This window comes from Oreochromis aureus, linkage group 7 (assembly GCF_013358895.1).
Source record: "Oreochromis aureus strain Israel breed Guangdong linkage group 7, ZZ_aureus, whole genome shotgun sequence".
NCBI lineage: Eukaryota > Metazoa > Chordata > Actinopteri > Cichliformes > Cichlidae > Oreochromis > Oreochromis aureus.
The window spans coordinates 20,048,745-20,105,271 of record NC_052948.1 but is presented as its reverse complement, the minus strand read 5'-3'; the positions used below and the strand labels follow the sequence as shown (position 1 = coordinate 20,105,271).

The window sequence follows — 56,527 nt, the reverse complement described above, 5'->3', positions numbered from 1 at the left end:
TCTCTTTCTATGCTGCTTTCTTTTTCAGTTATAAACTACGATTTTGCCCGAGGAGTTGATGAAAAATATTTCGTGTCCAACAAGGAAAGAGGCTCTTTCTTCCAAGCTGTTGAGTTCTGCTCCCAGCGAGGATTAGAGCTGGCTTTGCCCCAGAGTGACAAAGAGAATCGCTTACTCACTGAAGTGTTTGAAAGCAGTCCTAAAACAGTCTGGATTAATGTCAGCAATAGAAAAGCAGAGGGAAACTTTGGAGCTGATATGAAAAACCGACCTCTGACCTTTACCAGCTGGGCAGAAGGGCAGCCAGACAAATCCATCCAGGATCCAGGCTGCACCACGCTGTCAGAAGACGGTGTTTGGAGAGTGACAAGTGAATGCTCTATGAATGCTTACATTGTTTGTCAGTTATAGAAATGCCTTTGATGACATGAAGTAAAGTATATCTCTTTGGATTCTGGTGTGGGAAAATCAAATGGAGTACAGATATGTAATCTAATGTATTACATATCTATCTGGTGCAATTTTCGTATTCCTATAAAACAGGTCAAGGTCAAAATCTTTATTTCAAATCTTTTATTACATTTTTAGGTAAAATGAAAAATTCTTTTGAGACCTGCAGTATTTAGGAGCCATTCACCATACAGTAGCCATATTTATATTATATATATAAATATATAATATTAATATATTATATATATATATAGTTATCCAGCAGTATTAGATACTTTCAGACAGCCAAGTGGTGGAAGGTGTTATGGTTTGGTCAGTTGATCAGTTTTTTCAGCTGCCAAATGATAAGCAGCATGTAACCTGCCATTTTTAAAATTTCCTTTGTTTGTTACTATACTACAGAGTTCATAATTTGGTATGTTTATGTGTGATTTTATGTAAGGATTGTTAAGGATTTTGGTGTGACTGTGTATAATATCAATTCAATTTAATTCAATAAAACTTTATTGATCCCGAAGGTTGGCCCCGAAGGAAATTGGGTTAAGGCTGCCGGCCTTATGCCAGCGCCATCTTACCCTTCCGACCATACATACATTACACAAACATCACATGGGGAAGACAGGTCAGAGAGGTATAACAATGGAAAATGCAGAACATGAGGAAAGACGAGGAGAAAAAAGAACTCCCCCCAGACTGAGCTCCAACAGGGAGATCAGTTTGAGAACAGAAAAAAAAAACACCTCAGCACATAGCACATGAATCAGCACATCTCACAACATAGAAGACATAAGCTTCCAAGGCGTTTGGAGGGGGTGGGTGTGTGAGTGTGGGTCTGTGTCAGTGTACATGCGTATGTGTGTGTGTTCTGTGTTCAGCCAAGAGAAAGTGTCCCTTCACCCGGTTAGGCAAAAGTCAACAATCTTCGGTCAACGTGGGTGGCCTTGAATGAGGGGGAAGAAAGTCACAACAACAGTCTTGTTATCTAAGGGAGAATTTTGTTATTCCCGTCAGCTTTTGCCTTGAGCATCCAGCTGGTGCCAGGAGGGCTGCATGAGATGAAGATGGTAGTTGTTTTGGTTAGTGCGAACAGACTGCATCCAATTTTACAGTTGGTCTAATGTCTGTCACCGGTGACCAGTTCCCGTTCTTCTTCTCTAAGATTTTATCCATATTGCAGAGCCATGAGCTTCTCCAAGATCATATCCATATTGCGTTCAGTAAACACAGTCTGAGTACTGACAGCCCTGCCCACCGTCTATCATGTCGGCCAGCCTTGTGGGATTTTGAACAGCTGTAGCCGCTTTTGTTCTTCGATAAGCCAGGTCCAAGCCAAATCCAGTCAGCCAGAACTCTGCTATCGTGGTTCCAAATTGGTAGATGTCATTCAGTGTCCTCCATCGAGAGTGTCGCCAGACACACGACGCAACCGACCATTGAATATCCGACAGCAAACGTCTCCGCAGGACAATTGGGCTCTCCCAAGCCCAGGAGGGTGTCAATTTCGTTGTCAATTTTGTTAAGGGACCACTTGATCAAATCTATAATTCTTCTTTAGGTTTTTAGAGAACAAGTCTTGGAGACTCTTTCAGGGTTAGAAATAGGGCTGGGCAATATGGCCTAAAATCAATATCACGATAAATTGAGCAGTTAACCTCGATAACGATAAATGGACGATAACCACCCCAAGTGCCAAAAAAACAAACGTTGAAACAAACGAATCACATGGTTGTGCTGCAGGTGGTGGAAGAGGTTGGTTGTGTTACCTTGACTTGACGCAACAGTCTTTTTGCAGAGTTAACATTTAACAATTTTTTGATCAATATCATCCTTGTTGAATCCAAAATGTTGCCAAACGATTGATGATGCATTTTTTTTGTTAACAAGCGTCTCCTCTTCCTCCTCCACCAGCTCTACCTCCGTTGCTGCTGCTTCAACATTTAAATCGTCCTCCATTTGTTCACCCGTGTCTCGTCTTGTTACAGGTAGCAGTGTTGCCAACTCCTCAGTAAGGAAAATCGCTATTGGTTGTCCTAAAAGTCGCCAGAAGTCGCTAAATGACATCATCGCCTAATTTGCATAATTGGTCATGCTAATATAATTGTAACCTACGTTGTTGGAGAGAGAAATAACATTGTGGAAGAGACATAAAGTGAGTAAAAACGTCCTAAATGCATTTAGAATTTATTTAGAACTACAAATTAAATTTATTTTAGCAATTATTGTTTTTTTTAAAGTCAGAATTCCAACCCTGCTCCTTTATCCGGGCTTGGACTGGCAAAAAAGACCCGAAATAGGCACTCTGGTGGAGTTACTTTGTGTGTGTGTGTGTTTATAAGTAGTTTTAAACCTCGTGATCCACAAAACAGCATAACAGTAAAAGAAGAACTGACTGCGTTACAGTCAGTGCGGGAGCAGCGGCTTCGCTCATGCGCGATTCATTTGCAGTTCGGACGCATAGGTGTGAACATCGTCTGCCCTGATAGCAGCTGGGGAGGACTATCCTCCGCCTGTGAGCGCTTTTAGTGCGGGCGAGGTGCCCACGGCAGCACCCACTGCTTGTTGAGAGTAAAAGCGATACCCACTTTCACGTCAAAAAGTCGTCATAAATAAATCTCCAATAACACCAGAAAAAGTCGCCAGATTTGTCGCTAGTCGCTTTTTAGAAAAAAAAGTCGCTAAGGGGTCTGAAAACTCGCTAAATATAGCGACAAAGTCGCTAAGTTGGCAACACTGACAGGTAGTAGAGTCATGTGACTCCACCCCGTCAAGTCTGTAACGTAGCACAGCGTCTTAAAGGGACATGAACATCGCCAACCTGCACATGCCTTTTCTTTTTTTTTTAAATACCGAATTTACCGACATGGGCAAAATGACGTCGATGAGAGTCATAAATTTCGGTAACGATAAATTTTTGATATATCGCCCAGCCCTAGTTAGAAATAGGTGAGACTATACAAAAGACATGAGAATCCAAGCAGGAAAGATAAGGGAGGGAGAAGGAGTAGGAGAAAATGCGACCGCCTCCGTCAAGAGCCAAGAAAGCATACAAAATACAGCAATTTTAAAAAAATAACGTCGTCATCTCTTTTCCAGACAGTGTAATTGTAATACATCACAAAACAATAAAATTAGTCAAATTCATTCATACACATTTATACAATAAATCCACGTGTCTTTTTTATGATATTAAACAATAAACTGAAAAGCTGAAATTGTGATTTGACCACTCATTTATTTCACTTCATACTGAAACCTGTGAAATATCCTGGCAATCCACCCAGAATATGAGCTTTTTCTCAAGTTATTTCTCACAAAATTATTTCCCAACTGACAGTGCAGGTAAACATTAAGTAATGTGATAATGTAAACCACTGCTCTCCTTGAGCACTGACAGCACAAATGAACTAACTGCTAAGAGATGAGATGCATCCAGAATGGATAACCAAAAGTCGGAATGTCCCCAGAAAGGACCAGTCCAATCCAACAACCAGCAAATGACCTATCTCAGCATCACATGGAAGCTCCTGTCAGGCTGGCTAAAACAGCGGCTAAAATGAACAGGCACATAAGCGGGGTTCAGAAAGGAATTGGCAGAAACACCAGATGAGTAAAACACCATAAGTGGTCTTTGGTGCTTCTGTCAGTAGTGGGATTAGTTCCTTTCTGGGAATCAGGATCGTCGGGCCTTTGGTTAGCCATTCCCGGTGTGTCTCTTCCATTAGCAGCTGTTTCATTTGTGCTGCCAATGCGCTCTAGCAGGGCAATATTTTACAAGTAGGTTTGAATCATGCAAGGGCCTGGCATATACAGAAGTAAAATACCTCTATAGTGTTTCACCTCTTCTGGTAGATAGAAATGTCACTCAAGACTATAAGTCTAGACTGAGCTATGGATACCAACTACAGAAGGGAGCAAATATTATTCGTCTCCTTTACAGGGATGACATAATCACTGATCCATAACACTTGGATTTACAGTAATGATATCAGAATGTTATTCAGACTGGAAAAGTGTAGTTGAATGGTAACAAATAGAAGAAAAATAGTCAGAAATGAGGCGATTGCAGTACCCGAAGACAACACTGCAGACACTGAGGATAGCAACAAGTACCTTGGAATCCCACAGGCAAACAGGAACTGTGGAGAAGCCATTAGGAAAGCTGCAAACACAGCCAGAGCTGATCATGTGCTTAGTGAACACCTCAGGCAGCAGAAACCCTTCAAAGTAGAGGAGCAAGAAGAGAAACTACAATAGAAGGACAGGATCCTGTGCGTTGTGTACCACCAGCAGATAGAAGGAGTGATTGATATCGAGAAATCCTACCAATGGCTGGACAAAGCTGGACTGAAAGACAGCGCAGAGGACCTAGTCATGGCAGCAAAGGAACAAGCTCTAAGCACAAGATCAAGATCAATAGAAGCTGGGGTCTATCACATCTGGCAAGATCCCAGGTGCAAGCTGTGTAAAGATGCCCCTGAGGCAATCCATCACAACAATCCAACAATAGCAGGGTGCAAGGTGCTAGCAAGTAGAGCATACAGGTAACGCCATAACCAAGTAGCTGGCATAGTATGCAGGCCTCTGTTCAGACCATACCCCGCTGCAATGGCTCCATTGCATGAAGGATGCCAATGCCTGGATCAACCAGTGGTATCTCACTCTCCAGCCTTTTCATTTCAAGGTGGTCATGGCTGATTTCCTCTCCCGCTCGTGGCGGTAGGCTCGGCCGAATGGCTCTCTGGCCTTAGTTGGGTGCTGGCAGGGGTGTGGTGGGGCAGTTGATCTGGAGGGCAGTGCCAGAAGGCTGGCAGAGCCGCTGGGACTGACTGGTGTGATCAGTCCTGTTATTTCAGTTACCAGCTGGGACAGGAGAGAAAAAGGCTGCACCATGAACATGTCAGCTGAAAGCTGCACAGAACAATTTAAAAAGTGGCAAATAAAATCTAACCAGCCTGTTAACAGTGTGTACTTCTGTCTATCACCTATAATCAGTTTTGAGATCCCTTCTCAGGTGCCTTAATGCTCACTCACATCTTGTGTCAGTTGATCTCAGTAAGTCACATGATAGGGTGAGGCAAGGTCTCACAGTGGTTTCACCTGAAAACTCTGTTGATAATAATGACCCACACTCTTTTTCAAATCTTGGAAAATGTGACGAGGAACATGATCAATAATAGGTCAACAACCCCCTTGAAGGAAAACTCCCACTAGTGCTTAAAAACCTGGGAGTCTCCACCATTTGGTCTTAGAATTGAAGAAGCTTCCTGGTTGAGAGATGAAATGTCTTCAAGAAATTTAAAATAGTCCTATGGTTTTTCTTTCCAAGCTCCTCAGATTACCATGACCTGGACCTGCACAGTTATGTTCTTTGTGGTTTAATATAACAAAATAATCAAGTTTAAACTACAGTTTGTTTTATGATACACATATTTGTCTTTCTCAGAGTGTTTTAGCTATAAAGAGGCAGGCTTTGGGCCTCATACTTTTTTTTTCTCTTTTCTGTGTCCAATGAAATGCTCACCTGGTTTTTATTTCCTCTACAAAGAGTGTCAGACATTTTTGACTTTGGGTTCTGAAATTGTTTTAAAGCTGTACATGAAGCAGCACAACTAGTGAATAACTACTTACGTATAATGGTGAGTTTCTATTTTATTTTCATTTTAGTACTATTTGACATTTGACACTAACTTAACTGAGTAACTTTGCAATTTACATGTATAAAAAATCAGTTTAAAACAATACATCATCTGCATCTGGCTATCTTTTCTATTAACTGTGAAATTACTACTTGATCATATTTACTAAATGCCAATTTGAATTATGATTAGAACACCTACAAAAACTGTAAATAAAAAAATCTTTTGTAGATCTGCTACATTTCAGGTCTAGGAATGCAGGCCTTTTGATTATTCAGGTTTCATTGATCACAATGGTTTGTCTTTTGTGAGTGGAAGGAAAAGCTTTTAAAAGGCACTGGTTGTAAGTGAGCTCTCGATTATGACACCAGAGGCAGACTCTGGTTTTCTTCACCTGTCTCTCATTATAGCTGGGCTGGATGTCTTATATATCTGACTTTGAATTTTTTCTTTGCCACTTCTGTTTGGAAGCTGCAAAGAAGGATCACATCCATATCATTCGTCATTTAAACTGTGAGTATTTGTCTCTAAAAAGTACAAAATTATGCTTGTATTTTGAATACCCAAAGCTATATACTTTAAAATTGTTTGACTCACCTTTAAAGGTTAAATATATCGGACCAAGGTTGATATTTTTTCCATTCAGCTGACAACCTGCAACCAAAAGAACTGTTATTTTTCTTTTTCTTTTCATTTATTTAAACGATCATAAAAATTGGAGAAGATTTTCATTAGAAAACCATTTCCAACATGTCACATTTCAGAGTTGCGTAAAGAAGATGAAGCCATTTGTTTTTGTCATAACCTTCTGCCTCATGGCTCCTGTGGGCTACAGTCAGCTTTTTGGTCCTCCTGGTCCTAAAGGCCCACCTGGGTCACCTGGAGAACCCGGGGCACCTGGAGAACCTGGAGAACAAGGACCGAAAGGCTTGAAAGGGGAACGGGGTGAGTGTGATAAACATCCCCCCAAATACACTCTCAGACAGGGTGACTTTTTATAGGTTTTTAAAAATTTTACATTATCAGTGTGATTCTTTTCCACCAAAAAACCTAAATGAACTGCACAATACATTTTCAAGCAATAATCTGTTTTGTTTTTTTTAAAAAGCCAAATGCTGTAAGTCGCATTAAGCAGTAGTTCAACAAATACTTCAATTAAAAAACAAACATATTTTCTGGAAATTACTTCATGGTCTAACATATTTGTGCCTCACATGGTTCTGGGTATTTAACCCAGTGTTCTACATTGTTTAGTCTTTTGTGTCTAGTATTTCACAATGCTTTCTAATTTAATTATTTATGCGTTTAGTTCTTAGTTCTTTGTAAGTTTTCGAGCCCAGGTTTTCTTAGTCTAGCCTGTGTGTCCTAGTGTCCCCTGTAAGTTTTCAGTCTTGCTTCCATGTTTATTCACCTTCTCTCTCCACAGTTGTGTCCCTGTGTCTCTTTGGTCCCTCTGTGCCCTGCCTCTGTAGTTTGGCGTGTTTCCCCTGTCAGTCATGTCTCCATGTAATTTTCCCTTGTCTACGTCAAGTTTGTGCGTCTCAGTCTCCATGTCAGTGTTAGTTTCCTGGTTTATTGCTATAGTCACTTGTGTTGTGTATGTTATGTTCAGTTTCTTCCTGGGTCTCTTCAGTTAGATTCTGTTGAGATGTGTTCCCCAGGTGTGTCCGAACTGCCCTGATTTCCTCCTGTGTGTATATTATCTGAATGTGTCTCAGTTCTTTGTCACATCATCATCAATCCTCCCGTCATATTGAGTGCTTTCTTGTTCCGTGTTTCCTTGTAGTCAGATTTTCTTAGTTTCTTTAGTTTGGGATTTTGTACAACTTAGGTTTGTGAAAGTACAGTAGTTAAACTGCCTTTTTGAGTTTGGTCTCTGGAGTCTTGCATTTGGATCCAATCCCAGCCTACCAAACAGCAGCATTGTGACAGTGCCTTAAGTGTCACGGTTTGGAAGGCAATCCGCATGGAGATAAGATAATGTGGACCCAAACGCAGACAGATGCATGAGAACTTTTAAAATGAAAGCCAGCCTTTATTAGAGGCTGTACAAAAGACTGCAAAACAACTAATGAAAGGAAGAACTAAAAACACTACAAAAACCTAAACTGGGTGAAACTACATATAATAACATGGAAGCATCTAAAACATTACAAAAAACCTGAAACCTAGAAGTGCGGGGGGGGGTAGACACAAGGGATGATGAGCGGATGATCTGGTAGGAAGCAAAGGAGAACACACACTATATACAGAGGGTAATGGGGAAATGGTTAACAGGAGGGGAACACAGCTGTAACTAATCAGACCAAACAAGACCAAACAGGGAGGAAGCAAAACAGAATACACTGACATAGGACACGGACTGTCAAAGGCTACGTTCACGCTGCAGGCGAAAGCGCATCAAATCCGATTTTTTTGACCCTATGCGACCCATATCTGATCATGGTATGACAGTGTGAATGGCACAAATCCGATATTTTCAAATCCGATCTGGGTCACTTTCATATGTGGTACTGAATCCGATACACATCCGATGTTTTAGAAAGCGACTGCTGTTTGAACGGTCATGTCGCATTAAATCCGTCTTTTACGTCACTGACAAGGCAGACGCCAATTATCAGCGCCCGAGAAGCGCCCGAGAAGACATCGCGAACGCTTCCTGGCCATCCAGTGTAGATGTTAGTGAAACTGTTGGGAAGACAACGTGAACATTTTATTTGTACTGTATAATCTGCAGATTCTGACAGAAATCTGCAACTATCCTTTGAAGCACCGCTCCTCTCTAAAACAGCAATAACGATAATTATTAGGTTATCTACATTATTATGTAAATAACAAAATAACTTAAAGCAAAAATTGGGAAACGTAAAGTCCGAAGTCTTTATATTAAGTCTTTATATCTTTTATATTATTATTAAAACAATATTGTTTGCTCTGGGTCTAAACAGAGCGCATTGTGTGTGACATCTTCCTTTGCGCATGCGGGCCGCTTTGAGCGTTCACACTAGAGCGCGTTTGCTGTCGCATTTTATTTGTAGTGTGAACAAGCAGACAAAAAAATCGGATTTGATCAAAAAATCGGAATTGAGCATTAAGAGCTGCAGTGTGAACGTAGCCAAAGTAAAGCAGGAACACATGTAACACAGAGATGCGAACTTGACAAGGGGATACGGCTGACAGGGCAGACAGAGCAAACATTGAACACACAGACAGAAACCAAAAGACTAAGAACTCTAAATGACATTGAAACCAAAGACTAGAGACTCTAAATAAGACAAAATCAAAGTCTTCTAACAATAAACAACACAAAACACTGGATCACAGAGCCAGGACCGTGACAGTAAATAATAATAATACAGGGTGGCCCATTTATATGGATACACCGTAATAAAATGGGAATGGTTGGTGATATTAAAGTCCTGTTTGTGGCACATTAGTATATGTGAGGGGGCAAACTCCTCAAGATGGGTGGTGACCATGGTGGCCATTTAGAAGTCGGCCATCTTGGATACAACTTTTGTTTTTTCAATAGGAAGAGGGCCATGTGACACATCAAACTAATTGGTAATGTCACAAGAAAAATAATGGTGTGCTTGGTTTCAACGTAACTTTATTCTTTCATGAGTTATTTACAAGTTTCTGACCACTTATAAAATGTGTTCAATGTGCTGCCCATTGTGTTGGATTGTCAATGCAACCCTCTTCTCCCACTCTTCACACACTGATAGCAACACCGCAGGAGAAATGCCAGCACAGGCATCCAGTATCCATAGTTTCAGGTGCTGCACATCTCGTATCTTCACACCATAGACAATTGCCTTCAGATGACCCCAAAGATAAAAGTCTAAGGGGTCAGATCGGAGACCTTGGGGGCCATTCAACTGGCCCACGACGACCAATCCACTTTCCAGGAAACTGTTCATCTAGGAATGCTCGGACCTGGCACCCATAATGTGGTGGTGCACCATCTTGCTGGAAAAACTCAGGGAACGTGCCAGCTTCAGTGCATAAAGAGGGAAACATGTAGCAATCATGTAGCAATTTCAAATATCCAGTGGCCTTGAGGTTTCCATTGATAAAGAATGGACCCACTATCGTTGTACCCCATATACCACACCAAACCATCACTTTTGTTGTTCCAACAGTCTTGGAGGGATCCATCCAATGTGGGTTAGTGTCAGACCAATAGCGGTGGTTTTGTTTGTTAACTTCACCTTTCACATAAAAGTTTGCCTCATCACTGAACAAAATCTTCAGCGTGAACTGAGGGTCCTGTTCCAATTTTTGTTTTGCCCATTCTGCAAATTCTGTGCGCCGATCTGGGTCATCCTCGCTGAGATGCTGCAGTAGCTGGAGTTTGTAAGGGTGCCATTTGTGAGTAGCTAATATCCGCCGAAGGGATGTTCGACTAATGCCACTCTCCAGTGACATGCGGCAAGTGCTATGCTGTGGGCTCTTGCTGAATGAAGCTAGGACAGCCACTGATGTTTCTTCATTAGTGACAGTTTTCTTGCGTCCACATTTTGGCAAATCCAACACTGAATCAGTTTCACGAAACTTAGCAAGCAGTTTGCTAACTGTAGCATGGGAGATGGGTGGTCTCGTAGGGTGTCTTGCATTGAAATCTGCTGCAATGACCCGGTTACTGCGTTCACCAGATATCAACACAATTTCGATCCGCTCCTCACGTGTTAACCTCTTCGACATGTCAATGGCTGTGAACAAAGAGAAACTTGTAAATAACTCATGAAAGAATAAAGTTACGTTGAAACCAAGCACACCATTGTTTTTCTTGTGACATTACCAATAAGTTTGATGTGTCACATGGCCCTCTTCCTATTGAAAAAAACAAAAGTTGTATCCAAGATGGCCGACTTCTAAATGGCCACCATGGTCACCACCTATCTTGAGGAGTTTGCCCCCTCACATATACTAATGTGCTACAAACAAGACTTTAATATCACCAACGATTCCCATTTTATTAAGGTGTATCCATATAAATGGCCCACCCTGTAGATTGCATTTATATAGCGCTTTTCGAGACCCTCAAAGCACTTTACAATTCCACTATTCATTCACTCTCACATTCACACACTGGTGGAGGCAAGCTACAGTTGTAGCCACAGCTGCCCTGAGGCAGACTGACAGAGTCGAGGCTGCCATATCGCACCATCGGCCCCTCTGGCCAACACCAGTAGGCTGTAGGGTGAAGTGTCTTGCCCAAGGACACAACGACCAGGACAGACAGAGCAGGGGATCGAACCGGTAACCTTCCGGTTACAAGATGAGATTCCCAACCCCCTGAACCACAGTCGGGGGGTTGTGAATGTGGGGTGTGTTCAGATTTGAATTGCCCCCCCTTCTGGATCAATATATCTACAATATATTTTGGGCAAAAAGTAAGCCCTCACAACTTCTTTAGCATAAAAGCTACACTGGTTTGAAAAAGTGTTTGCCGCGTTCCTGATTTCATATTTTTTTGTATGTTTGTCATACTTAAATGTTCCCGATCATCAAACAAATCTGAATATTAGACAAAGATAATGCAAGTAAATACAAAATGCAGTTTCTTAATAAAGGGGTTTATTATTAAGGGGGAAAAAAAATCCAAACCTATATGACCCTGAGTGAAAAGGTGATTGCCCCCTAAATCTTGTAACTGCTGTGGCCAACCTTAGCAGCAACAACTGCAATCAAGCATTTTTGATAACTGGCAATGAGTCTTTTTACAGCGCTGAGGAGGAATTTTGGTCTACTCATCTTGGCAGAATTGTTGTAATTCAGCCACATTGGAGGGTTTTTGAGCATTAACTGCTTTTTTAAGGTCATGTCACAGCAAGGGCGTAGATTTGGCATGGACGGAAGGGACATGTCCCCACCAATATCCAGCAATTATTGAATTTTCCCCACCAATAATTTGATCTCTTCGAGTAAAGAAAAACAAAACCGATAGAAAGAAAAAAAAAAAAAGATCTGTCAACGTCTCATTCACCTAGCGGTGCAGAAAGAGTTAAATTACGTTCTCTACTGGAGTCCTACCTCATGTGACAAATATGATAAAATGTGATTGGCTGTGCCTTTCAGGGAGCTCTGTTTAGTTTTAGCAGCGGCGAACCTGCGCTGCGAGGACCCGCAAGGAGGAGAGGAGGATGGCAGCAAAAAGAACAACCTGGATATAAGAAAGTATTTTTCAAAGAAACCTGTAAGTCACTTAAAGCCAAGTGAACTCATAAAATGTGTCCGTCATAATAACGTCACAGGTTATGCTCATGTAACCATGAATAATGTGTTTTGGAAACTAACTGCACAACAGGCAGCACTATTAGTTATCTCAGTCTCCCAGAGTAGCATTCCTAATTTTGATTGAAACTGTCAGAGAAAACGGCAGCCTGGAGCAAACCAGGATATTAGTTTACAGAGGCTGTTAAAATTATATGTCTAACGTTAAAATGTTGGTGACACAATAATTTCATCCTAATGGTACTGACATATTCATAGGGTTAATTTTTGAGACAAATTATCATGAGGTAGTCATGATTTTGCAAATATTTCACCTTGCTGTGCAGTTTGCACAAATTGTTTTAAAAATGCACTCACCCTACAAACATTACTGATGAGTCAAGATCTGCACAAATTGACAGAAACACTGAAGCAGCTACCCATGTTATTCTTATTGTCATGTATGTGCTATTTGTCAGGTGACAGAAGAACCAACACAAAGCTCAGAGAGTAATACAAGTGATGATACAAGATCACAGGTGAAATTGGATGATGACTTGGTGGTTCATGACTGTATTTGAAGCACATGTGTGACTGCATGTATTTGGAATGTCTCACTGTTATTTATCAGGTGACAGAGGCAGCTCTGCCATGTTGTAGCTGGGACAGAGGTGAAGAGGCAAGGTCACAGGTGACTGACTGATGTTTTGGTGCTATAGATTAACGAGAGGAGAAGGCATGTGTTTGGCTCCTTCACATAGTGGACATTGAGTTGTTGTGTGGGGCACCAGTAGTCCATGTCTGTTGCTGTAACAGTAGTTCATGTTGAGAATAAAAAATCCCAGCTCACTGATTTGATCGGGGCAATAGTGCCTAAAATGTTGCATAATTTTGCTCAGAGATCTTTTACTTTGTGGTAATCTTAGATGAGTAGTTTTATGGACAAAAACCACCAGGTCATTCAGTGTTCCCTTAGTGCTAATGTATAAGAGATGTTGGTGTACTATAACTCTAGTAATGTTGTTAAGTCCTTAAAGTCATATTCTTTTATTGTCATGACTGTATTTGAAACCATTTTTATTTTTGTATGATACCTGATTTATATGGAATATGGCTGAAGTAAACTAAAGCCTAAAATACTTAGTCAGTCATTTGTTTAATAGTAATTTAACATTATATAATTCACATATAAAACTATGAATTGTAATTTTAAATGGTTTAAAAGCATGTAGAATAGCATATGTAGGCAAGTATATTTCTCCTTTTTTTATCAAGAAGCAAAGACAAAAAGGAAAAAAAAAAAGAAACAGGGCAGGGTTTGGTGGTTGAATCATCCGTCCCCACCAATGCCAAAAACCAAATCTACGCCCTTGTGTCACAGCATCTCAATCGGATTCAGTTCCAGACGTTGACTAGGCCACTCCAAAGTCTTCATTTTGTTTTTCTTAAGTTATTCAGAGGTGGATTTGCTGGTGTGTTTTGGACCATTGTCCTGCTGCAGAACCCAAGTGTGCTTCAGCTTAAGGTCATGAACAGATTGCCGGATATTCTCCTTCAGGATTTTTTAATAGACAGCAGAATTAATTTACCACAGCAAGTCTTCTACATCCTGAGGCAGCAAAACAGTTCCAGGCCATAACACTACTACCATCATATTTTACTGTTGTTGCAATAATTTTTTTCACACAGAGTTATATAGGTTTGGATTTTTTTCACTCCCTTGTATACACCAGAAGGGCTAAAAAACACATTTAAGCAATATTTTTTCCTATGGTATATTAGAAACAGCCACTGGTTTAAAAAAAAAAATCCAATCTAATGACTGTTTATAATTTTTTTCCTGAAATTATCAGAGTAAAAGTATCATAGTTTCAGTAGCAAAACTCAACAATTCAATGTCTGAGACATAGAGTAACTTTTGAAAAAAACCCAGTATAATTGATGTTTTATCACTTTTTGAAACAGTGCATGTTGGATAAACTTTCAAGGGTCACATTGTGGAATAAGTGGCTGGTCAAGGTTGTCAGTTATATCATATGAAAGATCTTCCTTATATCTAAACTTTGACGCAAAGCTCATCCTGATTCTTGTGAATCTATCAAAACTATTTTCAATACTTTTTATATTTTAAACTTGAAGTTCTTTTGATTTGAGTTGAAATGTGATTTGCTGAGTGAGTGATCATTATATATGTATAAAACACGTATAAATATTTGGCAAGTGTTGGTTTAACTTAACTGAACCTTTTGCTGATGTTGATGACGATAGGAACAAAGCACAGAATTCAGCAGTCATATCTTGACCTTATGACAACTCTTTTAAAAGTTTAAAGCTCTGTACCTCACCATAAAAAAGGTTGCAAACAAGGCAAGGTTGAGAAACATCTCTGCTGCTTGGTCTATGCTTGGTTTGTGGTGAGGTGCAGAAAAAAAAACATCTGTACCTCATTGTTGGACCATGGTATTGAGTTTAGCAATTAGTTAGTGTCATTATAACCACTATATATCCTTCACATATTAAACAAATGAAGGAGTCATTCTTATGACTCATACAGTGACCTCATTCTCTGGCCAATCAGTGGTATGTGGTCTGACATCACATTTTCAGCTTGACTCAGCTTACTGGAATCCCATCAAGAATGTTAAAGTTAATTTTATTGTTAAGTATATGTTGTTGTGTACACGATCATTTTCCCCACCTTATATAGATAACATTAATGAACAACAACAGGGTAAATACTTTTCTCTGGAAAACCAGAAACTGGAAACATTGGTATGAACTTCACATCTTATTTGATGTGTTTATATCTTCACTTTAGGTGCACGAGGGCCTCCAGGACCACATGGATATCCAGGACCTTCTGGGCGAATCGGCAAACCTGGACTACCCGGCCCACCTGGAACTATTATAATGTGTGGACGAGGTTAGAACATAAGAATAACTTTATTGATCCCAGAGGGAACTTCACATGTATATTACAGACACACACTTTAAATGGTGTAGTGGTTTATACATTTACCTAACAAGTCATATCTGAATTCAATCCTGTGAAACTTAAAACCCTTGGGGGTTGTGTCAGGGAGGGCATCTAAGGTAAAAACATGCAGGGTAGTAGGTAGGTAGGTAGGTAAAAACCTACTGTCTTGACAACTTGTGAATAAGGGAACAACTAATAGCAGTTTAACCCTAAATATACAACACATGAAAACTACATTACCATAAAATCATGCTCTTGTAAGTTTCTAGTGAAAACCAAAAATCTTAAAAACAAAGAAGGTTGGTGGTGTTTGTCTTGACTCCATTGTGAGACCATTTTTTCTCCTTTTATTTTTATTTTATCTTACTTTTTTTTTTTTTTTTTACAATTAATTTTGCCTTCTTGGTTTTTCTCTAGGTTTAGTCTCTAAAATTAATTGATTAGGTTTCTGAAAGGATAATGGTTTTGGGAGTTGAATCACAATTCACTATGGTTTAGCTTATTAGGGAAGTCAAGCTCCCATCTAATACAAAGTATGTCTGGTATGTCTGCAGCTCCCACATATCACACGGCTGCTGCAGCCATGTGATGTGGACTTGAATGAGGACTCGAATGCAGGCACTTACTGAGTTGTGAGGGAGGTTTATTGCAAAACACAAAGAGGGGATGGCAAAAACAGAGCTAAGGGTAATCTAAACTGGGAGAAACTAAACAATTGAACGGCAATCCTGAACACGAAGGGGGACATCAGGGAGAGCACACAGTGGATTCACGAGAAGTTCACAGACAGTTTTCCAGGAGACGAACACAGACGCCCCAGTCATGAGCACATGAGTTCACACAACATAAAAACACACAGAGGGACACTGGGAAATCACACACACACAGGTGGGAGACACAGCTGGACCTGATTAACCTGAGGAAACACTAACACCGGGGACCAACAGAGGGTGCACTAACCCAGAATCCCAGAACCAGAACGCAAATCATCCCAAAGCTAGAACATGAGTCCACAAATGATGACAATAATAACAATAATAATAATAATAATAATACTACACCAAACCCCAAATCACTGAGTCCTGGGACTCAGGACAATGACAAAACCTTAATGCAGACAAAACTTTTAGTATATATTGAACCAGGTTTAGCACTAGGTGCATTGTATTGTGAGATGTCCCTTATATTCTCATAATTTTTTTTACAGTTTTGAGAGACATGGAAAAAAACAGATGAAGAACCAAAAATGCAAATGAATAAATACACACTTTGTTGACTGTAATGTGTTTTGTCCAGATCCTATTGGCTCTTTTTACAGCGATACTGAAAAGCTAATGAAGAGAATTGCCAAGTTTAAACTTGGTAAGTATCTTATTCATATTCATTTGTTTCAAATACATAACTACTATTTGATAGTGTCACAGACAGCTGTTATTTCTTTCTGCTGTATTTTAAATTTGATGGTATAGCTCTGTTCTGGGGACTTTGGCCTTACTATTACATACACAGGACTCTTCAGTGGAGAAAACAGTATTAAGACCACCCCCACCTACAATTTAAAGCAAACCGGACATAAGTAACAATAGTCAAGATATTGTTGTCAGCCACAGAAGGGACTGGTGTGGTAGTGGGTTGCAAAGCAGCTTGCAGATGACCAGCAGCTGTAGTCAGGACTCAAATTAATGCCTATTTGTATTATTTTGTTCAGATTAACACAAAGATTTGCTGTCACTGAATGAAGCTAAGAGGTCACATCACTATTGTAATCAATAACAGTATAATAAACAGAATTCTTTAAATTAATAAAGAAAAGACTGCATAGTCAGTTTTTAATTCAATTTTATTAAAATACCACCAGTTCACAACAACAGTAACCTGAAGTCAACAGTGTAAAAACTATATTGATAAACAGTAACAAAATATTTTTCCAATGACAATGCAGTAGCTGTAAAGAACATATTATTGATTAACATTTATAAAATTCTCATATTTAGAGGTGTTACTTCAAAATCCAAGTTTCTTTTTTGAGACAATTCATGGTATATTAATAAAAAATTTAACTGAATAAGAATCTTTAGATAAGCTTTAGAAAAGGCAACAATTATTTTGCCAGAAAATATATCCTTAAGATTGCCTACAAGTAAATGTCTTTTTTCTCATTTCACTTTTTTGTGCTTTTTTTCAGCTATAAACTATGATTTTGTCCAAATGGTTGATCAAAAATACTTTGTCTCCAACAAGCACAGAGGCAGTTTCTCAGAGGCTGTAGTGTTTTGCAGCCAACGTGGTTTAGAGCTGGCGTTGCCACAGAACGAGGAGGAGAACAACGCACTGACTCAAGTTCATGGCAAATTCAGAGCCAAAGCCTGGATCAATGTGAACAATAAAAAAGCTGAGGGGGAGTTTAAAACTGACATGAAAAATCGACCTCTGACCTTTAACAATTGGGGAAAAGGGCAGCCAGACAAATCCATTGAGGATACAGGCTGCACAATGCTGTCAGAAAACGGTTCCTGGCAAGTGACACATGAATGTTCTCTCAATGTCCACATTGTTTGTCAGTTATAGAAATGTCTCATGAAAAGAACTACAACACCCCCCCCCCCCAAAACAAACAAACAAAAATCCCACATTTATGTGTTTATGTGTAATTTCAGCTTTGCATGCTTAATCTAACTCTGTTTCAGCCTTCTTGTGTGTGATGGCAACCAAAGATTATGTAATGCCAAAAGTGACACAGCAATGAAATAAGATCAAAATGATCCTCATGTTCCTTATTTAGACATGATACCTTTATGTTTAATTTACATCAGTTCATCTAAATCATCTGTTAATGCAGGGTCTCTCAACATTAGAAAAACTACTTCATGGGCTAAATTTTTCAACTTTCGTTTTACAAAATATTTATTTTTGCCTAAGCATATTCATAAATACACTATATTGCTAAAAGTATTCCCTCACCCATCCAAATCAGTGGATTAAGGTGTTTCAATCACTTCCATGGCAACGAGTGTATAAAGTCAGGCAGCTATGCTGTAGACTGCTTATACAAACAATTATGAAAGAATGGGTTGCTCTCAGGAGCTCAGCGAATTCCAGTGATAGAATATCACCTAACTAAATATTCCACAATCAACTGTTAATGGTATTATAACAAAGAAGAAGTGATTTGGAATGACAGCAACTCCGAGTCAATTGCTACAAACCTCCAAACTTCATGTGGCCTTCAGATTAGCTCAAGATCAGTATGTAGAGAGCTTCATGGAATGGGTTTCCATGGCTGAGCAGCACATCCTTACATCACCAAGCACAATGCAAAGTGTTGGATGCTGTTGTGTAAAGCCTGCTGCTACTGGACTGTAGAGCAGTGGAGACATTTTCTCTGGAGTGACAAATCATGCTTCTCCATCTGATGGGTGGGAGAGTCTGGGTTTGGCAGATGCCAAGACAATGGTACTTGTCTGACTGCATTGTGCAAAGTGTAGATTTGGTGGAGGAGGGATTACAGTCTGAGGTCGTTTTTAGGAGATGTACTCGGCCCCTTAGTTTCAGTGAAAGGAACTCTAAATGCTTTGCTATACCAAGACATTTTGGTGCAAGCAAGACCCATAAAGACATAGATGAGCAGGTACGGTGTGGAAGAACTAGACCTCAGCTCGACAGAACACCTCAGTGATGAATTAGAGCAGAGACTGCAAGCCAGGCCTTCATGTCCTATATCAGTGTCTGACCTCACAAATGTGCTTGTGGGAGAATGGTCAGAAATTTCCGTAAATACACTCCAAGACTTAGTTGAAAGCCTTCTCAGAACAGTTGAAGCTATTATAGCTACAAAGGGTGCCCCAACATTATATTACACCCCATGGATTAAGAATGGGATGTCACTCAAGTTTAGTGCTGTGAAGGCAAAGCAGTGAATACTTCTGGGCAATATAGTGCATATGGTTTCTTCATCATTATAGCACTGTAACAGTTTTAAAGACATAATTTATTCTTATATGACAAACAATTGAGACATAAACAAGGCTGAAGGCTAAAGAATGCATAGAAAAAATAGTGATGAAAAAATGAATTTTTAAAGTAAATGGCATAATAAAGTGCACAGCAGTGAAATGGTCTCATACTTTACACCGAGTGCTGATAATTGACAATATGACTAGAGTGCTGTTAATCTTACAGTGTAGAGTGTGACTGGGTGAGAAAGCGGGTATGCCCAATGACAGAATGCAACTTTTATATATTTTTGTGTCATGCTGTTTTTTTCTTCGACTTTACTATGTTTATGCCACCACTTTGAAATGGTCCATATTATTTCCACTTTTGACTCAAGAAACTTTACACAGAACTCAGAGGAACATATATAGTTTGTTTTTTGGTTTATGGGAGCAAGTCACCAAGCCCACTATTTAAGCTGTGAAGTAGCCACATTCACATCAGTAAATGTGCCTGCTCCCTTGGTCACATAAAAGGGTAATTTCAGGCTCATGTGACTTTTCTTCCACACAATATGTTTTGTCCACTGTTAGGGCTGAAAAAGATTAAATAAAGCAGTTTTTATTACTTTTATATACCCAATGCATTGTGCTCATAAATGAGTTGGTGCTCCATGTTTTGAGGGTCAAAAGCCTCGTCCAGTGGTATGACTGGGCTGAAATATTGGCAGTTGACGTAGTAGTGCAGAGGGTTTTGTAGCATGCTAACACATCAACTTGATAATGGCTAGAAGGATATCCTCTGGGCCAAAGGGAGTCCGAACAGAATGTCCAAACTACATATTAGAATCAGTAGTAGGATAATATTAAGATGATCAAGGCTAGGCAGGGAAGTGTTTTTGTGTCTGTCTTTGTTATTCCAGGAAGTAGCAGATACGAGGCGAGCTCGGATGTGAATGGAGAGAAGACTTGTAGGGAGACAGCAGGACTGCCAGGTTGCTTCTGGAAGAAGACGGCCATAATAATACTTGTTACTGTTGCAGTATAAAACTGTACGGCCCGATTCAGGGTTATCCTCGGTGTGAGGCAGGCTGCTGTGTTCACATCAAGGTCCAGTGCTCTAATTTGTAATTTCAATTGCCGAAGCAAATTAAATGTTTGTAAAACGACAGATATTTTCCTGTATTTCCTTCTAAAAAGATTTGAACAAGACATCACTCCAATTAGTGACCTTATGAGATGATGTTGACAAGATAATTTTGATTAAAAAAAATTGAAAAAGAACATAAAAAATATAACAGTAAAATCAAACACTGTTGCACATAAGATTAATGCTGAAGAAATTGTACATCTTGGGATTTAGCATGCAGTGGTAAATGTAACATTTTTGCTCTGAGTGCTACTGTTTATTTGATGATGACATGATAGCTGCAAATTAGAGCTTGAAATTCTAGACTGGAACCATTTGAATAATTTGAATTTAAATGCTACTGTGCCATAGATTAATAAAGGAGATGCTTAAATCATTTTCAGTTTGTTGCCAAATCAAAGTGAAATTGAGATTTCACTAAATAGTTATTCTTGGCATGTACTCTGTGCACTAGCTGCTCTAATTTCAGCAGTTTAAAAGTGATATAGCTGAATATTCTAATCAAGTAGACTATGTAAAACAGTTTGGTACTTTCTTGATCACTAAATGAACACATGCAAATTCCACTGACAACAGGCCTTATTTACAAATATTTGTGTTTAAACATCCTTGTCCTACCCCAAAAATTTGTTCCCACACAAAATTATGTCACATGCATGACATTTATTTTGTTATACACTATACACATGTTAACTGGTGATTATATGGTAAGAAAGAAGACTGCAGCTCTAAACAAAGGAATAAGGAGAAAGTCTAACTGTAGAAAATGAAATAATAATTTTAGAGGTCCAAAGAGGTGGCTAGAAGAGGAAAAAGAAACTATACTGTAAGTAACGGCATCTAGCAATGATAGAAGTATTTTTAATCAAAGACAAGAACGTTTAACCTCCTAAGACCCGAACTCTTAAATGGCATGCATTTTTACTTTCTCTTTGATATTTGGGCATATTGGGGCCAATGAATGTAAAAACAAAGAATTACCAGAATTTTTTTTTTTTCCCTTATTTTTGTTTTTAAGAAAAATAAGAGCCACATATGAGGATATTTGTTTACAATTTTGATAGAACAGTAGCAGTATAATGTCCCCGTAAGTGGATATCAGGCCCTTGTAGAGCAAAATTGAGTATTTTGGTCTAAATAACCCAAAATGTGATGTCCACATATGTGGACGCCAGGTCCTAGGAGGTTAAGATCCGATAAAATGAGTTAATGGAATATTTTTAAACTGACACCCCCTGGGGGTGGTAATTGAAGCCTACACCTTTCCATTTAGTATTGTGTTTTCTTTATGTACACTTTTTATTGTAATTCTGAGTGTTTTGTGACTCAAGGTACTTTTGAAAATGGTAAAAAAAAAAAAATAAATAAAATTTTTACACACACAACTTGCAGAGAATCTATATTGCACTTAAAATGTGGTGAGAAAAACAAAAACAACAGACAAACAAACAAAAAACAAGAATCTGTAAAAATGTATCCAGCCAATTTTAAACTAAAACTCCTGTTCCTGACCAAGTTATTCGATCAGGTTGCCATTGTAATTTAGCCTGGTTATAAAGAGCGAAAAGTCTATAGCTTTAAGCTTTATGTTATGTCTTAATGCTTCAAGTACCATAAATATTTCATATATAGCAATATAACAAAATCCAAAGAAACATAAAGACTGGAGTTTTGCAGGGAAACACACTGAGGTAGAAAGAATCCAAGATGTGCTGTGCGTTTTGCTTAGAAATGTCCCCAACTGAGTGGGACAGACCAGTGAAACTCCATTTTCTGTGGATGTTAAGAAGTTTACACATCTTAATATAAGAACAAGAAGTGCAATTTGAACAGTACATCAATTCTTCTGCAATTATTACCCCCCTTCTGATGGCTCCTACTGGCTATAGTCAGCTTCCAGTACCTGGGGCCACTGGGTTCCCAGGACTAATAGGTTAAAAAAAATATTTTCCTGACATCTGAGGGAGTCCAGTCTATCCCATTGCATTTTTTATTGTCTGAGCAACATTATTTCTTTTAACATCACCATTCTTCTAGAGTTTCCATTTAATACAAAACATCATATGAAAATATGTAGCTTTTAGCTTAGAACTCAGCATTTCTGGAGCCACAGTATGAGCTGGTACTTGCATATAAAACATGGTGAAATTCATCATGCAGATTACATCTAAATGAGTAACTGATTGGACTCAGTGTGTTGTTAGTCATTGCGGTCCTTATGTAGTGTCACATTCTAGGCTAAAATATGAGATATAAAATTTGTAATTATTTTGATGTACAATTTTTATTTTGCTTATGTTTTTTGTCACTTCTATCATATTTAACATTTATCTAACTTTTTTTTAAATGTTGCTCAGACTTTTCAGTACATATTGAATCTTCTATTGACCTGTTCACTATTGGACAGCATGAACCTAAAAGAACTGAAATTTATTGTGACTACACATCTGTGAATTATCAGTGAAGATTACTTTGTTAACTTAGTTTGCATAATTCAGAAGTTTTTGGTTTGCACGCAACCTTTAGCCCTTAGGGAAAATCACTGCTACGCTAGATCTGGGTAAGTATTCTGTACAAGGTCTGCAAAGGAGCTTTGTGCATGGTGTTCAGTTATATTGGTCTATAGTAAAAATGCTACTCCTGAATTTATGCAAAATGGCCCTAATTTTGGAAGCTGTTGATTTTTAGATGGGTCTTTCTAGACTCTTAATCCTCTTTTGTTGAATTTGGGTTTATTTGTACAATATAAAGCGCCTTGAGGCGACTTCTGTTGTGATTTGGCGCTATATAAATAAAATTGAATTGAATTGAATTGAATTTGAATTGGAATTACAGAACCCATGAAATGAAATTGTAATATACTTGTTTCGCTTTTTGTAAAAGTTTTTATTTGGTGATTTATTCCTGCATGCATTTCTGCATGCTGTTTTCCCTAGTCTTTTTTTTTAGCTATAAACTTTGACTTTGTCCAGAAGGTTGATCAAAAAATACTTTGTGTCCAACAAGGAGAGAGGCTCCTTCGTGAATACCAGAGTTCTACAAACACGTCACAGAGCTGGCTTTGCACAAGAATGACGAAGAGAACATCATACTAAATCAAGTTTTTGGATATATTTACAAAAAGGCCTGGATGAATATCAGAAACAAAAAAGTCTCTGTTCGTGTGTCTAGAAAATGACAAATGCGCAGAAATGATCAATTTACTTAATAAATTGATCTTAAATTGCTTGCTCTTTAAGTGTTGTGCTCTAATGCCGACTGAAAAGTGCTTACATATAGCATCTATGGCTTACATAAAAGGAAATAACTTTTCTGAATGTTATTGGTTCATTGTTTGATTTCTTTTTTCTTCAGCTATAAGCTACAAGTTTGTCCAAAGAGTTGGTCAGAAATACTCTTGCAAGGATAGAGGTTCCTTCACCTTGTAGTCCAGAAATAGGAACTCTGCACCCATCAACACTTGAGCTGGCTGTGTCCCAGAGCGAGGAAGAGAACAGCGCATTGACCAAAAGGTTTGGGGGATGTTTGCACAGCAGCTTTTATCAATGTCAGAAATAACATGACAGAGGGGAATTTTGGGGTTAATATGAAAAACCCACCTCTGACCTTCGCCAAGTGGGGAGATACAGGCTGCACCATGCTGTCAGAAAATAGCACCTGGCAAGTTACACTGAAATGCTTCCTTGAGTGCATTTGTCAGTTATAGCAGACATATTATTATTTTTGTTATTGCAGGAAAGCTAGCTGTGAGACACCAATTAACTTCGTCTTTCATAATGTGGAAACCACTTCTGCACCGCATCTGCACCTTGCTCTTTAAAGCACAAGCTGCAGAAAATGAATTTGCAGATGTTTATAGTTTTACAAACACTGAAATCCCATTAGTTTTTTTTGTTTTTTGTTTTTAACACAAATCTTTGGTGACATTCACTCATCAATATATAAAGATGGAGACAGTGATTACAATGCAGATTTATAATCCATTCAGAATAAAATCTATAGCCTCCATTTTTCTAACTGGAAAGTAAGTTGTCAGACTTTCAGTTAATTCTTCTTAAACATTAGAAGTTGAAATTCTAAACCCTAACATATTTGGAACCAAATACTCGTCGTCGTGAATAGCCGACCCAAATGCATACTCACAGAGACAAACTGAAGTCAAAAGGCAGCTGAACTAAACTAAACAATACAAAAACCAAACTGAGAAATGTATGACCTAACCAAGGTGATCACGACAACGGACAGAGGTAAACAGACGATTTAAATAAATATGGAGGACCACAATACACATACTCTAAATGATTTATTATTAAAATAGACATAACATAAAAATTAAATAAATAAATGAATACATGTCCAAAGCACCATATCAGCCCGATATCAAACAGAACTATCACATGATATCAAACAGAAGCTGTCGGTTCAGCTGTAAAGTGGTCAATCATAATGAAGCAGTTCATTATAAACTGTAGATTCAAGCTGCTCTTCATATTTTTGGCCACCAGATGTCATCAAAGATAACTGTGTTGAAAAGCTTCAAGTAATGAACCGTTTTTCAGTACTTCAACGCTCCAGAAAGCTTAATTTGGCCATCACTAGGAAGTAATACTCTACCGTAGAGAGCACGGACACCAAGTGACAGCACCACGCAAATGAGTGCTCGTGTAAATCATCCTTTTGGCATTTTTATCCTGACTCAACAGGTCTGTTTAGCAAGTAATTAGGTCAGATTGATTTTAGCGAGCAGAATTCAGCTTTGAGAGCAGAACTGTGACAGCATGAATCAGCTGGAGCGCTGTTGGACACATTCAAAGAATTTAATTGCGCAAGTGGGAATGAATGCCTGTGCCAGTGAAATTAAATTTTAGTGATTATGTTTTCTCTCATATGCCACTTTTAACCAATATATAATTCCGTACTCAAGTCATTATTGATAGATTCCAGTGGAATCGGCAGCAACCCTGCTTCCCAAGGGAATAGCCAGCTGTGACCATAAGTTAGCAGTAATTTAAAAGGTGTCGCAAACATGGAATGATACAAAAGTGTAATTTTAAAGAATGTCAAAGAATAGTTTGGACATACATAAAAAGGCTTATAAGTAGAAGACTTTTGGACTTCAGAAGCAACAAAATTTTGACTCTAATGGGGTGTCAAAAAACAGTTACTTAACCAAAGATTTTTTTGAAAACTACAGTAAAGCAGTAATCATTACTGACAGTTAAATGGATGCATTAAGAGCTGCTTTTTTCTGCCTCTTGTGCCTGTCACAAATTTTGACACAAGTAAAGCTTTTACTGTTTATCTGGATTCATAATGTGTCCCTGTGCATAATTACTTTACATGGATGTGGATTTGCTGTCTGTGCAACAATTCTCAGGGACCACCTTGGAGATGCAATTCACTTTAGAAACATATTAGCGTAGACATTTTTCATGCACTGATAAAGAAATTATGAAACAAATGAGCAATTAAAACACAAATAAGCCTATTTGTCTTAACAACGAGTTAAGTTAATTGTTTGCAACAAGTTGACGACTGCTGCATTGTTTCCAAAACTGGAAATCTGAAGCTCACTGAGTCATCTTTATCATCAACTTGGCCCCATATGTCTATGTCAATGTCTTTGCTACACTAAGTTCAACATGTTTGAAGCTTTAAATGTTCAAAACAGACCCAATCCAAGTATTTATATTTTTCAGAAACATACATTTTGTGAGTGTGGTATTTTTATCGCATGAAAACTGTGCTCTGTGTGACCATACTTTGTTTCACACTGAAGTTTGCATGTCTGCACAAATGCCTGAAGAAAGGCTTTTTTGACTTAAACTATGCTTTATTTGTGGTGGGGAAATAAAGAGTGCTGAAAAAATATTAATCTGGAAAGTAGGTTGTGCTTCAGCACAAGAGGGAGGATTCTACATTCGGACATTTTTTTTCAATCCCAAATGGCATTTTGTAGCTGTTGTTTACTTTGGAGAGAACGATCCCTCCTACATTAGTTCTACTAATATCTCAGTTATTTTGTTGGGACATTAGCAGTGAGGCAGCACACTCAACAGACTCCTCTTCATTTATATTGTAAGTACTTTCCTGCTTATTGCTTTATTCTACTAAAATTAATGTTATCATGAGTGTTACATATCTTTTTATATGACTGATGTATGTTCAGTTCTGTGAAATGTATCAAATAGTTATTAGCAAATTAAATTTAGGGTCTAATTTTAAAAGTTAGTTAGTAGCGTGGTTGTTTGAAGTATTGCTTGACATTATAAACATATGCACAGAAAATCCCTCGGAGCTACGATCACGATATTTAATACAATCTCTGTTTTGAATGATCAGCTTTCATTTTTGTTACACGTTGAATCAATCAAATCAAAGTAAATCTGGGAAAAACGTACGTTACATATATTTTTAATTATCATTTCAGTTCTTCACTGAGAAGATGAGCCCACTTCTTTTTTTGTGCATCTTGTGCCTATCGGCCCGCATCACCTACACTCAGTTTCCAGGTCCTCCTGGTATTAAAGGTGAAAAAGGAGATCAAGGAGTTCTTGGGATACCAGGAGTACCTGGACCACGTGGGAGACCTGGAATTCGTGGACTTCCTGGACGTCCTGGTGAAATAGGTCAAAAACATTATATGTTGACCACAAGAATGTTGTAAAGAATATGACTTCTTATCATCGTTTGATTTGGACCCATATTTATGCAATTTGACTTTAGAAGACTTAATGTCTGTTTCTTTGTTTTTAGGGGATATAGGAATACGTGGGCTTCCTGGGCACCCTGGAAAAACAGTGTGCACTGAAGGTAAAGATAAGATGAGATAAGATAAGATACAATAAGATACGACGATCCCATGTAGCATACTGATATTAGTCTCAATCTTTGTCAGACAGCACAAGATCAGTTTGATGACAGATTGCACAGTGAATTAGTTGTTGCTCTGCAATTTAAAAGAAAAATAGACCACACAGACTCATCAGCTCCTTTCATTCCTGTTGTACTCTCACAATTTAATTTCAGCTACAGTTGAATCCAGTTGCCCAGATGTTGAAACCTTAAAAAGCAGACTTGCTGAGTTAGAACTGGGTAAGTATCATGATCAAGATATTATTAAATATGTTTATTTAAAACTCTTTCAAAGGCCATCTGTTAATAATTTGTTGTTGCTATTTACAATAAATCCTGTGTTTTTGCCTGATGTTACAACTTGATCAACATTAAAACCGTTAAGAGTTAGTTAACAGTTAGTAGCAATAAAAAACAGCTGATCAGAACATCAAAGCTAAAAACATTTGAAGATGATTGATGAATTGGCATATTCATTTAGAAGCCTCCAGAGATTTGAGATATGGTGTGTGATGTTGTTCCTACAAGGTCTGTGTTTTTAAAATTTGATTTTACTTGCCTTTCGTTTATCTAACTATGACAAATGCACATTGAAGATAACGGTTTTTTTTCATGGTTTCTTAATTGCTTATTTGCTTTGTTGATAATGTTTTCTTGAGTCACAGTTTGTTTCCTGACATTTTTCTGTTCTCTAGCCGTTAACTATCACTTTGTCCGGAGAGTTGGTCAGAAATACTTTGTGTCCAACAAGGAGAGAGGCTCTTTCTCCAGGGCTGTCGAATTCTGCTCCCAACAACACTTAGAGCTGGCTTTGCCCCAGAACGAAGAGGAGAACAACGCACTGACTCAAGTGTTTGGCGATGATTACAAGGCAGCTTGGATCAGTGTCAACAACAAAAAGGCAGAGGGGAATTTTGAGGTGGATATGAAAAATCAACGTCTGATCTTTACCAAGTGGGGTGAAGGACAGCCAGACAAATCCATCCAAGATACAGGCTGCACCATGCTGTCAGAAAACGGCATCTGGCGAGTTACACCGGAATGCTCTATCAACGCTTACATCATTTGTCAGTTATAGAAAAATCCTGGTCCCTTGCAAATCTCGCTTTGGGTGATTTCCCCCCACTATCATGTTTATCTCAACTTTTTTATTGCACTTTCTTATATTACATGTAGAGAAATGTTCTCATTTATCCCAAATGGAAGGAAAGTCTAAACTTCTAAGTTAATTACTTCTAAGTTAATTACTCATAAACAGTTTCAGTGTTTTGGGCAGATAACACAACAGCATGTAAGTAATTAAGACAAAATCTCACGAGACAAACAGGAAAATGTAACTTTCAAACACGATGAACAATTTAGGATATTCATAGAACAGACTCCTGTAGAAACGCTCATAATGCTGAGCTTGGAGCTGTTTATGAATTATGGGTAAAGCATCGGGGTTATATTTTGTAGAAGAAAGAAAACTTTGTAGTATTAAAAATTAGACCAACGATTCTCAGCTGGAGTGAAACTCCCAATAGAAATGAATTCATGAATGCACTGTAATAGAAATAACTATTACCTAAACAGACCTAAGTTTAAGTCAGTTATTCTGATGCTTGACTGATGTATTGTCAATAAGTCATCTAAGCTAACACTTCATGGTTTCAAATAAATGCTTTTTCATCACTAATGTGCTTTCTATATGTCAGTGTGTTTATGTTAGACAAAAGCCTTTTTTCTGTCTCCATCTTCATAATTCTATAAATATAATAATAAATGTATAAATAATTAAACATTGAACTGCAATAGAAACAAATTTTGTCAGTGTGGCATTCTAATCATGAACTGGTGAAAGTAGGTATTAAAGTATTATTCACATGGTTATAATGCAGTCCCAGACAAAGCCATTTAAAGATGTCTTTTAATTTTTTCCAAAAGCTGCTTTGAATACTTATGTAGTGTTTGCCTATAAAAACATCATAAACTGTGCATTTCTACATAAAAGCGTTTTAAGCTGGTTGGTGTTTGCTCTTTGCGACGCAATACTGCAGTTGTGGTTGAAAAACTGGAAAGAAATATTAACATACTTAGGAATAAAATGGAGGTGTCATGATAACTTCATAATATCAGAGATCAGGAAAACGGTTGTAAAATCTTTATATAAATATCCACGTATGTGCTGTTCAGAGATGGGCGACGCGTTACTGTAATCCGATTACATTTTTCAAGTAACGAGTAATGTAAGGGATTACCATTGCAAAAACGGTAATTAGATTACGTTACTTTCCCGTAGGAACACTGCGTTACTAAAACCTTGAGTTTTTTGCGAGAATGTCTCATGATAGCAGATCAACAATGGATGATATATCACGTACGGAGAGAGTATGAGCGTGCAGCGTTTAAAGCGTGGAAGTACTGACCTTATTTTGAGTTTGATTCCATAAAAAGTGACAAAAACATTAGTGTCCGTTGTGCGTGGGAAGAAAACTTATTTTTACAGCGAAAAAACCCCCTTAACTCCCAAGCAAGCGCCGAGTGCGCTACGACTGTAATGGGAAATTCACAGAGAAACTCGCGGAGTCTTCAACTGACCGCTGCAGCACACCTGCACCAGGGTAAACCTCCGCCTACCCCAGTCCTGCTTTACAGGTGAAAATAGAGCAACTAGTCTTTGACTTTATTTATTTTCTGCTGTGTTTTACTTGCATCTATTTGAAAGAGTGAGTGTAAACACAAAAAAATATTTTATTTTATGTGCTGGAATGTGCAGAAAATAGGTTTAAATGTTAAACAAATTTCTTCCAGTCAGAGAATGTTGCATATAATTAAGTTTTTGCTTGATGCATAAAGTTAAAAGATTAAAACTAATAAAACAAGTTTTAAAAAGAGACTTTTCCATTTGATTACATTTTGTATGATGGATTATGCAGAAAAAGTAGAATTGGGCTGAAAGATCTATCGCTTTATTACCTATTCAGGTTGTAAATCATGTTTTTAAAAAGTAACTAAGTAACTAAGTAATTAATTACTTTTGAAAATAAGTAATCAGTAAAGTAACGGGATTACTTTTTGGGGGAAGTAATCAGTAATTAGTTACTGATTACTTTTTTCAAGTAACTTGACCAACACTGGTGCTGTTATATTCGTTGTTAAAAATGAAAGAGGATTTTGTATTAAAATGACCTCTACACACACACACACACACACACACACACACACACACACACACACTCATTCCTACTCCCAGTTCACATATGAGACTACGCAGCTGTTGTTTACATGGAGGTCTGCCTAATGTCTCGGCTATTTTTCTGTGGAATGAGCAAAAAGGAGGTACACCCAACATAACAATGCTTATTTGTATGTTGACTTCTTCCCTGGAGTCTTTTAAGCACATCCCTAATGCTTCCATGGGAGTTAGGAGGACCAGTTGCAGCCATATGCTGCTAATTAAATGCACCTGATTGTTGTGGTGTAAGCTCATGCGTACTATTTTGAATCTTTCATTTCTGTTAACAGAAGAGTAGGCCAGAATTACTCTACAATTATGTGAGAGATTGATGAAGTCATACAGAGGATGCTTTGTTCAAATTATTGCTGCTAAAGGTGATTCTGCAAACGTCTGATTCACAGTGTTCCTAGTTTTTCACTAAGAAATGAACATACTGAAATATTTACATTGCACACCACCTCTGCAACATCTCAGTGTACTATTTTAAACATTAAACTGCTGTTTAATTTCCTTTAAATATGTGTTTCAAACAATTCAGCGTCACCTGATTCATTTCTCTTAAATGTTGAACATTGAATTTTTACGTTTTTGACATTAATGCGTTAACGAGCCAACCGTGTTAATGCGTTGACGCCGTGCAGCCCCACGCACTGGGCGATCCGTGCTAACTCGCTAACGGAGATTTGCCTCGTTAATGCGGTTATGGCGTTAACGTAATTTTAACGAGATTAGCACTGACAGCACTACTTTAAAAAACAATAGTGCACTCATGTCTTAATCTTATAGTGACAATTGTTTGCTCGAAATGAGCACAGTTCTTTTTGAAATTGAGTTTTGTACAGGGCGTTGCTTTTATGTTAAGTGGCGGAAACTGTTTGTGCCTCATAAAGTCAAACTACATCAAATTACTATTCTCATGTTTAGATTCATAGAGTCTTTAAGGTATCACAACACAGTGGCCTTTTTTTGGTTTGAAAGGAGGGAGGTTAACGGACAATCCCTAATGAGACGTTCCAGCTGCTTACTGTGGACTCAATCCCTCCCACATTACTTCTAGCAAATGTCTCAGTTCTCTTTCTGTGGAAGCAGCAAAGAAGCAGTACGCCCAGCACATCACTTCTCGTTGGTGGGGTGAGTTCTCTCCTGTTTATCTCTGTATTGTACTAAGTTTTGTGCTACCAAACGGTTTTAACTCTTGGAAACACTTTAAAACAACAAAGATAAAGAAGTACAACATGCTAGCAAGAAAAATTTTATTAAATTTAGCAACTTGTGCGTAGAGAATGTCTATAATGAGAATATTTATCACTCTTCCATTTGAGGGTTAGGGCTACATGGCTTTTATATGGAAAACTTAATACTATATTTAACCAAAATTTCAGTTCTGAACTACGAAGATGAAACTGCTTCTCTTACTCTCCGTCATCTGCCTGATGGCCACTGTCAGCTTCAGTCAGCCTCCTGGTCCTCCTGGTCCTCCTGGTGAAAAAGGCGAAAAAGGAGATCCAGGATATCCTGGGATTCCTGGGATGATAGGACCACCTGGACCTCCTGGATTTCAGGGGGCTAAAGGTCAAAATAATAATAATAATTAATTCCAGCAGTATTTTAAAGGATATATCTCCAAAAGTTGAATCTGTTCATGTGGACATAGCGTTTTGTGGGAGAAACATTTCGTCACTCATCCAAGTGACTTCTTCAGTCATGGTCATGGGAATTTGCATAATTATGATTATGGAACTGACCTCACAGCCCATTGTTCCTTCAGTGGGCTGGTTTCAGTCATTATGCAGATGTACTGTTTATAAGGCCTGGGGAAACCTGCAGTCAGCTGAGACTGAAGAAGTCACTTGGATGAGTGACGAAACGTTTCTCCCACAAAACGCTATGTTCAGATGAACAGATTCAACTTTTGGAGATTTACTTTCCTGGATGATTGAGAATGCATCAAGACGTTTAAAGGATATAATTTCAACTAAATTTAGGTCATTTATTTTTTATTTGGAAAGACAAATATATTTGATTTGAAGCCACAAGCACCTTTAGCTGGCTCACCACCTGTTTTCCTGTTCTGCAGGGAATCGAGGATTACATGGGGTGCCTGGGATGCCTGGAAATCCTGGAGTTGATGGAACATGCTGTAAAGTTTACACTTCAACACCTTTTTTTTTGCAATGATTGCTTTAGATTATGTACACCTCATTATCTGGAATGATTTCTAATGATAAAGGATATGTGTCCCCTGATGTGCCTTGAAATCTATGCATATGGTGACACAATTAGGCAGGCGCAGGATTAGAAATAAGTCTCTACTGTACTTATAGTCTGTAAAGTCACTAGGGAAGCTTGATTGTAGAGCTCTGTCGTTCTCTCTGTAACATTTGTAGTCGCACAAATTTCTCACAAGGCCTCAGTTGTTTTGGTTGGTTACGTTTACTCAAAGCTGGAGTATATAAAACAATTTATGCCTGCACGCATTTTGTATTTTCTCATGTTATCTCCTGATTGGTTGATCATAAGTGCCCACAACATAATTCACATGGGGGTAATTTGATCACTGTCTAAATTTAGATGCTGGTAAGCAGCAAGTCAATGACGATGGATGAGCTAGAAAAACAGTTTAGAAATGGTAACCACTTGTTTTTTCCATATTTCTCTCATGACTGTACAAAACATCCTGAAACTGAACAGTTCAAAGAGCCCATTCAGTAAGCTTGCAGAGTGATTATCTAATCATTTCAGACATCAGAAGAACAACAACAATTCCTTCCATATCATAAATAAATCTATATTGTAAAAGTCTGGAAAAGAAAATCTATCAGTGGTTAAAAGTGAGACATAAAACGAAGAAACTTTAAATGTCCATTTGTAGGTACAGCACAGCTGTAAGTGTGGCCTCTGTATAAAGTTCACTAACTTGATCTGTTTGTTTCAGCTGCTACTGAGACGAGCTGCCCAGACCTCAGAGCCTTGAAGGACAGACTTGCCAAGCTAGAGCTCGGTAAGTGTCACAATAATGTGTTTTTAATTCAAATTCAAACACAACTGGTTTTGTCAAATACACAGGACATCTGAATAATAGAACTTTAAGTCTAATTTTCAGATATGATTGATAAGTCATCATATTCAGTTTTCAGAGTGTTGCAGAAATTTCTGTGTCATAGTTTTCCATGTATCTACAACATAAGATTGATTTTAAATAAAAAGTTTAAAGAGTAATAGTTTGCTTTATTATATTTTTCTGTTCTCTAGCCGTTAACTATCATTTTGTCCGGAAAGTTGGTCAGAAATACTTTGTGTCCAACAAGGAGAGAGGCTCTTTCTCCAGGGCTGTCGAATTCTGCTCCCAACAACACTTAGAGCTGGCTTTGCCCCAGAACGAGGAGGAGAACAACGCACTGACTCAAGTGTTTGGCGATGTTTACAAGGCAGCTTGGATCAGTGTCAACAACAAAAAGGCAGAGGGGAATTTTGAGGTGGATATGAAAAACCAACGTCTGACCTTTACCAAGTGGGGAGAAGGTCAGCCAGACAAATCCATCCAAGATACAGGCTGCACCATGCTGTCAGAAAACGGCATCTGGCGAGTTACACCAGAATGCTTCCTGAACGCTTACATCATTTGTCAGTTATAGAAAGTTCACAGTTCCTTGCAAATCTCGCTTTGAGGGATTTTCTTTCCCCATGTTATGTTTATCTCAACTTTTCATGAAGTGAATTAACACATAACTTTCTTAAATAATGATAAATGACATCCTACCCTGTGTATGTTTTTTTTTTTTTTTTTACCAGTTTATTAATGACCTAGCAAGACAACTTAGGAAACAAGACCTTGATTAAGTTTATTAATAATTTTTAAAATATTACTACTGCTAACAAAACATATTTAGAGTTTTCATCTCTCTTTTATGTAAATGCCAGATGGTATATGTGTACATGCTTTAAATATAAAAATTACACAATAAAAACAACACTGCAGAAGTGTAGGATTTTACTTTTACTTTTTCACTTTTACCTTTTACTAAAGTGAAAAAACGCAACTTTAAATGCTGTTTTAATTAATTGGTTTGACTTTGTAAACTGATATTAATGAGGCAACATATAGTTTTCTGCTCTTTTTATTAAATGCAGACAGCAATTTTGTTTGTCTCTAATCATTTTAAAAAGTAATTACATAACGAAGAGAGTGAGAATTTCAGAACAAAAATAGTGCTATAGATATAAACTGTATCCAGGCCTAAAGTTACTGGTTTGATTAAATATTAAGACTAAAATAAACATTTATTCCAAATGAATGTAATTACACGATTTAATGTAACATTATGTTACTTATCTTGTAAGATTAGTTAAAAAGAAGAAAAAAAAAAAAAAAACAAGTTAGCAGAGGATGGTTTCGATCCATCGACCTCTGGGTTATGGGCCCAGCACGCTTCCGCTGCGCCACTCTGCTGCCCAAGCGAGGGCCGCAAAGGACACAGTCTATTGGAGCTCTGCATACGCCCCGCCCACTGTTGTCTTTTGCAGAGGCGACGACGATAATGCATTTTACACCACATTTATAATGCTTCGTAGATAATACGCAGTTTAAACCTACCTATCACATTAGTACAACCAACTATGAGAACAACAGCTACCTGCTCCATGGTCACATCCATAAAACATCACGGAGCACTTTTTTTGGTTGTTCCTGCCTTTGTTGTAAAGCACAGTTATTGGCGGCAGAGGGCGGTGTTGCTCATTTTTGTTTCAACATTTGAAACAACAACATTCAAAAGCAAAGAGGCACGTTTAAAAATCTAAATGATTCAATTCTTTAAGTTATATTTGTTTTGTATTCAGTCATACTTTTGAACTTACGTCTCACTATAGTGATGGTCATAAGATCTCACATTTCACAGTACTAATTTCTCTACTTAGAGCATCATCATGTCCTTTCCCGAGATTATCATCAAAGTTGGTTTTCATTGTGTCATTGGCTCAAAGTTGACTCATTTTATCATGTTTAAATAGCATCAGAATCATTTCACTGGTGTTCGGAAATCAAATGAAGAAATTGTGCCTCTAACAATGTTTTTCATAAGCTCTACAATACAATGACAGTTATTGTTTTGCTGAAATAAAATTTCTGAAAAGTTGGAAATTATTTATAAATTAAATAACCTGTATGTACTGTAATATTTAGATTATGCACATTTAACATCAACATTTGAAAATGATCATGTAGTAGAATTGAGAATTTTCTTTTGGATTGCCAAATTAATGCCATATGTCATTGACACAAAATACTGTCATCTCTGATCACTCCCCTGTCACATTAACCTTAAACATCCAAAATGCAACTAGACCGCAGCAAATATGGAGGTCAACCCTCTACTGTTAGGTGAGAAGGATTTTCATGAATATTTGGAAACACTGATCTCTCTGTATTTTGATGTAAATGACAACTCAGAAACTAAACCTGCTATGCTTTGGGAGGCCTTTAAGGCCTATTTCAGGGGTACTATTATCTCTTTTGAATCAGCCAGAAGGAAGAGAAACCGGGCTAAGCTCCTTGACTTGGACAAACAAATTAAAGCTTTGGATAAGGAGAACGCCCAAACGCCATCCACTATGCTACATAAGAAAATACAGTCTTTAAAATATGAATATAATAATCTACTCTCAGCAAAAATCAGTAAAGCCTTTTTGTGCACCAAGCAGAAATACAGTGAAGGGATCAAGTAAAAACAATAAGGCTCCTGGACCAGATGGCATCCTCAGCGAATTTTATAAGAAATTTAGTGAGATTTTGTGCCCATACCTGCATAAAACATTTACTCAAGCTCTAGTAGATAAAGTCCTCCCTCCCACCCTTACAGAGGCAATTATAACTGTTATTTATAAAAAAGGTAGGAATGCAGAAAATGTTGGTTCTTATCGTCCCATCGCCTTGCTACAGTGGCTTGCAAAAGTGAACTTTTGAACTTTTCCACATTTTGTCACATTACAGCCACAAACATGAATCAATTTTATTGGAATTCCAGGTGAAAGACCAATACAAAGTGGTGTACACGTGAGAAGTGGAACGAAAATCATACATGATTCCAAACATTTTTTACAAATAAATAACTGAAAAGTGGGGTGTGTGTAATTATTCAGCCACCTGAGTCAATACTTTGTAGAACCACCTTTTGCTGCAATTACAGCTGCCAGTCTTTTAGGGTATGTCTCTACCAGCTTTGCACATCTAGAGACTGAAATTCTTGCCAATTCTTCTTTGCAAAACAGCTCCACAACTGCCCTGTGACGGCCTCAGAGGTTGTCTAAGACAGTGCTTCCCAAACTTTTTCCAGCCACGTACCCCTTGAGACATGTCACCCTCAGCCGCATACCCCCTGCTACAAACGACTCTTAATTAGTGTCTATAAATACATTGCAATACCGCATGCATAAAAATAAATACTGCACAGACATAGATAATTGGCAAAGCTTCTGGAGGAAACCTGGTCTTGTTAGGAGAGACGGCATCCATCCCACTTTGGATGGAGCAGCTCTCATTTCTAGAAATATGGACCAATTTATTAAACCCCCCAAAATATGACTATCCAGAGTTGGGACCAGGAAGCAGAGTTGCAGTCTTACACGCCTCTCTGCAGCTTCTCTCCTCCTGCTACCCCCAAAAACCCATCTCCATTGAGACTGTGTCAGCTCCCAAACAGACAAAAACAAACTAAAACCAGCAATAAACAACTTAAACATAAAAAATCACAAAGAAAGAACAATACAGTATCCACATCTGAACCAAAGAGTAAAACAGTGAAATGTGGATTATTAAATATTAGGTCTCTCTCCTCCAAGTCTCTGTTAGTACATGACTTAATAATTGATCAACAAATCGATTTACTCTGCCTTACAGAAACCTGGTTGCAGCGGGATGAGTATGTTAGTTTAAATGAATCAACACCCCGAGTCATTCTAACTACCAGAAATCCCGAAGCACAGGCCGAGGGGGTGTGGCAGCAATTTTTCACACCAGCCTATTAATTAACGAAAGACCAAGACAGACTTTTAATTCATTTGAAAGCCTGATGCTTAGCCTCATCCACCCCAGCTGTAAAACTCAGAAACCAGTCTTACTTGTTATCATATATCGTCCACCTGGGCCTTACACAGAGTTTCTCTCTGATTTCTCAGACTTTTTATCTGATTTAGTGCTCAGCTCAGATAAAATAATTATTGTGGGTGATTTTAACATCCATGTAGATGCTAAAAATGACAGCCTCAACATCGCATTTAATCTGTTATTAGACTCAATTGGCTTCTCTCAAAATGTAAAAGAACCCACCCACCACTTTAATCACACTCTAGATCTTGTTTTAACATATGGCATAGAAACTGAACATTTAACAGTGTTTCCTGAAAACCCTCTGCTGTCTGATCATTTCCTGATAACATTTACATTTACAATAATTGATTACACAGCAGCGGAGAGTAGACTTTATCAAAGTAGATGTCTTTCTGAAAGTGCTGTAACTAAGTTTAAGAATATAATCCACCCACTGTTATCATCTTCAATGCCCTGTACCAACATAGAGCAGAGCAGCTATCTGAACGCTACTCCAACAGAGGTCGATTATCTTGTTAATAATTTTACCTCCTCACTACGCACGACTCTGGATACTGTAGCTCCTGTGAAAACTAAGGCCTCAAATCCGAAGTCCCTGACTCCGTGGTATAATTCTCAAACACGTAGCCTAAAGCAGATAACTCGTAAGCTGGAGAGGAAATGGCGTGTCACAAATTTAGAGGATCATCATTTAGCCTGGAGAAATAGTTTGCTACTTTATAAGAAAGCCCTCCATAAAGCCAGAACATCTTACTATTCGTCACTGATTGAAGAAAATAAGAACAACCCCAGGTTTCTCTTCAGCACTGTAGCCAGGCTGACAAAAGTCAGAGCTCTACTGAGCCAACAATCCCTTTAACGTTAACTAGTAATGACTTCATGAACTTCTTCACAAATAAAATTTTTATCATTAGAGAAAAATTACCAATAATCATCCCACAGATGTAATATTATCTACAGCTACTTTTAGTACCATCGATGTTAAGTTAAACTCTTTTTCTCCAATTGATCTTTCTGAGTTAACTTCAATAATTAATTCCTCCAAACCATCAACGTGTCTTTTAGACCCCATTCCTACAAAACTGCTCAAAGAAGTCCTGCCATTAATTAATTCTTCAATCTTAAATATGATCAACCTATCTCTAATAATCGGCTATGTACCACAGGCCTTCAAGGTGGCTGTAGTTAAACCTTTACTTAAAAAGCCATCTCTAGACCCAGCTGTCTTAGCTAATTATAGGCCAATCTCCAACTTTCCTTTCATATCAAAAATCCTTGAAAGAGTAGTTGTCAAACAGCTAACAGATCATCTGCAGAGGAATGGCTTATTTGAAGAGTTTCAGTCAGGTTTCAGAGCTCATCACAGCACAGAAACAGCTTTAGTGAAGGTTACAAATGATCTTCTTATGGCCTCTGACAGTGGACTCATCTCTGTGCTTGTCCTGCTAGACCTCAGTGCTGCGTTCGATACTGTTGACCATAATATCCTATTAGAGCGATTAGAACATGCTGTAGGTATTACAGGTACTGCACTGCAATGGTTTGTATCATATCTATCTAATAGACTCCAATTTGTTCAAGTAAATGGAGAGTCCTCTTCACACACTAAGGTCAATTATGGTGTTCCACAGGGTTCAGTGCTAGGACCAATTCTATTTACATTGTACATGCTTCCCTTAGGCAGCATCATTAGAAGACATAGCATAAATTTTCACTGCTATGCAGATGACACGCAGCTCTGTCTATCCATGAAGCCAGGTAACACACACCAATTAGTTAAACTGCAGGAATGTCTTAAAGACATAAAGACCTGGATGGCCGCTAACTTTCTGCTTCTTAATTCAGATAAAACTGAGGTTATTGTACTCGGCCCTGAAAATCTTAGAAATATGGTATCTAACCAGATTCTTACTCTGGATGGCATTACCTTGGCCTCCAGTAATGCTGTGAGGAACCTTGGTCATCATTTTGACCAGGACATGTCCTTCAACGCACATATTAAACAAATATGTAAGACTGCTTTCTTCCATTTGCGCAACATCTCTAAAATTAGAAATATCCTGTCTCAGAGTGATGCTGAAAAACTAGTTCATGCATTTATTACTTCCAGGCTGGACTACTGTAATTCTTTATTATCAGGATGTCCTAAAACTCACTGAAAAGCCTTCAGCTGATCCAAAATGCTGCAGCAAGGGTACTGACAGGGACTAGAAAGAGAGCATATTTCTCCTGTTTTGGCTTCCTTCATTGGCTTCTTGTTAAATCCAGAATTGAATTCAAAATCCTGCTCCTCACATACAAGGTCTTAAATAATCAGGCCCCATCTTATCTTAATGACCTTGTAGTACCATATCACCCCATTAGAGCACTTCGCTCTCGCTCTGCAGGCTTACTTGTTGTTCCTAGAGTATTTAAAAGTAGAATGGGAGGCAGAGCCTTCAGTTTTCAGGCCCCTCTTCTGTGGAACCAGCTTCCAGTTTGGATTCGGAGACAGACACTATCTCTACTTTCAAGATTAGGCTTAAAACTTTCCTTTTGCTAAAGCATATAGTTAGAGCTGGACCAGGTGACCCTGAATCCTCCCTTAGTTATGCTGCAATAGATGTAGGCTGCGAGGATTCCCATGATGCATTGAGTTTTTCCCTTCCAGTCACCTTTCTCACTCACTATGTGTTAATAGACCTCTCTGCATCGAATCATATCTGTTATTAATCTCTGTCTCTCTTCCACAGCATGTCTTTATCCTGTTTTTCTTCTTTCACCCCAACCGGTCGCAGCAGATGGCCCCGCCCCTCCTTGAGCCTGGTTCTGCGGAGGTTTCTTCCTGTTAAAGGGTTTTTTTCCTTCCCACTGTCGCCAAAGTGCTTGCTCATAGGGGTCATATGATTGTTGGGTTTTTCTCTGTATTTATTATTGTGCTATCTACTGTACAATATAAAGCGCCTTGAGGCGACTTTTGTTGTAATTTGGCGCTATATAAATAAAATTGAATTGAATTGAATTGAATTATTTCTCACCACCAAATAAATGTATTAATATATTAATAAATTTATTAGAATTTTAATTTTAATAGCGAACTTTACTACTTAATACTAGCAGTGTATCAAAAGATTTATTAGAATTCACCGTTTTGTCGAGAGCATAAAGGCCAGATATGAACTTTAATTAAACAGAACTTTATTTAATGTGATGGATGTGCTTGAGCAGAGGCACACAGCTCTTCAGTGTTTGGCTCAATTTGGGAAAGGCTGAGTCTTAAATCGTTTTCCACACAAAGTCTTGCTCTGTATTTTGTTTTCATGTTTGTTAAAGAAGAAAATCCCCATCAGAGTCTTGACAGCGCGCTTAGCCAGCGTGGGCTGTTCAGTGCGCAGTCCTATCCAGAAATCCGCCAAGGTCTTTTGAGCGTGTTCAACTTTTAGAGATCCATCTGTGGCAATCTCAATTAGGCTCTCCTGGTCAGACGGTGATAATGAAGTAGGCACGGCGGTGAACAGGTGACGTATCCAATCATTTGACCCGTCCGTCTCTGGGAAGTATCGGCGTAACTGCACCGCCAGCTCCTCAAGGTGCACGTTACATTCGCGCTTTACACTTTTTGATAGTGTGAGATCATTTGAGCACAGAAAATCATGCAGCATGGGAAAGACTTCAGTGTTGTTTGTATCAATGCAGTTCTTCCAAAGGTTTAACTTCTTTATCATGGCCTCAACTTTATCTTGAACATTGAATATAGTTGCAGAAACACCTTGTAATCCGAGATTGAGCTCGTTCAGACGAGAAAATTTATCACACAGATAAGCCAGGCACGTAAGGTACTCTTCATCATGCAAATGTTCAGACAGCTCAAAGGGATGGTTACTGAAGAAAACTTTAAGTTCATCCCTCAGCTCAAAGAAACGGGTCAGCACTTTTCCTCTAGATAGCCAGCGAACCTCTGTGTGGAGTAATAATGTCTCATGCTCGCTGCCCATCTCATTGCACAACGCAGCAAATAAGCGGGAGTTCAGCGGCCTGGCTTTCACAAAGTTAACCATTTTTACACTCGTGTCCAAAACATGTTTCAAACGGAGAGGTATTCCCTTTGCAGCAAGAGCCTCTCAGTGGATGCTGCAGTGTACCCAAGAGGCATCTGGCGCAACTGCTTGCACACGCGAAACCACACCTCCGTGTCTCCCAGTCATGGCCTGTGCGCCATCAGTACAGATGCCAACACATCTGTCCCACATGAGTCCATGTGTGTTCATGAATGTGTCCAGCTTTTGAAAAATATCTACTGCAGTTGTCTTTTCTTCCAGCGGTTTACAGAACAGCATGTCCTCCTTGATGGTTCCTTCATGAATGTAGCGCACATATACGAGGAGATGCGCCAGGCCAGCCACATCCGTGGACTCATCTAGCTGTATTGCATAAAATTCACTGTGGCGTATGCGCAGAAGTAGCTGCTGTAAAACATTTTCTGACATTGCATTGATGCGCTGTGAGACAGTATTGTTTGATGATGGAATGGACTGTATCGTCTTTTTTGCCTTTCCCCCCAACATTTAACTGACCATGTAAGATGCTTGTAGTCTGTTTTTATTCATAAGATCTGGCACTTGAATGCAGGTTTTACTTGTTGAAAGTGATTTTAGCTATCGCTCAAAATATTCTCTTGGTTTATTTTTCAAATGGGGATGATTTGTCTCTAAATGTCTGCGCAAAGGTGAAGGTTTCATTGAGTTCTGAGACAATACTTTTGCACAAATAACACATTGTGGCCGGGAAAATCCACCAATATTTATACACGTGAACCCCAGCGAAATATAATTGTCATCATATTTGCGCTTCTTTGATGAGGTTGTGTTACAGTCCGAGCTGTCATGCTTTCTCCCACTTTGATGCTCCGCATCAGACACTTCATCACTTTCCACATGACTGGCTCCGGCTATGCTAGCAACTTGGCTAGTAACCACGTGCTAGCATCCAAATCTGATGAACACGTTGTTGAACAATCACCTGTGCGGTCGCTGGAAAATGCATCTTCAGATATGAGCTGATTGGTTGTTGTGGCCGGTGTCTCTGTGGTAGGGCCTTTTTTTCATGTTAACCACTTGTCCATTTTCGCGCTGCACTGAATGCTTGGAGGCAACTTCAACTGTTAGGTGTCAGTCATTTGGGCAAGTCACGCCCATGTATTTTGTCAGAGCTATTTTTTTGCTGAACACCAGAGGGTGGTATATAGTCATGTATTTGATAGCCACATAAAACTGCATTAGCGCAAATTTCGGCTTTTAAAATTTGTGATCCCCACTCCAACCCCCACCCATGTGTACCCCCTAAAGCCACTTGCGTACCCCCGAGGGTACGCATACGCTAGTTTGGGAACTACTGAAGTAGACTATGCAAAACAGTTTTGTACTTTCTTGATCACTAAATGAACATGCAAATTCCACTGACAACAGGCCTTATTTACAAATATTTGTGTTTAAACATCCTTGTCCTACCCAAAAAATTAGTTCCCACACAAAATTGTGTCACATGCATGACATTTATTTTGTTTGTATCACTATGCACATGCTAGTAAATTAGAATAATTCAAAACCAACAACCTTGTCGAATCTCCATACAATTTCTTTATATATGGAAAGCATTTACCTCCAGATGAAGTGGAGAAACTGGTGATTATATGGTAAGAAAGAAGACTGCAGCTCTAAACCAGGAAATAAGGAGAAAGTCTAACTGTAGAAAATGAAATAATAAAGTTAGAGGTCCAAAGAGGAAGCTAGAAGAGGAGCAACCCTGAAAAAGAAACTATAGTTTAAGTAACGGCATCTAGCAATGATACAAGTATTTTTAATCAAAGACAAAAACATTTAAGATCCGATAAAATGAGAAAAGAGTTAATGGATTAATGTTATTTTTAAACTGACACCCCTGGGGGTGGTAATTGAAGCCTACACCTTTCCATTTAGTATTGTGTTTTCTTTATTTACACTTTTTGTTGTAATTCTGAGTGTTTTGTGGCTTAAGGTGTCACAGTCTGGCTGGAGGCCGACTGCATGTATTATGAAAAGGACCCAAAATGCAGACTCCAAAGAACAGGGAGCAAAGCGTGAATGTTAACAAAAGGCGAGCCGTTTAATGTGGCTGGTAAAAGGTACAAACAAAAGGCAAGGCAGACTGAAGCAAACTTAACACAAACCTAAACTGGGAAATCTAAACAAACAATAAGAAAAACCTAGACAAGAAACTTGGGGCCCGTTCTTCGTACCTCGCTAAGTAAGTTAGCCGGATTTGAATGTTGACGATTTCGCGTGATCTTGGATCGTTCGGTTCTCCGAAGCTCATCTGGGACTTGCTGTCATAGCAACAGATCCGTAAGCGTAAACCTGCTCGGGAGCAGGTTTACTTTATGTAAACAGGATTAGATCGCGGCCACTCAGGTATGTCCGCTGCAGTTATATGAAAGCAAGAGCGATATGTCGCCACTGTTTTACCATAAATAAATACTATCATTGTAACTAAAGATAATGCAGTATTTGATTCTTTTATTGATTTCATACAGATACATACAGGTCATTTCCGAAAAAAAGGGAAATGTACTATTAATCATTCTATTACATGTAGTAGATCATGTCAGATGTAATTCATATTTTAGAGTAGTAATAGTAAATTACTACGTGCAATCAAGATGAGAGACCACGACTATAAAAGCGAAGGTGGATTTGGGAAGTCTGTCGCAGCCATGTCCTGTCCGTTTGTACGCGAGCAAGGAAGGTGCAAGATTGATAAGGAGAGTTTACAGAATTTAGCGTATATTGCGGGATAGACAGGATCCTTTAGCTCAGCGCGACGGTGTGCTCATAGAGAGATATCAATTCTCCCATGAGGGTATTATTTTTTCTCTCTCTCTCTCTCTATATATATACACACATATACATATACACATATATACATATATACATATACACACATATATATATATACACATATATATACATATACATATACACATATATATACATATACATATACACATATATACATATACATATACATATATATATATATACATATATATATATATATATATATATATATATATATATATATATATATATATATATATATATATATATATATATATATATATATATATATATATATATACATATATATACACACATACATATACACACATACATATACACACATATATACACACATATATATACACACATATACACACATATACACACATATACACACATATACACACATATATACACATATATACATATATATACACATATATACACATATATACATATATATACATATATATACATATATATACATATATACACATATATACACATATATACACATATATACACATATATACACATATATACACATATATATACATATATACATATATATACATATATATACACATATATACACATATATACACATATACACACATATACACATATATACACATATATACATATATACATATATATACATATATATATACATATATATATATATATATATATATATATACATATATATACACACATACACATACACACACACACACATATACATACATATACACACATACACATACACACACACACACACATATACACACATACACACATACACACATATATATACATACACATACACATATATACATATATATATATATATATATATATATATATATATATATATACATATATATATATATATATATATATATATATATATATATATATATATATATATATATATATATATACACATGTATATATATATATATATATATATATATATATATATATATATATATACTACTGTACTGTATATACTTACTCCCGACTTACTGTGCATGCTTCAGTCACCCCTTGCATGGGAACAGGTAAAAGTGATGGAGTGTTATGTCAAACTACACACAAAAAACCCCACAATGTCAATAAATGTCACGGTACAAAAAGGGGTGTGACGAGGGGGTGCAGGACCACCACCTGTTTTTATTTGCTCTGCCCTTTTCTTGGTTGCTGTTATAAACAAACAAACAGATTATTCCAGGGTCTCTTGTCATAGACTAAAAGCAATATAAGTGATAAATATTACCATTCTGTAGAATATTCTTATATTTCACTTTTACTTTTTCCCATGTTCTAGTGGGTCCTGTTGTGGCTCTAATGTGAAAGAGGATATGATGTAATATAATATAATGTGGTATAATATAATATCACATGATATAATGTAATATCATGGATCACTTACGAGTTTAATTTGTCAGCAACTTTCTGCCAGCCCTCTCTCTTGCTTTTGCAGCCTTTGCAGTGTTCCCCTCCGTTTTAATTAAACTCTGAAACTCCTGATATCCCTCAATCAAGAGTTCTTGGTCTGCTGCCGTGAAATACTGTGCGCGCTCCTTCGACATCTTCACCGACCAATCACAGGGTTGCCGATCAATGTTTCTACTATCGATCGTAGCCCCTTTTAAGCCACCCAGTGATCTCAGATTACTTCATCCAGCTATACTAATCGTCAACAACAGGTGTGTTCGGAGAACCGGATTAGCGAGCTCAAAGTTAGCGCGATGATTTGATCTTGGATGTGTCATTTGATCTTGGATGTAGTAAGCGAGGTACGAAGAACGGGCCCTTGGAGGCGAGGCATGGGAAACATGGCGTGGACAACAGACGACCTGACAATGACATTCAGAAAACAGAGGACTTAAATACACACATGAGGTGATCAGGGGAAGTGGAGACACATGAGGAAACAGCTGACTAGGATAAACATAATGATGCACAGGCAAGAGTAAAACTAACCACATGAACACAGAACACAAGACCCCTTTTCAAAATAAAACAGGAAACATGAGACAGACATGATAATACAAACTTGATAACATAAGACACGCAGCATAAACACAAAGGGGCAAGGGAGATTTCACAGGGGTTGAAAACACAAGTGGGAACTAATAAGCAAATGAACATAGGAAACCTAATGAGCTTAAACCTACTATAAACATCAGAGTGAACTAAAACTCAAAACACTGGGTCATAAGACCCAGGATCGTGACAGAGCCCCCCCCGTCAAGGGCGGATTCCAGACGCCCAAAACCCCAAAAAACGAAAAGAAACAAAACAACCCACCCAGGGCGGGCGGCGGGGGCCCAGGACGGAGGGCCCGAAACCGACCAAGGAAACAAGAGTCACAACAAACCCGAGGCTCAAACGACCTGAAACAAACCCCAAGAACAGTTCAGAAACATGTCAGGAGCCGTCCCCGAGCCCAGGTGAGCAAAAGTCCAAAAGCACCACTCAGGAGGTCGACCCGGAGGGTGACGGCACAAAAGCCCACAATTCAGTAGTTCAGGGGGTCGACCTGGGGGGTGACGGCACAAAAGCACATAACAGAGCGGCTCAGGAGGGCGACCATGCGGAAGGCAGCAGCAGGGAAAGAGTTCAGGGGGCCACCCATGATGGGGGAGACGCCCAGCTAATGGCCCGGAAAGAGGCCGCCGACGGTGCAGTCGTGGACGTGGCCCGGAAAGAGGCCGCCGACGGTGCAGTCGTGGACGTGGCCCGGAAAGAGGCCGCCGACGGTGCAGTTGTGGACGTGGCTTGGCGGGCCCCAGACGTGGCTTGGCGAGACCAGACGAAGCCGAGGCAGAGGCGGCTGCTGCAGGCAAAGCAGAAGCCGACGCTGAAGCTGGACCAGGCGAAGGCGATGAAGCAGAAGCCGAAGCTGGACCAGGCGAAGGCGATGAAGCAGAAGCTGGACCGGGTGGAACAGAAGCAGAGGCCGGAGCTGGACCAGACGACGGCATAGGTGCTGCAGGCGACGGAGCCGCAGGTGATAGAGCAGGTGGTGGCTGGACAGGCTCCTCGGGCCCTCCAGCTGACGAGGCATGAGGCTGGACGGGCTCCTCGGGCCCTCCAGCGGACGTGGCATGAGGCTGGCGCGGTTCTCCTGAACCCCCAGCGGACGTGGCAGGTTGCTGGACGGGCTCATCGGGCCCTCCAGCTGGCGTGGCGTGGGACTGCGGGGATACAGCGGGGTGCCGGGCTGGCACACCAGGGCATATAGTAGCAGATGCAAGCTGAGCTGCATACTGGACAGGGAGCTGAGGAGCTGAGCTGCATACTGGACAGGGAGCTATAGTGGACATAGGGGTGTTTGCGTCAGAGCCTGCACAGGTGGTTGAAAAAACATCTGAGCGGGAGGCTGACCCGGAAACTGAGCAGGTAGCCGGGCTGAAGCCTGTGTTGAAACAGACTGCTGGGACCTAACTCCACGCTCAGAGAGGGCAGGTGAAGAACTGTCCTTAGTGTCCACAGTCTTCAAACACGTGTCAAGAAAGTGAACGCTTTTAATGATCACAGTACCGGAGTTAGACTCTGGAAACACAATGACTCTTGAGTCAGTGGTCTTTGAATCTTTAAACTCAGAGTTCATTGTCTCAGGCTTGATGTGAGAAAACCTGGTCACATGGATGACATTTACATGGCTGCTAGTGGAAATATTGCCTAGGGGTACGTTTCCAGTGTAAAGTTCAGTAACACACATTATGTTATTTGTCATGTCACAGAAAGCCAAAGTAGACTGAACATCAATCTCAGCCTTGGGAACATTAGCTTCATGGGGTGTGGCTGAGAGAGCAACATTAGAAAAAGTCCTGAATTCTACAGAGTCAAGAACATGGTCTGTGATGTCTCTTTGTGCTTCTTCAAAACAGTTACACACAGTCTTCTCATTATCACAATACGACTCTGACTGACCCACAGTCTTAACCAGAGGTAGGTCGGCCACAGCATGGATGTCTATGAAATCATGATTAATGATAGAGCAGTCTTTGGCACCAGTTTCTTCGTAGCTGGGCCCACAAAAGGGCAACCCAGTACACTCCTCTATATCAGGCTCATGAGATGAAAGAGCACAGTCACTCACCTCCGTTATAAGAGGGGTCTGGGACAAAACAAGCACGGGTGCTGACTGGACAGCTGCTGTCTCCACCTGGGAATCAGATGCGGGTATAAGGTCGAGCGGTGCCACAGCCGCCTTGGAAGTGCACCCAGAGTCCTGAACATGCATTTCGAGGGGTGCTAGCAGAGGGGCAACAACAAAATTAGATCCTAACTCTTCAGAGACTTCAGCACAGTTCAAACAGTCTTTAGTTGCTCCTTGAGGAAAGCTAGACAGTCTCTCTTCAGACTTAGAAAATGGTTGATCACACACACAACCAGGACTGCTCGCTGATGGGTTCAACACATTAAATCGAAAGTCACATGATACAGAACATTTTGAGTCCGAACCTTTACTCCCAGCATCTTTCATTATTTCAGAAAAACCCACCGACTGCAGGTTCACTGGGTGAGTCTTAACGCCCTCATCACTGGTTAACTCAGAAAAACCCTTTGATTTGGTAGGATGACACAGAACAGAAGTACAGCGGTTGGTGGCTGCAAATAGAGGTGGGTTAGATATCACAGTGTTGCACTTTACAGAAAGTCCGTCCTGTACTGCGCTAACCCCTGTAGAGCCGGGCGCTAGGTTAGTGTCGGCAGATACAGACACATTTTCATCAACGGCAACCTTAAAACTGTTGATCGTAGTACCAGATTCAGACAATGTCTGCTCAAAGCTTGCGGTACCAGGGTTAAACAACTCTAGAACAAGACAGTTATCGTTTGCATCAGTACAACATTCAGGTTCAGAAGTCATGACGCCAAGGGCACAGTTCTCTTTATTGCTGTTATGATTGTTAACTGGTTCATGGATGCTGTCACCTGCCGAATCAGCCAGGTCACAACCCGACAAGACCTCTTTATTCACAGCAGCCCCTGAAACACTCTCCTTTGACTTGAGGTCTTTGGCTATGGGACTAGATACGATGTCAGAAACTGAGTCAGTGGTACTCACGACTGGATGGATGATGGAAGTTAACGCCTCAGATGGCATTAACTGAGGGACTTCCTTAGGCTGAGGCTCAGAGCGCCGATGGCGAGAGCGCCGCTTCTTTCTATCCGTGGAAGCGGGTGGAGTGAGGGGTGGAAGTCCCTGGCAGCTCCGGGGACCCCCAAGAGCCACCCGAGTTCCCCGGAAAGAGCGCTTGTCATAATCAGGAGCGAGCCACGGCTCCCACATGGACTCTCCCTCTAACTGTGCGCATGCGGCACGCTGCCGGTCCTCGAGATCGACATCCAGGACCCCCACAGTGTCCTCGTGACGCTCAGTGGAGGGCGAGACAGGACGTAGCTGTGCGCGACGGCGGCGCGAATGCCGCTTCCTCTTTGAAGCGGCCGTGGACAAGACTTGACTCTCCATGGCGACCGGCTCCTTGTCCTCCAACAACATCCGTGCTAGAAAGGAAGCTGGAGACGAGTGGTCCGATGGAGGCGGAGAGGGTGGGCGACAGGAGCGAGGCGGGTCGGTTGGCGAGAGCCCCTCCTCAGAGATGAGCCAGGGCTTCCAACGGAGCTCGTCCTCGCGATACGCCCGTAATACCTGCTGCCGCTCCTCCTCACCGAAGTCAATCGCAGCTGGCACCTCCATGAGCCGCGTAGTGCAGTCAGGCGGTGGCGAGGATGCGGAAGCCGATGAAGCGTGGGCCGACGGTGTGTCGGTGGTGAGCCTCACCGTACCGACTCTGACTGCTTCAGGCTCACGAGGCAGCGGGGAGACAGAGCTACAGCATGGCTCTGGTGACGACTCACGCACACAGGACAGCTGTTGTTGCGGGCGGAGTTGGAGGGTGGAGACGAGAAAGTCAATGATGAGGGGGTGCAGCGCCTCCCATAACCAGGGGAATACGGACGCGCATACCCCTACTTGGCGGACTAACTCCTCCCGTTCCTCCTTTCTGGAACACTGCAGCCACTGGCCGCATAGCGACTCCACTGTCCGAATGATCTCCTGCTCTTGTGTCGCTGGGTCCGGCATGGTCAGGTCATACTGTCACAGTCTGGCTGGGGGCCAACTGCATGTATTATGAAAAGGACCCAAAATGCAGACTCCAAAGAACAGGGAGCAAAGCGTGAATGTTAACAAAAGGCGAGCCGTTTAATGTGGCTGGTAAAAGGTACAAACAAAAGGCAAGACAGACTGAAGCAAACTTAACACAAACCTAAACTGGGAAATTTAAACAAACAATAAGAAAAACCTAGACAAGAAACTTGGAGGCGAGGCATGGGAAACATGGCGTGGACAACAGACGACCTGACAATGACATTCAGAAAACAGAGGACTTAAATACACACATGAGGTGATCAGGGGAAGTGGAGACACATGAGGAAACAGCTGACTAGGATAAACATAATGATGCACAGGCAAGAGTAAAACTAACCACATGAACACAGAACACAAGACCCCTTTTCAAAATAAAACAGGAAACATGAGACAGACATGATAATACAAACTTGATAACATAAGACACGCAGCATAAACACAAAGGGGCAAGGGAGATTTCACAGGGGTTGAAAACACAAGTGGGAACTAATAAGCAAATGAAAATAGGAAACCTAATGAGCTTAAACCTACTATAAACATCAGAGTGAACTAAAACTCAAAACACTGGGTCATAAGACCCAGGATCGTGACATAAGGTACCTTTGAAAATGGTAAAAAAATAAATAAAAAAATGACTAAACGGCAATAATAATTATAATTATTATTGTTTTCATTATTTTTACTAGTAGTGGTATCAATTTTAAATTCTTACACACACAACTTGCAGAGAATCTATATTGCACTTAAAATGTGGTTAAAAAACCCCAAAACAAAACAAAAAACAAACAAACAAAAAAAACAAGAACCTGTAAAAATGTACCCAGCCAATTTTAAACTAAAACTCCTGTTCCTGACCAAGTTATTCGATCAGGTTGCCATTGTAATTTAGCCTGGTTATAAAGAGCTAAATAGTCTATAGCTTTAAGCTTTATGTTATGTCTTAATGCTTCAACTACCATATATATTTCATATATAGCAATATAACAAAATCCAAAGACAAATAAAGACTGGAGTTTTGCAGGGAAACACACTGAGGTAGAAAGAATCCAAGATGTGGTGTGCGTTTTGCTTAGGAATGTCCCCAACTGAGTGGGACAGACCAGTGAAACTCCATTTTCTGTGGATGTTAAGAAGTTTACACATCTAGATTAATGCCTGAGATATCTTAATATAAGAACAAGAAGTGCAATTTGAACTGTACATCACTTTTTCTGCAATTATCACCCCCCTTCTGATGGCTCCTACTGGCTATAGTCAGCTTCCAGTACCTGCTGGTCCCAAAGGTGATACAGGAGATCAAGGAATTATTGGGTTACCAATGGGGCCACTGGGTTCCCAGGACTAATAGGTTAAAAAAAATATTTTCCTGACATCTGAGGGAGTCCAGTCTATCCCATTGCATTTTTTATTGTCTGAGCAACATTATTTCTTTTAACATCACCATTCTTCTAGAGTTTCCATTTAATACAAAACATCATATGAAAATATGTAGCTTTTAGCTTAGAACTCAGCATTTCTGGAGCCACAGTATGAGCTGGTACTTGCATATAAAACATGGTGAAATTCATCATGCAGATTACATCTAAATGAGTAACTGATTGTGCTCAGTGTGCTGTTGGTCATTGCCAGTTTTGGGCAAGTTACTTTGAAAAAGTAATTAATTATAGTTACTAGTTACTTCTTCAAAAAAGTAACTGAGTTAGTAACTGAGTTACAAGATTCTTTACAAGAATCTTTTAATCTTGTAGTTACAAGATTTTTTACTGTAACAACCACAAACATGTTTATTGAATCATATTTCATAACTTTGAATGCAAATATAAATTCTCAATTTTAAAATCATACGCACAAGTTTTGCAAAGAACAAAGTTATTTGCAGTCATTTACCTTTTACCCTTTTTTTAAATAACCACTTCAAACTATTTACATAACAATCAGGTGTTCTGCATTCAGTAAGATGAAAACAAAAATTATTTGTGCCACTCCAAAAAAATAATTTCTGTCCACTATAAAGGAGAACATCACAGCCTGATACCTGCAGACAGCAGTCACCTCATTGTTCTGATACAAAACACAAAACTATCCACAACTCCACACACTAACTACACAAGACAACACATGAACTACACACTCCAAACACGCTAAACGTCACAAATCTCTCACATCCCAAAACTCTCTCTCTCTCTCTTTCACCGTCACTCCTAAAACTTCCCCCTCTTCCTAAACAACCAAATGTCATGTTGTCATATCATTTTTGATTGGTCGACATGGTGCATTTTTCCACTAACACGAACGGGCTGTTTTTTGTTTTGTTTTTTTATTTTTTGGTCATAAGCAGAGAGTGCTTGCTAGCGCTGTCCTTAGACAGTAAACGTGTCCAAACTATTCAGGAAAAACACGCGTATATATTGTTTATCATGAGTCTGGTTTTACGTGGCCTATCAACACAGTTTAAAAACTGGTATGTATCACCATGTTGCTTTGTCATCTTGAAGTGGTCATGTGATTGGCTTACCACGACTACTTTATTCTTCCTCAGTCAAACAGCAACACTCATGTGATTGTTTTGCCCCCTTTTCTCCAGGTGTTGTGCCAAAAAGTGATTGTCGGGCAGAAAGTGATTGCTGTCCGCGGGAGCGCGTGCAGCTGCTTAAAGCTGTAGCTCCCAGATTACTTACGTAGACAGCTACTTCCGTGCAACTGTTATAAGGAGCGGTAAGCTGAACACAGCTTCAACCATCTGTTTGTTGAAAAATAGTAACGCGACCGCACCGTATTGTCTTGTTAGTAACGGTAACGCAGTTGTAACGATAGAAATAGTAATTAGTTAGATTACTCGTTACTGAAAAAGGTCATTGCGGTCCTTATGTATTGTCACATTCTAGTCTAAAATATGAGATATAAAATTTGTAATTATTTTGATGTGCAATTTTTATTTTGCGTATGTTTTTTGTCACTTCTATCATTTTTAACATTTATCTAACTTTTTTTTTAATGTTGCTCAGACTTTTCAGTAAATATTGAGTCTTCTATTGACCTGTTCACCAATTGGACAGCATGGACCTAAAAGAACTGAAAGCTTTGAGATTTATTGTGACTACACATCTGTGAGTTATCAGTGAAGATTACTTTGTTAACTTAACTCGCATAATTCAGAGTTTTTGGTTTGCATGCAACCTTTAGGCCTTAGAGAAAATCACTGGTACGCTAGATCTGGGTAAGTATTATGTACAAGGTCTGCAAAGGAGCTTTGTGCATGCTGTTCAGTTATATTGGTCTATAGCAAAAATGCTACTCCTGAATTTATGCAAAATGGCCCTAATTTTGGAAGCTGTTGATTTTTAGATGGGTCTTCCTAGACTCTTAATCCACTTTTGTTGAATTTGGGTTTATGTGAATTGGAATTATAGAACCCATGAAATGAAATTGTAATATACTTGTTTCGCTTTTTGTAAAAGTTTTTATTTGGTGATTTATTCCTGCATGCATTTCTGCATGCTGTTTTCCCTAGTCTTTTTTTAGCTATAAATTTTGACTTTGTCCAGAAGGTTGATCAAAAAATACTTTGTGTCTAACAAGGAGAGAGGCTCCTTCGTGAATACCAGAGTTCTACAAACACGTCACAGAGCTGGCTTTGCACAAGAATGAGGAAGAGAACATCATACTAAATCAAGTTTTTGGATATATTTACAAAAAGGCCTGGATCAATATCAGAAACAAAAAAGTCTCTGTTCGTGTGTCTAGAAAATGACAAATGCGCAGAAATGATCAATTTACTTAATAAATTGATCTTAAATTGCTTGCTCTTTAAGTGTTGTGCTCTAATGCCGACTGAAAAGTGCTTACATATAGCATCTATGGCTTACATAAAAGGAAATAACTTTTCTGAATGTTATTGGTTCATTGTTTGATTTCTTTTTTCTTCAGCTATAAGCTACAAGTTTGTCCAAAGAGTTGGTCAGAAATACTCTTGCAAGGATAGAGGTTCCTTCACCTTGTAGTCCAGAAATAGGAACTCTGCACCCATCAACACTTGAGCTGGCTGTGTCCCAGTGCGAGGAAGAGAACAGCGCATTGACCAAAAGGTTTGGGGGATGTTTGCACAGCAGCTTTTATCAATGTCAGAAATAACATGACAGAGGGGAATTTTGAGGTTAATATGAAAAACTGACCTCTGACCTTTGCCAAGTGGGGAAATACAGGCTGCACCATGCTGTCAGAAAATAGCACCTGGCAAGTTACACTGAAATGCTTCCTTGAGTGCATTTGTCAGTTATAGCAGACATATTATTGCAGGAAAGCTAGCTGTGAGACACCAATTAACTTCCTCTTTCATAATATGGAAACCACTTCTGCACCACATCTGCACCTTGCTCTTTAAAGCACAAGCTGCAGAAAATTAATTTGCAGATGTTTATAGTTTTACGAACACTGAAATCTCATTAGTTTATTATTTTTTGTTTTTAACACAAACAGTTAATCATTCAGTCATCAATATATAAAGATGGAGACAATGATTACAATACAGATTTATAATCCATTCAGAATAAAATCTATAGCCTCCATTTTTCTAACTGGAAAGTAAGTTGTCAGACTGTCAGTCAATTCTTCTTAAACATTAGAATACGTTACTGTATAATCTCTGTTTAAAATTAAATTATCTGTATGAAGTTTTCAACGCATAACACACTAATCAATAATCACCTATTTGTCCTGTTGTCATTTGTCACACTTATAAAAATAAAACGTCTCTTAATGTTGGATCTTGGAGATGATGTTAATAGTTGTTTACACATTGACATTTAGTCACTTAATAATGTCAAACATTCTGTGAGGTACAGTGTCTGAAGCTGAAATTCTAAACCCTAACATATTTGGAACCAAATACTCGTCGTTGTGAATAGCCGTGTGAAGCAGGCAGGAATCGACCCAAATGCATACTCACAGAGACAAACTGAAGTCATAAGGTAGCTGAACTAAGCTAAACAATACAAAAACCAAACTGAGAAATGTATGACCTAACCAAGGTGATCACAACAACGGACAGAGGTAAACAGAGGATTTAAATACACATACTCTAAACGATTTATTAATAAATAAATAAATGAATACATGTCCAAAGCATCATATCAGCCCGATATCAAAAAGAACTATCACATGATATCAAACAGAAGCTGTCGGTTCAGCTGTAAAATGTGTGCAATCATAATGAAGCAGTTCATAATAAATTGTAGATTCAAGCTGCTCGTCATATTTTTGGCCACCAGATGTCATCAAAGATAACTGTGTTGAAAAGCTTCAAGTAATGAACCGTTTTTCAGTACTTCAACGCTCCAGAAAGCTTAATTTGGCCATCACTAGGAAGTAATACTCTACCGCAGAGAGCACGGACACCAAGTGACAGCACCACGCAAATGAGTGCTCGTGTAAATCATCCTTTTGGCATTTTTATCCTGACTCAACAGGTCTGTTTAGCAAGTAATTAGGTCAGATTGATTTTAGCGAGCAGAATTCAGCTTTGAGATCAGAACTAACTGTGACAGCATGAATCAGCTGGAGCGCTGTTGGACACATTCAAAGAATTTAATTGCGCAAGTGGGAATGAATGCCTGTGCCAGTGAAATTAAATTTTAGTGATTATGTTTTCTCTCATATGCCACTTTTAACCAATATATAATTCCGTACTCAAGTCATTATTGATAGATTCCAGTAGAATCGGCAGCAACCCTGCTTCCCAAGGGAATAGCCAACTGCGACCATAAGTTAGCAGTAATTTAAAAGGTGTCGCAAACCTGCAATGATACAAAAGTGTAATTTTAAAGAATGTCAAAGAATATTGACTCTAATGGGGTCTCAAAAAAAATTGTACTTAACCAAAGATATTTTCAAAACTACAATAAAGCAATAATCATTACTGACAGTTAAATGGATGCATTAAGAGCTGTTTTTTTCTGCCT

The 56,527-nt window shown here is 39.1% G+C and overlaps 3 protein-coding genes across 5 annotated transcripts in view; all 3 read left to right on the top strand.

Moving 5' to 3' along the window:
* Nucleotides 1-962, top strand: part of LOC120440829 (pulmonary surfactant-associated protein D-like) — a 13,982-nt gene extending 13,020 nt beyond the window's left edge. For all 3 annotated transcript variants that reach the window (XM_039614165.1, XM_039614163.1, XM_039614164.1), the window contains one exon: nt 29-962. In XM_039614165.1, coding sequence (XP_039470099.1) covers nt 29-411 — 383 coding nt within the window. In that variant the 3' untranslated portion in view covers nt 412-962. The remainder of the gene's footprint in view (nt 1-28) is intronic.
* A 25,338-nt stretch (nt 963-26,300) lies between these two features.
* Nucleotides 26,301-28,897, top strand: LOC116309166 (mannose-binding protein C-like). Its single transcript, XM_031726063.2, has 5 exons — nt 26,301-26,442; nt 26,795-26,993; nt 27,121-27,177; nt 27,394-27,459; nt 27,915-28,897. Exons 2-5 carry the CDS (start codon nt 26,810-26,812, stop codon nt 28,295-28,297), a joined length of 690 nt encoding a protein of 229 aa, XP_031581923.2. The 5' UTR covers nt 26,301-26,442; nt 26,795-26,809; the 3' UTR covers nt 28,298-28,897.
* Nucleotides 28,898-31,493: 2,596 nt separating this feature from the next.
* On the top strand, nt 31,494-34,205 carry LOC120432676 (mannose-binding protein C-like). The gene is made up of 5 exons (XM_031729797.2): nt 31,494-31,570; nt 31,822-32,011; nt 32,517-32,579; nt 33,375-33,440; nt 33,692-34,205. The coding sequence occupies exons 2-5, from the start codon at nt 31,837-31,839 to the stop codon at nt 34,072-34,074; spliced, it is 687 nt and encodes a 228-aa protein (XP_031585657.2). The 5' UTR covers nt 31,494-31,570; nt 31,822-31,836; the 3' UTR covers nt 34,075-34,205.
* Nucleotides 34,206-56,527: the final 22,322 nt, after the last annotated feature.

Coding starts and splice junctions, on each gene's coding strand:
- LOC116309166 (XM_031726063.2), top strand. CDS start 26,810: ATGAGCCCACTTCTTTTTTTGTGCATCTTGTGCCTATCGGCCCGCATC. Junction 27,178..27,393: donor AAAAACAGTGTGCACTGAAG/GTAAAGATAAGA, acceptor ATTTAATTTCAG/CTACAGTTGAATCCAGTTGC. Junction 27,460..27,914: donor ACTTGCTGAGTTAGAACTGG/GTAAGTATCATG, acceptor TCTGTTCTCTAG/CCGTTAACTATCACTTTGTC.
- LOC120432676 (XM_031729797.2), top strand. CDS start 31,837: ATGAAACTGCTTCTCTTACTCTCCGTCATCTGCCTGATGGCCACTGTC. Junction 32,580..33,374: donor TGGAGTTGATGGAACATGCT/GTAAAGTTTACA, acceptor TGTTTGTTTCAG/CTGCTACTGAGACGAGCTGC. Junction 33,441..33,691: donor ACTTGCCAAGCTAGAGCTCG/GTAAGTGTCACA, acceptor TCTGTTCTCTAG/CCGTTAACTATCATTTTGTC.